General features: G+C 40.5%; 1 protein-coding gene across 2 annotated transcripts; it reads left to right on the top strand.

Moving 5' to 3' along the window:
- The first annotated feature begins 19,468 nt into the window (after positions 1–19,468).
- On the top strand, positions 19,469–64,382 carry CNIH3 (cornichon family AMPA receptor auxiliary protein 3). 2 transcript variants are annotated; one of them, XM_058802417.1, is made up of 6 exons: positions 19,469–19,575; positions 41,365–41,433; positions 44,050–44,097; positions 59,043–59,155; positions 61,589–61,732; positions 63,419–64,382. In XM_058802417.1, the coding sequence occupies exons 1-6, from the start codon at positions 19,495–19,497 to the stop codon at positions 63,444–63,446; spliced, it is 483 nt and encodes a 160-aa protein (XP_058658400.1). In that variant the 5' UTR covers positions 19,469–19,494; the 3' UTR covers positions 63,447–64,382. The 2 variants fall into 2 exon arrangements, with proteins under 2 accessions (XP_058658400.1, XP_058658401.1); XM_058802418.1 differs by lacking the exon at positions 44,050–44,097 and having other exon boundaries at positions 19,495–19,575.
- Positions 64,383–72,089: the final 7,707 nt, after the last annotated feature.

The following is a 72,089-nucleotide window of genomic DNA, read 5'->3' as shown; positions in this document are numbered from 1 at the left end:
TAAGTTACATGCTGTGTATAATGCCTCATATTTATATTCCAAAGCATAATATTACTTTATGAGCTGTGTTTTATTACAGGGCACTGAATACAGATTTATTCCCATATTCCTAGTAAATGAGAAATTAAACCCTATTGTTTAGGGATCACTGCCCATTAAATATTTACTCTTGGTGGCATGTTTAAAATAAAGGAATGCTGTTAAAATTCAGAATATCAGTGCAGTGGACCAAGCAGCAGGTGCCCATTATGAACAGATTACTGTGTCTATTGTTTGGGAATGTCTCAGGGAGCTGCTGAAGCTTTTTCTTACAGGTAAGAAGAGTTACACAACAAAAGGGGCAGTGTCAGAAGGCATCTCCTTATAATCCTGGAGATCAGACTGAGCTGCAAAGTCAGTTGCTGCCTAAGGCCCTGTCCTGGCTGCATTATCTGTGGTTATACTGCATGCCTCAGCAGTGCTCTTCAGCTCCCTGAGTGTGTGTGCCTTGTCTTCATCCAGAACTGGGGTGACATCTGGATTTCCACCCTTTACTCATCTCTACCCTGTGACCGTGTTCACAGGGGTCTTAGGTTGAGGGAAGAGATGAGGATCTGACTCCATGTTTCAGAAGGCTGATTTATTATTTTATGATATATATTACATTAAAACTATACTAAAACAACAGAAGAAAGGATTTCCTCAGAAGGCCAGCTAAGAATAGAATAGGAAGGAATGATAACAAAGGTTTGTGGCTCAGCTCTCTGTCCAAGCCAGCTGGGCTGTGATTGGCCATTAATTACAAACATCTAAGATGGGCTAATCAAAGATCTACCTGTTGCATTCCACAGCAGCAGATAATCAATGTTTGCATTTTGTTCCTGAGGCCTTTCAGCTTCTCAGGAAGAAAAATCCTAAGGAAAGGATTTTTCATAAAAGATGTTTGTGACACTACCCTATCCAGTTTTCATGCAGGGAAACTGCAGCCAGAAGGGGAGAAATGAGACATTCTGGCAAGTCCAGCCATATCAGGGTGAGGAGAGAAGCAAGACACACACATACACAGAAACACAAGCTGAATGGCTGTGCTGCAGCATCCCTTTGCAAGAACATCAATATTATCTATTTCACACTATTTTTTTATTTTTATGATCATCAGTGTTTCATACTTATTATGAAACACTCATATTAATTCATTATTTCATATTGTTTAATATTTAATAGGAAAGCCTCACATGAAATATCAAATTGTCATAAGATCCTTAAATGCTCAGTTCAGGATAAAAATACCTTAAAACAACTGCACATGTTGGAGCTAAACTTGTTTATCATAAAAAAAGCAGGGTTTAGATGTTATTACTTGGAATTCTGTAACATTTAGTAGACCTTGTTTCACACCTGCTGCCCAGTCTTTACAAGGACACCAAGAGATGGAAACAGAAGAGTGAAAATGAAGTAATGCTTGATGAAGTGCAGTGTTTACTCTGCTGCTAACAGATTGTCACCTGTTGTTGTTAAGTGCAGGATGAAAAGTGCTATTGTCTTCCAGCTTCTGATAGGAACAAATGTATGTGATAAAATGTTGTTCTAACAGAAGAATATACCCTGGTGCTTACTGATATATTAGCATATATCCTGGTTTAGTCTCCAGGAAGAGATGGTGAACAGACCTTTTGCTCTTTAACCCAATCCTGAAATATGGATATGCAGAAATTTGGTTTTGCTTGCTGTCCCTCCACTGTTTATTCTATACCCAAATGACTTGAATTCTGAATTCTGGCTCTGGGTCACTGATGCCTACCTTTGGTTTGGTTTTTTGAATTATATGTAGCTCATTTCAATCCTTCCACTAGTTTGGCTGGTTGATTGTGTTGGGTTTTAGTGTTAAAAAGTTTGGTTTTATTCCTCAAAGACTGGACAAATCATGTTAAAAACCAGTTTGTCTTCTGCTTTGTTTATGGCATATTTTGCTAGCCAGCATAAACAAAGTCTAGGGCAATTTGCCATCCTATTCTAGACAGGGTGTCCAACAAGTGGAGTAAGTGCAAAGTCTTCTGTTTACACTGTGAACTGAGTTTGGAGTTTTTTGCTTCCCTGTTCTGGGTTCTTTATCCCAAAAGTGATTTCTTATCCTATGAGGAGATAACTACAACTCACAGTGCACAAATCTACATTTTTAGGTAAAAATATGTAGTAGGCTGAATAAATGTGTCCCAATACTTGGGTTACAGGAAAAGGAGTATGCTGAGGGAAGAAAGAAGTCTGCCATGTATGTTGATATTCACCTTAGTTTCTGTTGGGAAGTTGGGAAGACCATACTTGAAAGACATGAGGAGTGATGTGCTTTATCCCTTCCCACACACTGGGGCTTGGCTTGCCCTGGAAGAGTCTCCCAGTAATTGTTATTTATGACTGTGCTGCATCTCTCCAGTGGCTCATGAAGTGTCTCTGGCGTCTCACTGAAATGGAATGTTTCAGATACAGACATGAATATCATAAAACACACTTTTCCCAATAAAGCTACACCCCTGCTGATTAGCCAGTGCCCTGAGGTCTTGTGATAATAAGATGTGACTTCAACCTCCACGCTCATCCCTCTGCATGCCTTCTGTGTCAGCACAGCTCTTCCAGCACTCAAGTTCATTTCAGTAGCTAAAATTTGGCTCCTCACCCTCAAGAACATCGAGGTCTGGCTCTTTGCAAGTGGTGCCTGCTAGACATGCACATTAATTTATTAATTTCAGGGAGAAAATGAGAAAAGAGGAGAAAGAAGAGAGCTTAGTAGTGGAAAAGGAGCAAGAAGGTGGCTCAGGATCAGCCCCACAGCCTGGTGGTAGCAGGGTGAGCCACAGTGCTCTGCCAGGAGATCAAAACAAGTGGATCCACCCTCATAATCTTCTTCTTGCACAACCCCTGACATGGCTGTGTTTCACACTGGAAAGAGGTGAATAGAGGACAGACTGCTGACTTAAACAACATTTAGAGGAGATAGAAGTGGATTTTTAGGCAGTCCTTACAGCCAATTCACTGGATAAACTGACAAGTATAAAGGATGCAGTAAGCAAGTTGGTTTTGTATCAGAGTGCAACTAATTTAATAGTTACCAGACCAAACTCCTGCCTTCTGGTGTTTTGAATTCTGAGGTATGAAAATAAAATGTGTGAAGTACAAAATAGGATTTCTAGATGGTGGGAGTGAGCAAGATTTTATTAAGGATGTTTGTTTAAATACTGCTACAGCAGATGTAATACAGATCATAACATCTCACTAAGTCACAGGAGTTCAAGAGTTGAAAATGGCCATTTAAAACTTGTGTGTATAAATAAGTGTCAGAGAAACTGAATAAATTCTTTTCTCTTGAAGTTGAAAAACCTTCTCAGGCACTATAAATGACAGAAATTTCATCTTATTCACCAGTAAGCCTTTCCAGAGCAGTCAGTGACTCACAGATTCAATGTCAGTCCTAAAAGCCTTCCAACCTGAGGAGAATATGAAATGATGAAGCATCCTCTGCTGCACATCTGCTTGAAGTACAGCATAATGCTGTTTTAGCACCCTTGATTTCAGGAACACAGGCACCAGTCTCAAGTCACTGTGGCAAGACAGGATTGTCCCTTTTCTGTGGAGTTTTTTGTTTAGATTTGGGTTTTTTGGGGGGTTTTTTGGGTTGTTGTTTTTTTTTTTCATCTTCAAGCACAGATAGCCAAGGGAGGAAGTAACTGACTGATTGATTACTTGTGACTACTGAATGAAGGCCTCTTTAAAGAAATATCTTTGGGCTTAAGCAGACAAAGTCATCACCTGGATAGCCTGTTGATTTGCAGTAGGAAATCACTTAAACAGATATTCTTCCTGGAAAAGTCCTGTCTGCTGCTTTGCAGAAGTTCAGATGGAGCACTGTGCTTTGCTTCATCATCACTTACAATGTGTAGTATTCCTGTAGGAGTGCAAAGAACAGGCAAGAGACCAACAGAGAAACTTTCAAAAGTTAATTATATAATATCTTGGGCATTGATTATAGCAGGATTTAACCCAGCTGTGCTGGAAATGTGCTGTTAGTTTGGACAAGCAATTGCACCCATTGGCACCTCATGGATTTAGGACAGAAATTTCACTATTAGTTTAAGCCCATCTGAGACTGTACTGCTGCCAAAGGGACATTCCTCCCTCTCACATCAGACCAGGCACCCACATGCTCATACAATAAACTGATCCATCTGAAAACCTGCCTGGGGTGGGGGCAAAGAGGGAGAGATTACTTTTTCAAGTCAGAAAGTTAAGCAGGAAGCCAGAAGGTTGCTGGGGCTTATGGAATGGGTGGACTGGCAACAAGGATCTGGGGGACGGAGAGGTGAGACCACCACCTCTGAGGCAGTGGGATTCAGCAGGTGAGGGTCATTTGAAGCCCTTTAGATGCAGTGTGGCCAGCCAAGAAGGTTTGCTCTGGAGAGAGAAGCAGGTTATGCTGAGTGTGTTGGAGAGGCTGTGCCTCAGGTTAGCTCTGGGCTTGCCCCTGTGGGAGCCTGCTGTGCTGGGTGAACTCCTGGAGTGTCTCTTCCACACAAACTTGTGTGGATGCACTCAGTGTGTACCTGGGAACACCACTGGTACTCATATTTGTTGAGATGTTGAGATGCTCCGATCATATGGAGGTATTTAGAGTCTGTTTGAACTCTCCTGTTTGGGGGTGAGAGGCAGGAATGTAGTAGAGCCAGGGTTGAGCAGATATTTCTTCCACTTCAGCTGATCACACAAACTTGTGTGGATGCACCCAGTGTGTACCTGGGGACACCACTGGTACTCACATTTTCTGAGATGTCGAGGTGCTCCCATCATATGGAAGTATTTAGGGTCTGTTTGAACTCTCCTGTTTGGGGGTGAGAGGCAGGAATGTAGCAGAGCTGGTGTTGAGCAAGAAAAGAGAGATCACAGGGATTAGTCTGGTTTTATCCCCACAAGAAACTGAATATTTTCTGTGGCTATGGTTTGAAGCAGTGGAGGTGTGCCAAGGCTGAAGCTCAGCTCTCTGCGTGGCTCCTGTTGGCCATGGTGAACTCAAAGTTTTCACTCAATGTTTTCACTCAATGTTTTTCCTCTTTGTGGTCATTCCCAACAGGGAGCTCTGCTCTTCTCAGCTCCTGGCTGCTTCACCAAAGCAATTTGTGAACTCACACTCTAAATGTGCCTTTTTGAGCAGCATTCTTAATTTGCCCTTTGGGGGTGTTTTGTGCAGTTCAGCGTGTTTAATCACTTATTCATATTTTTCATGGGTCACTCTGGTAGTAAAAGACAGCAGGGGGCACCAAATCTGCATAATTCTGTTAAAATTGCAACATCTAGGTCCATGCTCATAAAATTTAAGTTATTAGGCATACTTTCAGTTTAACAGTTATGCATACCTTCAATTTAACATCTGTAATTTCATTCCAGTACCAATACTTTCTAAGATACCTCCTTGCTTCTCAAGAGTTGCAGGGCTGAAAATTGGGGTTGAATTTCCACAAAAATAAACATTTGGGCCAGTAGCAGATTTTCTCCTGCCTGTTGTCATCCCATTTCCTTCCCTACTTGGTGCTGTAGGCTCCAGAGTTCATACCCAGGGAGATTCTCTCTCTAATACTTAATTCAGGAAGCTGTTTGTATTTGCAGAATTGGATTAACCGAAGGCTCTGCTTTTCAGTGCCAAAGTATCCTGATATTTGCATTGTGAAAAGATTTTGTGCTGAAATTAGTGTTGAACTATCTAAAGGACTTCTCAATGGCCATGCAGAATGTTTTCAAGCCTAGAATAACCAATGCAGTTGCCTCTGTTCTTTTGGAGAAGCTGGAACTCAACTGTCTTACAGGTTTTTCAAGAAAAAATCCTCTGCAAAATAAAGAGGAAACACAAAATATATTCTCTATTGGTTCTTTGAGTATTGATTTAAAAGTAATCTGTGAGCATGTATTCCTAAATTGAGTGGTTCACACTCATGAGACAGCTGTGGATACATTCAAAGTAAACCCTATTGTTTGTGTATGTAACACACAAGTATTATTTGTACTTTGGAAATGCTTCAGGGTTGGATCCTTATTTGGTAACATACAAAGAAAAGTAACATTACAGTTTGACAGACACTTTTAGAAATCTATTAATTGATTAATCCGTAAATTGTGAGCTACTGGTGGTGCATTTCTGTAATGCACTCAAGCCTTGCTGAGATGGTCATCACATTATTTTTTTTTTTCTGCCCTGCATGCCCAGTCTTGGATTTCTCTTCTCCTAAATTTAAAATCCTTCTTTGAAAAATCAGACCATAAAGAGAGAGAAAGAGTCATGCAACTAAGAAGAGAACATAGGTCTGAGATATAGCTGCTCATCCTGCAGCTTCTGGTAAGTCATTTTAGTGTCAGATCCACAAAATAATTTGGTTATTTGAATTCTAAGTTCAGCTGGTTAGCTGCATGCCTAAATAAGTAGCATTTCCAAGCTTATTTATCTACTTTAAATGTAATCACTCATTGGGTAGAACAGGCAAACAACAGACTTGCTAAGCTTTCCAGAACAGCATGTTCTTACAGGCAGTTGCTATTGTTTCAGTCAGCAGGAAAAAAAATCATCTTGTCAGATGACCAAGGCTCAGGTGAGAGCAAATAATGTGCATATTAACAGCTTGGTAAGTGTCTAACAGCACCTGTCCTGCTCTGTGCTGAATGATGGCACATGCTCCACTGATCTGTGCATGTACAGTCCACCCAGTTTTTTGGAATTCAGTGATTTGGGCAGATCTGAAATGTCAAAAGCGGGAGCTAGAAGTGTGATTTCCTCCAAAATACAACTGGAATTACTCTTCATGATTGGTTTACTGAGCATTTTCTCTTTGGGTTCACAAATCTTGTATTTTGGATTGTGTGGTCTCACAGATTTGCTGACCTTACAGCATTATTGTGAAGAGAAGTACATTAAATATTGGGAAGAGTACTAATACTGCCCTAATGGGGATTGCATAAATATCTTGTGTAGGTAGACTTCACATTACCATTGATTTCTTTGGAGAAAATTTACATCCCTGAACTTTTGGCTTCTCACAATAGCAGGTTAAAATAATGATTTCAAACCCATATTTTACAGTCACCTGCCAAAAACTGTGTAAGACTATAAATAATAGGTTTGGATGGTTCCTTAATCATCTGTAGGATTGCTGTGGGTTTTGTGTTTCCATAGTTCTTAAACTTTGTCAGCTGGAACATCTCTGGAAGCATCCAAGGTCGGGCTGGATGGGCCTTTGAACAACCTGATGAAGCAGAAGCTGTCCCTGGATCTGTGTGTATGACAGTTCTGAAGGTGGCTTATGGAAGCATGGCTTGGTTGGCATTTTCACATTACCATTAATGTCATGTAGGGAGCATGCAAGTTTAGTGATGTGTTCTCACTTTCATGTCTTTGTAATTTTTTTAACTCCTAATTTAAATAACTTTTTGTAGTTTCAGACTATTACATTTTACCCTGTCTGTGGTGGATAGAGAATGTTGTATTTCCACACTTACTACCACTTTACATTTATGTTTTCATGTGTGTCTGCAGAGTTTTCTTTTGGTGTAATGAGCTCAGTTCTTTCTGGTTTATCTCCAATAGCTCTAATATCTCCTGAATTATCTCAAATATGTGCATGCAGCTTACACAAAACTGTAATGTCCCAAAATGTCACTTCTTCACATCTTCAGTGCTACTTTTTGGCTTATGCATCCCAGTACAGTGTTTTCTGTTTTCATTCTGGATTGATGTCATTCTGTTTGTTCCATTTGTGATAAAACATGCAGCTATTTTTTCTGAGTACTGCTGCATCATGTTGGGAAAATGCAGCTGGTTTTAGTAACCATGATTCATCATCAAAATGAAAGGATTCTGCACTAGGGTTTGCAGGATCCTACCTTAGATCTAGCACTAGTCAGGACTTCCATTAATATTTTGGATAACACTGTAGAGAGGATTATTAAATAGCATCCAGCCATCAGCTGCAGAGGATCCCTTAGCTGGCTGTTAAAGGGGAGGATGGAAATTGAGAATCATCATGAGAGTTCAAGAAATCAGGGTGAAAATATACACAACTTAAATTCAAATGAGAGCTACTTCATTTAGGTAGGAATAATTAAATACACAAGAGTAAGAGTGGGAACAATCAGACAGCACTGTGAAACATTTCAGGGCTAGTATATATGGCTTTAATTGCTCATTCTTTTTCCCAAGACCTATTACTTTTTTATAGAAAGAATTTTGTTTAGTTTCATACAATTTTCCTTTGATTAATCATTAGTCCTTGCTGTTTTTTTACTGCTCTCTTCTGGATGCTTGTTTAATTTAAATCAAGAGAAAAATAATGGAATAAACAATTCAACATGCCAAAATGTTGACTGTTCCACAGCTATTCCATTTTCTTAAGATAGTTTTTATCTTCACCAGTCTTCTGGAACCTCATCTGTCTTGCAGGATTTCTCAAATACGCAGTCAGTCTGTGATTACAGCAAATTCTGAAATATAAACCAGACTGGAAATGTGTGCCAGTCTCCTTAAATAAACTCACTTTCCTGGAGGGGCACTTCATGCATATCTCAGACTGCCTCACTATATTCTATAGTATGTAAGAAACATTTTTATTGCTGTCAATGATAGTAAAATATTATTTTTTGTGGAGAAACACATTTCCACAGTATATAGAGATGCCATAAAACTTGCATATTGAAGCAGAATCTCATTGAAGAAGTTGTATGGACAGAAGGGGGAATATCTGCTGCACTTGTGAATTTGAGAAATATTCAGATATAAAATTGTGTGGCAATCCACTTTCACAACATAATATGACAGTAAATTCAGATACCTCAGATTTGCAGGGTTTGGAAGGCACGTATGATGTTCAGAGACAGAAGACACTAAAGTTAACAAAAGAGACATAAAATGCATAAAATTAGTTTATACAACTATGATCTGTGCAGCTTTGGACTGAAATACAGTGAGGGAATTGCTCTTGGTTTATCTGGAGATACCAAATGAAGAGCAATTCCCTGACTGTGTTTTTTTGCTCTTTGGTATCTGGAGACTCCCCCCAGCTTGGTTTCACACCTTGCCTAGGAATTCAAACAAGCTGAATGTATCTTTGCCTTGCAGCGCTGTTAAATTAGTGTTCCTACAACTGGGATTTCTAAACTCAAAGGTATCTTTTTAAAGAAGACCCTGGCTGTGTAGGGGGGGACAATGGAAGATTTCATGCAGTTTCCATGTGCTTTTGTAGTTAAGAGCATATTCTTATTGATTTAAAATAAAATCCTACAGCTGACACCAAAGAATACTGATAAATACAATCAAAGGACAGCAAACAGTCTAAAGTGTTTGGGTTCAATTCAGGCCTGGCAACCCTGCAGGATGAAATAATCCATGTAGGATAATTCTGGAATGGGCAAAAGCAGAGACAGTCCCCGGTGCAGTCTCTGGATTTTAGTGTGGAGTTTCCATTTGTTGGAGCAGAAGGATAATTAAGTTTTTTGTTCCTCTTCGCTTGCACCAAGATGATTAGCAGGGGAATCTCATGCTGCTGAGTTTTGCAAGGCAGACACTTTTCTGATAAGAATTGAATTTGCTCGTTTCAGGCAGTCTGATAAAGAACCATCAGCGGACAGCTTCTCCCAGCCTGTGTCAGGCACACCTTGCCATGCTCAGCTCTCTTGGCTCCTCAGCTGAGCATTTAGTGAGCAGCACATCAAACTCTTTGCTCAGCTGCTTCAGGTCATTTGCAGTAATTCTGCCTTCCTTCCTTGGGATGCACTTCTTCCTCCTCTTCAAGGTGAGAGGAGTTCAGTAAGTCCATTTGTGGACACAGCTCATCTTAATTCATTTTCCTAGTGACTTGTGCTACTTTTGTGATATACTTTTTTTTTCTTTCTGGGCATCTATTACCCTGTTAGTCTGCTCCAGCCGCCTGCCCTATTTATGGGCATTTTAACAGAAGGAAGTTAATAGAAACTCATATTGGGTGTGAATTTCCATTTCACTGATTCACACTATTCTTGCTGGGGACACTTCAGTGTTAAAGGAAAAATAGCTTACAGTACTTTCAAGGCCAGATTGCTTTCTCCCAGCAAGACAAAGTGGCCTTAGTGGGAACTAGGGCAGCTAAGCTGCAGTGCTTGGAAATTTACACCCTAATTACCACAAATTAGCTTCTCCATCCAGGCCAGAACAAATATGTGGAGAAACTCAGAAGGTTGTCCAGTGTGTTACCTTTTCCTACAGGGTGATCTCCACTGAGTGCACGTGGGTCATACCGAGAGCATCTCAGTGGAAAACCCTTTTGCAGCTCCAATTAGCAAAAGTGCTTTCTGATTTTCAGTTCCCTGAAAGTTCAAAGTACCACTCAGAAGGCAGCATGCATGTAAATTACAGCAGTAACTGATGGATTGGAAACACCTGTACTGCTGAAATGTCTTATTTGCTCCCATTTCAAGCCTGAGTCCCCCAGCTTGGCTAGCTTGGCTTAATAACTTTGCTTATGTTAATTGCTTCAATGGACACAGAATTATTGCCACTAAAATGAATGCTTCAGAAGCCAAAATAACCCCTCACTGGAATAGTTGTTGAAAAAGATTTTTCTTTTAGAACACTATGTCCTCAAAGAAAACCTACCTGGAGTTCATTTGATTTTGAGAGTTGCTTTACTTGCAATCCAAAGCAAACTCTTACAAAATCTCTTTGTAAGAGAAGAAAAAAAGTTAATTTCTGTTATGTGTTGTTTCACAGAAGTTTATAGGTCAACAATTTACGTATCCCAGTCAGCAAGAAACACACATATAGCATCTACTTCTCTGAATCAGAGAGCTGGCTGATGTCAAGGTAATTGCATTGGTATAAGGCTGTTGTAGCTTCAAGGAGATAAGAGCTGAGTTTTTCTACAGAAGAACTAAATACCTTGAACAGAGAAGAAGACTCTGTGTGTGCAGTGCTTGTGAGTCATGATATTTTCCAAAAGGCTGTTTAACTTTCTGAAGTTGATGTGAGTCATAGTTCTCTTCCCAGGTAATGACTAGTTAAGATCCCATTTAGCTCTTCCATTTCTCTAGTAATCTCTGAGACCTGTGTTTCATTGATCTTCCAGGGAACAGCAGCTTCAGAGCTCTGAGTGACAGCTGAGAGCTTTAGGAAACAACACAGATCCTTCCATTTGGAGAACACAGATGACTAGAGCTGGAACCTGTCACTGCTCAGCCACTTTTGTCACATTAAAGTGACAATTGGTTTAACAAAAGAAAGCTTGTACTAACTGTTTAATGTAGGTACAAAACATACAGGATTGGGGAAAAGGTGACTTTGAATGACACAGATAAAAATAGGCACAAGGGCAGGTTTTTTATTTATGACATCAGAAACTCTTTTTCTCCTAACTATTGCTGGAGTTAAACTGAGTATTTTAGAGGACATACAGAATATATTAAAGATCTAGATCCAAGCTTATCTTGTGGTTTAGGGAAGTTTATCTGGACATTTCAAGGTTACAGAAAGAAAAAGAATCACAGAGAGGGTCAGTCACAATGGGTCATCTGGTCCAACCTCCCTAGGGTCATCCTAGAGCAGGTGGATTTTGTCCAGATGGTTTTTGAATATTTTCAGGGAAGGAGACTCTACAACCTCTCTGGGTGCCCTGTTCCAGTGCTCTGTCACTTGCACAGTAAGGAAGTTCTTCCTAATTTTCAGGGGGAGCTTTCCTGTGTTCCAGCTTCTGCCTCTTGCCTCTTGTCCTATTGCTTGCCACCAGAAGGTAGAACAGAAACTGAAATACTTGCAATACAAAAATACAAAATGCATTGGAATCTCTCAACAGGATTTCAATCCTTCTCTTCTTTGTAAGAGATAGGTAAATTGCAGAGAATCACCTTGTCTTGCTTGTTCTTCTTCAGACTGGCAATAAAAATACATTAGGATGTTAAAGCCAGGATGTATTAAATGTATTAAAGATTTATATTTAGAATAAAAATCATCTTTCAGCACAGTGTTCTCAAGAGATTTCTTGCTAAACATGTTCCCAACTCCTCCATTGCCACCTCCAACCTTTTCTTCTGGTATTTTTCCAATTTACAATATGAATTCTTCAGTACTTGTTGTCAAATGCAAAGATAGTTTTTATAAGGGATTTTAGCTGAAGTGACTAGAAATTCTAAGTGATACAGAGTGCTATAATCATTAGTTTTACTCCTACAGTTAAAAATATCCCTATTTATGGCTTTTCTATTTTCTCTGGTTTAACATGAGGAATATGTTCCAAAGTTACAAAAGATTAGGGGATCAGTTTGGAGAGGGTTTAAATTCAGTGTTTTAAAAGAGTTGCATTGCTGATGTGCTAATAATACAAGTCATGTTTTATGGCAACTGATTTATTTATTATTTTCAAATAGAAATCAGTCAAACCTGATACTAATTTAATGAGTTAGAGGACAAGGAGACAGGGCTACAGAGGTCCTGAGCTGATGACCACCAGATAATTCCTACTGTTACTGCAGCACATGCTGCTGCACACCTTGCATGGCCTCTCCTTCCTTTTGTACCACAGATGAGCCCACCTCTCATAAAACTGCTTCAAAACCAACTTTTCTGAATTAATAAAGCCATAATTGAATGTTTATATATTCATTAGTCAACACTGTTAGTTATGCAGACCATATTGTAGCTATTCATTTATGCCTGCAAGTTAAAAATGACTAAGACCATTAATTCACTGAGAACACATATGTCAGTTTGGTGAAATACTGATTTTTTTTTCCTAAATTATAGCAAAGACTCCAGGTCTAGGTTTTCTGCAACAGATTGTTATTTTTGGGACAGCAGGGATGAGCATTCAGTATCAGTCTCAGTACAGAAAGACAAAGAGCATTTGGTTTAATTGGAGATAATTTAATCATCCTCTGAGAAGGAGAACTTTTGAAGGGCATTGCATATTTGACTTTGTTCTGGCATCTCTGTTCACAGTGATGAAGCCATGGGGTGTGATCTGATACAGCCTGCAGTGGGTGGGAGCACCAGCAGGTCTTGGAGATTAGCAGAGTGTTACAGGGTGAGAAAAAATGAAATATTGTCAAAATCAGAGCAATCTGGCCCAGAATGTTATTTTAGTGTTTGGACTAATGCATATATTATGCAAATTGTCTTATTAGAGGTCTGCAGGGTCTTCAGTGACTAATGAAGGATTTCTTATGAGAAAGCTTATTCAGAAAATTTGTCATTCCTTTTTCATTTCTTTGATGGAATTCAGTTATTCAGAATTGATGAAGTTGTAACCCACTCTCTCCCCAGCACAGACACAAATTAAATTCCTTCTTGGCAGGATTAAGCAATGTTAGCAAGAATTACTTCTGTAGGCTTTCCATGTATTGATTTGAAGCAAAATAGGTAATGTAAAAGGCAATTAAGACTGTTTCAGATATTCCATGTTAAGATCTTTCTATTCCCTTCATGAGCTCCCATTCTTATGTTTGGCTTCCCCTCCAGACCAAAGATCTGGACCAGTTCAGAAAAATCTTCTTGGGAAAAACACACAGATGCTATTCTGCCAATGCTGAAAATCTCATTACTAATTTATGGAAGGTTCTTGTCTTCCATGTATTGGAAGGATTTCACACCTGGAAGGAGGTAACTTTTGCCCAATGAAGATGACTTGTCCTGTTGCCATGAATAATTATGGTTTTGTCTAATTCTAATCCTTCTGAAAATTCCACACATAGACATTAGAAATGTGTTGTAATTAAGCAAATCCTTTCCCCAATCCATTTCACTTTAAAGCAGGACCTCCCCTGCAATTGCTTTTTCCACTTGCTTTTTCTCCTCTGTCCTGGAACCAAGGGCAGAGATCCTGTCCTTCTGGGGGGATTAATGTCCTGTCAGATATTTCACCATTGGTGAGGAAGCAGTCCTGATGAGCTCCCAGGAGATAAAAGCTAGATTTGGAGGAGGTATGGAAGTGAGAGGCAGTACATGGACTAAGCTGAGACTATGAGCAAACAAGAAGATAAGGGGAAAACAGGCTAATGGGAAAGAACTGTGCAGTAGAGGGACAGAGGAGGCTGGAGCAATGAGGAGAAAAGAACATCTTAAGAATTAAGAGGTGGACTGGCATCTGTACTCACAAAGTTGCTCCACTAATCCTGGAGGTAATGGGAAAAGTCACAGATTCCCTGATGACAAACACTTTTGTAATTGCTAGCAGATCACTGGTGTCATGAAGAATCAGCATGAGTGTCCTGCCAGTGGTGCTGGTTATCAGAGCATGGCACAGAACAGAACTGAGATCACTTTGTTTTCAGCTGGGGGATCTGAGCTGCAGACCTGAAGCCCCAGTTTTGCCAGGGGCCATTATGGATATGAGTGGGATTCTGTGTAATTCTGATACAGGCTGGAAAGACAACAGCAGAAGCAAAGCAACTATAGTGTCATGCTCTGGACAGTCTTATTTTGCTCTTTAGGAACATTTCTGTATCACATATTAGTTAATCCATGTTTTAAAGTGGATTTCTATAATATGGAGTTTGTAGCCTAACAGGAACCTTACAAACTTCACCGGGGACAAATGTAAAGTTGTGCACTAGGCAGGGAATAAGCCCTGGCAATGAGACAGGCTGGGACCTGACAATTCTGCTGGAGATAACCTGAGACAGGCAGTGGAACAGGTTGCCCACAGAAGCTGGGCTGTCTCTGTCCATGGAGGTTTTCCAGACTGGTCCAGATGAAACCTTGAGCAATAAGCCTGACCTTGCCTTGTCATGCTTTGCACAGGAGGTGGGACTAGAGACAGCCTGAAGTCCCTTCTGACATAAACTTTCCTGTGATCTTATGACAATGTACTTAAAATTTATTCATCCAGGTCCTACAAAAAAAGGTGAAAACAGCTGGCAGTAAAATGAGATTATTGTCAGTGGGTTTGTGAACTATCTTATTCTTGGAAATCTGAAAATGAGACTTCATTAACAAAATGTCACTTGCCTCTATTATTGCAAAGGTAACCTTTTGAAAATGAACTGACCATGAAATAACAGAGTAGTTTCATCTAGAATCTGCAGATAATCTGAAATAATAATGCACAAGGATATGAAATGCTTCTATTAATCTCTGTGGGATATTAGTGGTAAAACCCAATGATGGCAATTTGTATATAAGCATTGTTAATAATTTAGTATTACTTAATGTTCACAAAAGAGAGAGTCACATGTATTATTAAAAATAATCTGTGAATGAGAGTTCTCTACTATAATTAATATAATGGCTTTTACTCTAACAGGTATTCACTAACATGTTACTCTTAACAAGAATGTAGCAATAATACATAAATCTTAAAACTATGAACTACTTTCGCTGAGGGTGTATCATCACCTTGTGGATGGATTTACAGTGATTTTAGCCTTCCACTTCAGGGACTGCAAGCCTTATAAAGACTTGTCCTTTAAGTTTATCCAGTTGTGGTAATTATTTGGGAGTTGAAAGGACTCATTAGCAGTCCCTTCTCATCTCTGATGCTGTTCTGTAAATTAGCCACTGGAAATTTCTTTAAGTACCTTCGAATTCTTTCATTATCTAGCACAAAAGGTCATTTCACATAAAATCAGGTGCTCTGAGACCTGCTAATGTAAGGACATGCTGAACTTGTGAATCTATTAAATCTGTTATCACAATCTGTTTTCACAATTGGATGTTTGTTTTTGAGGGCTGTCTACTGCTCACCAGATGTTCTCTGTTATATTTACCTAGTGACTGAATTTTTATGGCTCCTTCATAGAGGTCCTCACCAAGTATAAAAACCATCCTTAAGTAAAAAAGTCCCCAATCCTGTTTGTGCTTTGAGCTATGGTGATATTTGCAGAGTGATAGCTTTGGAAATCAGCATCTCAGTACTATTTGTACAAATGCAGCACCACCATGTATCTGCTTGTGATGACTCTGTGTGAAATTGGGATCAGACTGTACTGCAGTCATATTTTTCAACAAATATGCAAAATAAAGAGAAATGCTTTCTGCTTACAAGCAGCAGATCCAAAGAGGGATAACTAGCATTCCAAAATTGAATCTGCTCAAGGAAAGCAAGAGCCCCCACAATCTTTTGTAAAACCCTTTTCTCCTCAGGGTTTACATATGCACTGTCACGATCTCTTTGTGGGTACTGTGGGACAAAGCCAGCTCACGTAAAAACTTGTGCTAGGAACTGTTGTCAAGCTTGAAACGCCTTGTGTACCCATTATGAAATATATTTTTAAAAAAGAGCCTCTGGTTAAAGATGAAACCCTTTTTTAATCAGTCTGAAGAGAATTTACTTTCCATTTCTCACCTCTCTACTTGGTCTGCAATTCATCTCATGGTTGAGCTTTCTGACTACATTTTCTGTTACATTCCTGAGTTACAGGTGTGAGCCACAGAGAGAGAGAGAGAGCAGCAATCCCTGCTGGAAATGGCTTGGGAATACCATGGAGGAAGCAGGAGCATGGGTGAGATTTTGAGGACGGAAGAGTGAAAGATGAAGTGCTAAATCTGAGACTGTGGCTGCTAAAATGAGTTGCTGAACATCAGAGAGCAGGAATTACTGCATTTCCTGAGAGTGCTGCAGAACCTCTGAGCCTTTTATTTCCAGTAGTAGAAACCCACATGGGTCTCAGGAAGTGTAAAAATGACAGGTTTTGAAAGCAACAGTTTTTCATCAAGGCAAAAATATATTTTATATGTATAAAATAGGTATCTTATGCTCTGTGTTTATCTGTTCTGCCCATTCCAGGTCCCCTGAGCAGATAATGCTGCAGTCTCAGCTCCCACAGCCTCCACCCTCAGCTCCCTCTCCCTCCACCCTGGCTGCTGTGCTGTACATCATTTCAAAGGAGCACAGCTGGGTGCTGGACTGTAATTTCTCATGCAGCTCAGATCAAGTCCATTAGTTTATTTGAAGGTTAGGACCAAGACCATGGAGGTGCACGAGGAGCTAATAGACAGACCGGTGTTCCTGCTGTGCTCACGGGGGCTTAAACCAGGGAGAAAATAGTCAGGCACATCCATATTATTTTCACCTTTTGCTTCACCATTTGCAGCAGTCTCATTCATAAATGACAAAGAAACAGCTCCCTGCTGTGAGGTCCTCATGCCACAGAGAGCTGTAATGAGTTTGTAACGAGATGGAGATAAGGAAGGTTTTTTTGTGATTACTCAGACAAATCTCTGAGTGCAAATCAGAGGGGTATGTCTTTCCATCACTCTCCATGGCTTAAACAACTGAGGATAGTTAAGGTATTCTCATGGCATTTTGTAAGAAGAACTCAGTAAGACAAAAATGTTCTAAATGCATCTTTATGGATTTCTTGCCTTCCGTGTATGTCAGAATCTTTTGTAATTTGACAGCCACTAGCAGTGATTAATGGCTGGCAATATGGCTGGGAGCAATGTGTGTTTCAAAGTCAGTATCAGGGAAGCCTCTGTGATCTGGGAAGTCTTTGGCTCTGGAACTGTCTCCTTGCAGAATCAGAAACAAGTGTTTTGCCTGTGTGCTCCGTGAAGAGCTCCAAATACATACCTGGAATATTAATGAAGATGAGAGTGAAAAACAGGGGAATATTCACCTTGGAGTGTGGTGCTAAACTGAGATTTAAGGGTTGTTTCTGTTTCAGTCCTTTATGACAGCTATAGTAAATTTATATTTTTCATATGTATGCATATATATTTGTGGAGGTATATACATATAAATGCTCCAGAAAGAAATATTTTATTTTCATTTCCTTAGAAGAATCAGGTGTTTTTTGTGTTGAATCTTAGCATGGGTAATATATATCCAGATATTAAAGTAACCATGGCAAAATAATTAAATAAATATTTCCAAAGATGACTCCTGTACCTGATTCACTGTTCTTTTCAAAAGGTATGTTTATGAACAAGCCATTTACATCCACAAGTAGATACTCTACAGGATTTCAGGTACAAAAAAAATAAAAGGTCAGACAATTACAATAAATAGGTTTACTGTATAACATAAATCTCATTTCTATTTGCCATGTCCTGTCCTTCTTAATTAAAGCATCAGACCTCACATACAGTCTGGAGCAGCTCAATTATGAAAGGTCAGATCCATCAGTTTATTCCTGATTGGTTTATTAATTACTGGCCTTGACCCTTGATTCAAATCAACACTCTTTCCTCGGGATAAAAGTGATTATTATGCTACAAATAATATGTTACAAATAATATACTGTACTTTTAAACAAAAAATATATTGGAAATATTTACAAAGAAAGCTTCCACTGGAGTTGGCTTTGATGGAATTATGTTCTCTTGTGCCATGAAGTCTGACTTTCACAGGTGACCACTGGCAAATTTCTAAACAGTGTTGTTACTGAATCCCTTTAATCCATAAAATGGATGGAAAAAATGCTGTGAGCTGAAACTCTATTTCAGTTTTGTAAGGATACAAATACATAACTTCAAATACATAAACTTTCAAATACATAACTTTCATCCACGGTTTTCAAGATATTTTTAAATGGGATTTCTGATGGTTCTCTGATATTTTCTCATGAAAACTTTTTGCTTGCAAGCCTACTCTATTGTGCCAGCTCCAAAGAAGTGGAAGAACTTTTGATGGTAAATCAAAACCAGATCTGCAGAAACAGCTAAATTGTGTCTGGAGACACTGTGGATGCTGTTAAAGACAAGGTACTAATGGATCTATCCATTAAAAATAAGAGAAGGCAGGAGCTTGCTTTTCCTCTGTTATTTAATGTATTTAATGTATTTAATGTATTTCATTTTCTATGTACTTCAGCAACTTGGATATTGCATATACCTGAAAGCAGTGGCAGTTAAGAAAGGTTTTATTTATTTACTCCAACAGTAAATGCCTTTTTCAGCTGATGGGAAAGGGCAAACTGGTCCTGCTTTGCTCAGCTGCTCTGCTTTGGTTCATGAGCTCTTGGGCTGGGCTCCTGTCCCCTCTGCCTCAAAGGATGGACACTCCACCGCTGGTCTGAGCATGGGGAATGCTTCACCCTCTTTAGCTGTCCCTGAAAGGAAATAAAAAAACCAAAAAACTTCAAAAACCCCCATCAAAGCACTTCAAGTTTAGGCACATAATTATCTTCTCAAGACTTGGCCCGAACTGATCCCAGCCTACGCTCCTTCCTCTCACGCTGTCGTGACAGGATTTCAGTCAGGAACACGCGGCTCTCTCTGCCTGCAGACGCGATCGAGCGGCAGCGGAGCCCCCGGCCGGCCGCGCTCCGCCGAGCCCGGACCCCCAACTCATCCCGCCGGGAGAACCCGCCCCGGGTGGAGCCTCCGGGGGCGCGGATCGCGGCCGAGGGGCCGGGCCGGGGGCGTTGCGGGGCTCGGGGCGGGCCCGGGCGCGGCTGCGGGGGGCGGCGGCCGCCCGGCCCCGGCTGCGTGAGGCGCTGCCCGCTCCGCCGGCCGGGGGCTCCTGTGCCGCTCGCCCGCCGGCAGCTCCCGCCCGGCGGAGGGGGGCGCGGAGGGCTCTCCCCGCCATGGCCTTCACCTTCGCCGCCTTCTGCTACATGCTGTCGCTGGTGCTGTGCGCCGCCCTCATCTTCTTCGCCATCTGGCATGTGAGTACCCCAGCCCCGCAGCCCCCGCGCCGGAGGCGGCTCCAGCCGCGGTCCGCGCAGGGTCCCGGTGCCGTGAGGGAGCCGTGAGGGAGCGGGGCGGGCTGAGGCGGGGGCGAGCAGCCCCTGGCCCGGGCGGCCGGGGAGCGGCGTCCCGCGGTGGGGCCGGGGCGGAAAGAGCTTGCCTGAGACCTCTGCGTGTGGGACCGTGTCAATTTCACTGCTGGGAGCGCACGGAGCCGCGGCCACGGGGCTGTGGCAGCCCGGGGTCCGTCTGTGGCACCTCGGGGTCTGTGGGACCTCGGCGGCTATGGCAGCCCGAGGTCTGTCTGTAGCAGCCCGGGGTCCTCCGTGGCAGCTCGGGGTCTGTCTGTGGCAGCCTGGGGTCGGTCGGTCTGTGTGTGGCAGCCCGGGGTCTTTCGGTCTGTGTGTGGCAGCCCGGGGTCGGTCGGTCGGTCTGTCTGTCTGTCTGTCTGTGGCAGCCCGGGGTCTGTGCCAGCTCGGTCCCCGCTGCCGGGAGCGCTGTCCCGGCCCCGCGGTGCTGGCGGCGCTCTCCAGGTGACACCATCCGCTTCTCTCGCCTGCGATCAGAGCGCTGTGACGGGGAAACAGCCCCGTTTGTGATCGAGCAGATACGGTGTTTTCCCTTAATAACTTCCTAAAAAGTTAGATGGGAAACTCGCTCGTCCTTCTGATACACGACCCGCACATTGTGGTCCACCTTTGTTAATTTCACTGCACGGGGCTGCTGCTCGTTCCGTGCTGTTTCGGGTGTCTGTGGTAGGCGTAAACCTGTAACTCAGATGTGAGATCGCTCTAATGCGTAACTTGCAATTCTTTTGAACTGTTACATATTTTAGAATTAATTACACTTCGTGTGTGCTACACGATAACTCCGTGCTGTAAGCATTCAGGATGGAGCAGGGTAAGTTGGAATATTGAGCGAGTCTCATGGATGCTTCCACAGCTACCTGATGGACTATGATTAAAAGAAAAACCCTCCTTTGACTGACAAGCAAGGGAGCTGCAGAGTTTGTTTTTATTGAAATGGAAGTAAAGCTGCTAGCTTAGTTGTGTTTGCACTCTGAAAGAAATCCTTCTGTTGCAAGAATGCTTTGAAATGTAATTATTTTGTACTCTTCATGGGACTGTTACAAGTTCTTTTTTTATTATTTTTTTATTAAGGAAACCACAAAGCTGTGATGGTATTGCCAAGTGCTGTTGTGATGTCAAAATACTGCAAGGCTGTAAAGGATCTGTAGCAGGCAGCTACTGCACTACTCTGAAAAAAGGAGTAGTAAAATTTAGATTATTACTCATGTTTTCTCTCCTCCTCTTCTGCAAACCTTTAGGTCTCCAAAAGTGAGAATTCCACAGCTTCCTCAAGGGGCTTAGAGTTAGAAGTGTGTTCTCCTTTGAATCTCTAGCTACAAATTAAACTGCAGCAATTTTAATGGTTGTTTTATGTGTTTGAAGTTTGTCACTGTGTCCTCTTTTTTTGAGTCTGGAGTTGATGTCCTGTGAATTCATAAAGGACTTGTAGCAAATCTGGCAAATAATTCTCCCATAAATGACTGCAGTTACTGCAAATTTACTCTTATTGAAACATTTTTTTAAACTTTCATTCTATAAACTCATGAAGAGCAATCCCTGAGTGCAAGAGCTCTGTAGAGGCAACTAGGAAAGAAAACCTCTTCTTGATACATTTATGTTTATGCTGCATGTTTCTTACATCTGTTGAAAAATTGTTGAGGGATTGAAATGGAAAATGGCTGGAAATGCTCTTGTGTTGTAAGAGTGAAAGAATTGGCACTATCTTTTCTAGTAAATAGAAAAATTCTAATAAAATACATGGTTTGTGAAGGAAAGTCATGGAATAACAGATTTAACACCCTGCCCAAATAAACTTTTAGGTGTCCATGTTATCCACATACACAGAGCACAAGGACTTTTATTATCCTTTCTGTAAGAACTGGTGCAGCCTGGTTTCTTCTCTAAGTTATGTATTGAGTCATAGGAGTTTCTTTCACCTTAAACATCTCAGTAGTGAAAATCTTCCCAAGAAACAAAACTCCTACTCCTTCCCTGTGACCTGATTTTTCTTCCACTATAATATACTGTAAGGGACAGTAAATATATTGCACATAGGTTCTAATAATGGCAGAGGAGTGTTCCCGTAATTACATTGTCCTGTGTATTTTTTAAGACATTCTGCTGCTAAGAATAAGTTGAGTGTCCTATCACTCTGGAAGATTTCTGAGAATAAGAATTTATATTTTGCAAATTATTTTAAAGGATAAGAAAAAGCTGTAGCATTTGGACTTGATATTGTTCTAACCTGAAGCTGAATGAGGTTTGGGCATATATCTGGAATGATTTAACAGCAGATTAAGTAAAACTTCCTTTTCTTCCTGCTGGAAAGTCAGATGAATTATGAATTTCATTCATATTGATCTAATAAGTATAATATAAACTGTACAACCAAAACAAGAGAGTAAGGTGAGGATTTTTGGTTTTGGACACTGTGCTTTTCTGGTGCCTTTCCTCTGAGAAGTTAAACTGCCTGTACATTCCTTACTCTTTGGAAGCAGAATTGAGAACAAAATGCACACAGTCCTCCAGATACCTGGAATATATTGTAATATTTTTCCTGCCTCTGGGTGATTTTCTTGTATAGGTAGCCAGAGGTGTCTGTCATAAAAAAAACCTCCCAACAAAACCAAATTAGAAATTATCAAGAAACTTTTGTTAGCAATAATTCCTGTGCAGCGCTTAATGTATTATTGCTGGAATTCCACTCATATATATTAAGTGGAAGAAAAAGGCTTGAAAATCTACATGTACTGCATTAAACCAATGTGGCACTCTGTGGTGCAGGAATTTTTACAGCATTTTGGTTGTTCAGTGACCACATTTCCTCTGGGTGTAATGTCACAGTATTAGGAACATCCTACAGAAGTGTGTGATACAACTAACAGCAAAATTTGTTCTACTAACTGCATAATTTGATATTCTCATCTGATCTTGTTGGAAGCTCAAGAATGGTGTTAGTCCTCCTACTAACTATCACAGGCACTTTGTTTTGCTGTCCTCAGCTCTTTTTCTTCTTTATATACAGCTTTTTACTGATCAGTTTCATTCCATTCCTAAACGGTATTGAGCTAAGATTTTAGCTTCTTGTTAACATTGAGCTGAGCCCTATCAAGTCTGTTTGGACTCCCAACAAGCCTTGACACAGCACATTCATTTCTAGTGTAGCTCCACTGAATTGCCTCAAGTGAAGTTAACTGAAGTTGACCAAGTTGTGCCTTATTTCTCCTCAGTTAAAAAAGGGATGTGCTTGTGTTGAGTCCTGCAGCACTGTGTTCTCCTAAAGCATATTGGTTTTGAGTAATCTGAGTCCTTCCCTTCTGGTGATATTTTAAGATGGAAAGACTTGCTTTGAGATTTGTTATTTAAAGGAAAGCTTTAAGAAAAGAGCTTTTCAAAGTGGTCCATGGCAAAGCAATTCATAAGTACCAAGAACATTGCTGTTAAAAAGAAAAGAATTTCCGTGGTGGGCCATCTCTTTTTCAACTCATACAAGCAAATCTTTGCATGTGACTGCTTCATAACCTAAGGATTGCCAGAAGGTTTCAGGGCTATCGTGCCAGTGAAAAAATTGGCAATGCCAGTGTGAGAAGTTGTGCCACACTGGAGGTTTTCTGGAATATTTTGATATAGCTGAGAACACAGATGAATCCAGGAACAGCCCTTTGGCACAACAAGAGCGGCGTGTGTCGAAAGTGATGGCAGCTACTTGAGCCAAGCTTAAGGAGAATAAAGCAGCAGAGGATGGAGGTTTTTTGGTTTATGCCCCCCACACCACCTTATTTTTCTTTTGGATAGTATTAATCTTGATAAACTACTTAATATAACTTTGGCTTCACTTAACGGTTACAAGTTCACAAGTGTAATTAAAAACAGTGGCAGGCTGTGACTGAACAGAGTGATATAGGCTAAGATTGACTTGTAGTTTTAATCAAAGCATCCTTTTTTTTTTTTTTTTTTTGCAAACACCAAGGAATTAAGCCCTTGCAATCTGTATTCAGTGTTGTTTCTGCTAATGGCTTTGTGTTTTATGTTTATCAGATACCTTGAGTTATCTATGCCTTGTTTTCTCATTTGCTAAGTGTGAGTAATGGAACTAAACTGCAAGTACTGCCTGTCACTTTATTTAAGACTATTCTTAAAATGTCTTTGCTTTCTGACAGAAGGTGCTATACACATGTAAGGTGTTGCCACTTCTGGTTTTTGTCACTGTAGCATCCTGGTGATGTGGACTGTAATTATTAGCACTCAAGTTTCAATAGCTCAGGTAAAAAATTCAAAAGCTCTCAAAGAGTTGTGGATGCAGAATTTGATGAGGATTTGGTTTCTGACTTACTTAGGCTTCTTCATAAAATTCCTAGTTTAATTTCTGATAAATTGTACAGCCTTAATTTTGACTATACATAAAAAGCACATAAGCTTGGCTTGACGGCAAATTCAGTTGAACAAAACACTTTGGTCACAAACTGAGTGCTGATCTGTGTTATCTGTGTCTTATTGTTTCTGTAGCTGAGGTTTGGAGGAGAGCTCTGCCCTACCTGAAAGCTGTAAAGAGATCTGTGATCTGACTTGAGCCTGTGCTTCTCTCTGGTGAAGGCTGCCAGCCATCTCAATTTAACCTCTCTGCAATGCTTTAGAGCCTGTCTAGAGAATAAAGTCTGTCATTTCCTTACAGACTTCTGGTCAAGCCTGAATTCTGTTCAGACATTGAAGTTCAGTGCTGTTCTCTAATGAGTCATTAATGCATTTCTCTGAGAATGTTGGTTAATTATGTGCTTAAAACTAAAATCAGATTAATGCTTGATGAAGGGGAGCACAAATGCTATTGCTGTGTGTTATACATATTTCTTGAAAATGTCTTTTCTTGCCCAAGCAGCTAAGCACATTGTCCCTCAAGGTTTTATAGTCAGGACAGTTTAGGGAATGAGTCTGATATTTCCACTCTTTTTAAAGACAGCACAGCCAGACTGCCCTGGCTATAACATAGCTTGACAGTTCCCTTACAACTTTTCTTTCAGAAGTTTGTCACATTAATGCTGACAGACAGATATTAGGCCAGGCAGCACAGGCTGTGGAGCAAACTGTATCTTTTCTATTGGGAAAGAGGTATATCTGAGTTTTGTAACCTTGCCATGCTTAAATAATAATTTAAAAGATCACAGAAGTCAGTCTATGGGCCCCAGCACAGACTTAAGCAGCATCTCTGTGTATGCTTGAACTGTCATGATGAGATTTATTTGGAGAAAGATTTTAAATTGTGTGTGTTCGCCACTGGCTATAATTCTGGATGCCTCACAAGGCATAGTCACTCCATTATCTGTGTAAAATAAATTATTCTGTGGAGTCTCGTGCCTCCCACAATATGTGCAGAGAGCTATTTAAATCTTATTTGGTTGTCACATATCCGAGGGGTTTTCGGTCTTAGGATTAGTTGTAAAATCTACTTACTAAGGGGATTTATATCTAAATTGGTAAAGAATGTATTTCTAGTGCTTTTAAGTAACTGCTATGCTTGTTAATAAGCAAGGCAATATAGCTGTCATATTTTATTAGACCATGAGTAAAACTCTTAGACTGAGTTGGAGGCATGAGTTTATAGTTCATTACATGTGTTTGTTTATTCAGCCACCACATACCGCATTAAATCAAATTTAAAACATTGAATTCAGCCTTCAGACCTCTGGCTTAGTGGATTACCCTCACCCCAACATAAATATCCTTTTAGCAAAGTATTTTTCAGAAGGAGGAGAAAGCTCAGCAGAGAATGTTTCCATACAGATAACAGACACCTCTTTGACCCATTCCTCTTTGTCAGACATGCCTCTCATTTATAACCAGTGTGACTGCTGACAGCTGGAGGTGACTCTACCAGGCAGTGGAACTTGGTCTCATTTAAGCTGTAAACTGGGAATACTGGGAGGTTTACTATTCTGGTGATGATAGTTTGGAAAACACTTCCAATTTCTGTGGAAACAAAGAGTATCTCCCACATGAAACAGGTAAAAATTAGTATTATTTCCACTTTGAAAAGAGTCACTTAAAGTCACAGGGCAGAGTCAGCTGATGGGGTAAAGGCAGAAGAATGTCAAATACTGTTTGATTTACTAGGTCACCTTCCAGGGTTTCACAGCTGGAAGTTCCCTGTTAAAAATTCAACTTGTGACTGTGATGGTGTGCAGAGAGCAAGAAGCAATTTTATTAACAGAATGGTTCCTGTATTCCTTGTTAGCAATTACAACTTCAGAAATGTCTTGTTCCTCTTAAAAGAAATGGTAAAAGGTTCATAGAATAATTTTGATTGGAAGAAATCTAGGAAATCATCCAGTCAAATCTCTTCTTCAAGGAAGGCTTAATTTCAAGGTTAGGCCAGGCTGCTGAAGGACCTGTCCAGATCACTGGTGAACTCTCCATGGGTGGAGAGATTAAACAGTGCCTGGATGGATGAGGAGAGAGCTGTGGATATTGTGCACTTTGACTTCAGCAAGGCTTTCCTCACTGTCTCTCACAACATCCTCGCAGGCAAACTCAGGAAGTGTGGAGAGGGTGAGTGGACAGTGGGAGTGGATGTGGAGCTGGCTGAATGCCAGATCTCAGAGGGCTGCTACCCATGGCACAGGAGAGTGGTGTCCCCTAAGGGTTGGTACTGAGCCCAGTGTCGTTTGGCTTACCCATCCATGACTTGGATGAAGGGGCAGATGTGTCCTCAGCAAGTTCACTGGTGGCACCAGGCTGGGAGCAGAGGCTGATACCCCAGAGGGCTCTGCAGCCTTCAGAAGGACCTCGGCAGGATGGAGAGATGGGTAGAGAAGAACTGCCTGGAGTTCAGCAAGGGCAAATTCAGGGTCCTGCACCTGGGTTGGAATAACCCCAGGCGCCTGTGCAGGCTGGGGGCCAAGCTGCTGGAGAGCAGCTCTCTGGAGAGGGACCTGGGGGTCTGGTTGGGCAGCAAGTTGTCCCTGAGCCAGCAGTTTGTCCTTGTGGCCAAGAAGATGAATGGTATCCAGGGATGCATTAGGAAAACTGTTGCCAGCAGGTCGAAGTCCATGGTCCTGGCCCTCTGCTCAGCCCTGGTGAGGCACATCTGGAGAGCTGTGTCCACTTCTGGGCTTCTCAGTACAAGAGAGATGTGGAGCTGCTGGAGCAGGTCCAGGGGAGGCTACAAAGGTGATCAAGGGACTGGAGCTCTTCCTTCTGAGGAAAGGCTGAGGGAGCTGGGCCTGTTCTGCCTTGAGAGGGAACCTCACCAATGTCAATATCTGAAGGAAGGGTGTCAAGAGGACAGGCTCTTCTAGAGTGGTGCCAAGCAACAGGACAAGAGGAATGGGCAGAAGCTGATGCAGAGGAAGTTGAAGGAGAAATTCTGTACTTGCAGCTGAGCACTGAGACAGATTGCCCAGAGAAGCTGTGGAGTGTCCCTCACTGGAGATATTCCAGAACCATGTGGACACAATCCTGTGCCGTGTGCTCTGGGATGACCTTGCTTGAGCAGGAGGTTGGACCAGGAAACCTACTGTGGTCCCTTCCAAACTGATCCACTCTGTGATTCTGCAAGTTTGAGAACTTGTTCCAGTACCTTATTCATTGCACTGTGAACATTGTTTTCTTACACACGGCTGGAATTTCTGTGGTGCAGCTTCTGACTTTTATGCTGTCCTTATGGTGCATTCCCCTGAAAAAAGTTTTGTGCTAACTTCTGTGGAACCCACCCCAGGAAACTGAATGCAAGATCACGGAGCAAATCCTCCTAGATGCCATGCTAAGGAAAAGAAAGAAATGGTTGGTGACAGCCAACACATCCTCACTAAGGGCAAATCGCACTGAGAAATTTGGTGACCTTTTACAACAGGGTTACTGAGTTGATGGATGAGGGAGGAGGAGTCATCTGCCTGGACTTGTGCAAAGCATTTGACACTGTCCTGAGTGACATCCTTGCCTCTAAACTGGAGAGACATGGATTGGACAGATGGATAACTCAGTGGAATCAGCTGGACAGTTGCACTCTCAGAGTTGTGGTCAGCAGCTCGATTGTTGAGACCAGTGACAAGTGGTGTTTCTTGGAGGTGGGAATGGGAACCAGTGCTGTCAAACCTCTCTGGTGACATAGAAGGTGGGACCAAGGTCACCCTTGGTGGGTTTAATGACACCAGGCCGTGGGGTGTGGTCAACACGTGGGAGGGAAGGGATGCCATCCAGAGGGACATTGACAGCTGGAGAAGTGTGTCACAAAACAACACAAAATGAACGACACTCGCACGCTGAGATGTCCAAGGCAAAAAAAGGCCATTTCTGGACCTCCAAATTTATAGAATTCTAAAAGTGACCATGGATTGGAGGATGAAATTGTCACTTCTCCAACCACACTGGTCAAACTAACGGTTCATCAATTCTCTCTTCCTTCAGAAGGGAATGCAAAACAATCATTATTTACATGAAAGTATGTGAGAAACTCCATTACAAAAATGCAAACATCAGAAGGCTTAGAAAAACTTTAGAAGAACAGGGCGACAGAGGTGGACCTGTGTGAGCCTTGTGACATTCAACAAGGCCAAGGACCAGATCCTGCTCCTGGGTCAGGTGCAACCCAAGCACAAACACAGCCAGGATGGAGAATGGATGGAGAGCAGCCCTGAGCAGGACTGGGGGCTGTTGGTTGGTGAGAAACTCAGCATGACCTGACAATGTGTGCTCACAGCCCAGAAAGCCAAACGTGTCCTGGGCTGCATCAAAGGAGCTGTGACCAGCAGGTCAAGGGAGGGGATTCTCCTCCTCCACTCTGCTCTCCTGACATCCCACCTGGAGTGCTGTGCCCAGCTCTGGAATCCCTAGCATAAGAAGAACTGTTGGAGTGTGTCCAGAGTAGTTCCACAAAGATGCTCAGAGGTTTGGAGCACCCTGAGAAGGCTGAAAGAATTGGAATTGTTCAGCCTGGAGAAGAGAAGGCTCCAGGGAGACGTTACAGCACCTTCCAGTACTGGAATGGGGCCTACAAGAGAGCTGGAGAGGGATTTTTACAAGGAACAGAACAAGAGGGAATGGCTTTGAACAGAGGGTAGGTTTAAATTCAGAGAGCTGTCAGTGCACTTTGTGAAGGGAGGACAAAAGTCTTCGCGTTTTTCTCAGCTTCCCATTGAAAAGGTATTGCTATAAAGCAAGGATTTATTTTAGGATTGTCATTGTGGAAAGTTACATTAAAATCACAAAACATTGACAATGGAAGTAGGTTTTCTCAGCAAGATACTGCAGGAGTGCTGAACTTGTGGCTCCAGTTTTGATTATGTGAGCACATGAAGCAGAACACAGGGGAGATGAAGAGGTAGTGCCATCACTGAGTTCTTCCATTGTGCATGGCTCACCAATGTAACAGGTCATGAAAAATCTGAATTGGACTTGGGTCCTTTTGTATTTCTATGCTTTTGCAGGTCATGTCATATTCTAGTTGTCAAATATAGGTTGGGTTTTTTAAAATACATCCAGCAGTCTAAGCACATTGCTGGAGAAACCAAAGCTTAAAGAATTAAGGAAACTGACAGTAAAATGGTAATAATTAGCAACTTATAGCCCTTGCAATTATCTCATACCAGATAGTGTGCAAATGCCAGGCATTGTTGATAAAAGCACCATTTTTTTAATAGAATGACATTTGATTTTTTAAATGCATTTAAATGCCAACCATCTTCACGCTGTGTGTGAGTCACGGTTTCAAGTGTGTAATTGTTTAGTCAATCTTCTGTTGCATTATTATTTCATCACGCTATGAGTTTGGGCTAAATAGTTCACATTGTATCAGCATCTAACTAGAAACTTCTTTATACATTCAAAGAATGGGCATTTATAAGCAAACATAATGAAGGCTCCACTGAAATCAATTTGATTGCATGTGCTTCAGAGTTGTTCTTCCCTCAGTATTATATAAACACTATTAGCAGATCCTTTAGAAAATTGATTTGCTGATCATCCAAGTGACAGGCCTGTTTGGAGCTATGCTGAAATGTATCTTCATCCTTAATCATGCTCCTGTAATTAAACTAAGGAGTTTTATGAGAACATGGCTGAACAGATGAGGAGGTTTTTGGGTGTTGTTCTTTTAATCTCAGTTTTTGATCACTTTTACACGTTGTTGTGTCCCTTCCCCTTGCCTCTTTTCTGCAACCACAGCTCCAGTGCTGCTTTATTGCTTGCCCTTGCTTCAGCCCTGCAAACCCAGCTGTGTGGCCGAAGGCCATTTCACATATGTCTGTGTGTGTGTCTTGGCCTTGGAGTTATTTCCTCCAAGTTCTGCCTGGCCTCTTTTTGGCCAAGAAAGAAAACTTGGGAAGGTCTTTAAGGTGCTCATCCCTGCATTTAGAAGAGCCCCTGTTCCATTGTCCTGCCTCTTGCTGGTCCAGCTGGGCTCCTGCTGTGCCCCTGAAAGTCGGGAAGCACAGATCCAGCAGAATTTCTGCCTCCCACGGGCTCCTTTCTGAGACAGCTTTAGTAGAACCCCACTGCTGAGTGGGTAACAGGGAATAAAAATGACGTGGAAAGGGGGAAAATGGAACTGTGGGAGGGAGGACTTCAGGGAGAAAGATGTGAAGGAAAGAGGAAATGAGAGGAAGAAAATCCTTGTATGAGCCAGGAGACTAACAACAGGGAAGATTTTTGTGTTCTCATTCTCATTTGGGAGGAAATTATTTGGGCAGAAGAGGCTGCCTGAAGCCAGAAGGTGTGGTTAATTCAGGTGGTGGATGTTTTTGGAAAGCCCATGTTATGAGTCTTCTGTGTGGGTATGGTGTAATGTATGACATGCTTGAACAGATTTTTTAGTGACAGAACCCAGATTCCTTTATGTGAATCCTGGGTTTTGGTGTATGTGCATAAATTGCTGCTCTCAGGAATGGAGAACATGGGAGAGGGGGGAAAAGTATCAGCAGCAATGAGAGGAAAACTAAGGAGTGTGTGGGGAAAAGGAAGGTAATGCTTCTCCCAAGCATGTATCAGCATAACAGAACTTTAAAATATCAAAATAATAACTTGTAGCAATGTGTAGGAGTCTTTGGAAGCTCAAGAAAAGAACAAATTGTGTTGTGGTGATAAGACTGAATACTTGCTTAGAGACAGCACCAGCCAGCTGGCCAGTCTCTCACCTCTGACTTTTATCTACTGATACTGGAAAGAACCTTCTCTTTTGATCTCATTCTCTTACTGTCTTCTTTGGGGCAAATATTTTTTTCTAGTTGTACCTATTTTGGTACATATTCCCATCTGTTTACTACCCTGTCCCTGAATTTATTCTGCAGAAACAGTCTGTTTATTCCTAGTTTTGGATTATCAGCTTCGAGCTGTTAAGTAATAGAAAAAGTGCTTTGGTTCACTTTGAGAATAATTTATGAAGATGGAGCTTTGTGGCTGTAGTGCATCTGTGTGTTTCTCCTTGCACATACTATAATTCTGGTGAGAATTAAAAGATAAGTAGAAACATTGCATGGGAGCACACTGAATTTAAGGTGAGATAGATTAGAGATTGTTTGTAATTTTGAGGAAAACCAGGGGCAGAAGAATAAACCCTCTCACCTCCATAGGTAGGCAGTTATATTGCTTCCATACAGAATAAACCAGCCATTGGTCCACTGTAACCAGGCCACCTTTCCTGCTCCCTTGTGCACCTGGCCAGCCTCTTGTACAGGTGTTTCACCAACCCATGTGTAGCCTGTCCTCAGTTTTTGGTGTGGAAAAAACTGGATAGTGAAGAATTTGGCCTATGCAAGTAGCAGATGTACAAATCTGTAGTGATGCATCTGTGATATAGGGGCTGTGAGAAAGACATTGGAGTTGTTTTATTTCTTACTGTGTTTTTGTAGTTGATATGGAGTTTAGTGTAAAGAGAAGCAAGGGCAAAGCAGTGCTATCTCTGGTGCTGAAAGCAGAGTTCTGCAGCCTCTCCTGGACATGGACAGAAAATCACACTGCTTTCATCTCCCTCTGCTTGGCTGGGGGACCTGCAAGTCAATTCATCTGCACTAGATATTCCCTGAATCAGAGCCACAGATCTGAGTTTGACACCTCAGCTGTAAAGCTTGGATCCAAACTCCCATAATTTCCTCTTGGCCCATTGAAGGCATCAAGACTAGAGGTGAAGTCTTGGCCTAAATTTATACATATGCTTGTTGAGTTTGTCTGCAGATGTGCTCCTTGTTTACATCCTTTCCAGGACAGAAGACAAAGCTGATGCAAGAATCTGTATGACTTTGTTATGATGACCTTTGCTTTGATCAAGGCACTGGAGCATCTCCCTTCTGAGGGAAGGCTGAGGGAGCTGGGCCTGTTCAGCCCTGAGAAGGGACAACACATTGGGGACCTCATCAAATGTCTGTCAGTGTCTGAGGGAGGGTGCCAAGAGGACAGAGCCTGGCTCTTCTCAGTGGTGCCAGTCAACAGGACAAGTGGCAATGGGCAGAAGCTGATGCACAGGAGGTTCAGCCAGACTGTGAGGAAGAACTTTCCTGTGCAGTGACCAAGCACTGGACCAGAATGGCCAGAGGAGGGGCAGAGTGTCCCTCACTGGAGATATTCCAGAGCCATGGACACAATCCTGTGCTGTGTGCTCTGGGATGACCCTGCTTGAGCAGAGAGGTTGAAAACGCTGTGTTCCCTTCCAACCTGACCCATTCTGTGATGCTGTGACACCTTTTCTTGGTTTGCTGAATGTGTGGCTGTGGCTGTGGCTGGGAATCCTTGTTGTAGCAGGTTGTTTGCTTTTCAAGTCCTGACCATCACATCAAGTTAATACCTAACTAAGAAGTGACAGCATTCCCAGTAATGACATGTCAGTTTGATGTCACTGGTGCTCTGTGGAAAACTGATCTTGGGGTTTTGGTGCTGGACTGAAGAGATCAGAAGCAGTTAGAGACTGAAATGTTTAAAAGGTTTTGATCTTGTTATCTAAATTGAAAAACCTGTTTGTTTTATAAGGAATCCACATTAAGTACCCCAGTGCATGTAGGAGGAGGAGACCATATGCATGAAGAGAATATTGGCAGCATGCTTGTCTCAAAAGCACAAGGAGTGTGGGAGACTCTGTTCCCTATTGCTGCAGAGATTCCACCTGTATTTCCCCCAGCCTACAATGATGCCCAGATATTGTGCCTTTGGGGCTGGTGGGAAACACTGTCAAATGCTCTGTAAGATTTTATTGGAAAAAAGAGAAGAGCACACATACAAGAGCTTGGGAATGCCAACCATACCTGCTGCCTTTGGTTCAGACCCTGACATTAACTCACCACTGACCCATGGAGTCTTCAGCCAGCTGAGGTAGAGGAATAGTTTCTACCACACTGAATGTAATTAAATGGAAGCATTGCATCTCTGTGTCCAAGAAAGCTTCCTTTCTGTTCAGAACAATGTGGTGTATTCACCAGTTTAGGTGTTAAGTGAAAATGTGGGGGTTTTTGCCTTCTTACTGGTAGCAAATGTTTGTGTCCCACTGAGGGGTGAGTTGTGGAGCGTGTTTGATTCACAGAACACTGCTGCTTTCTGAACTGGTTCCCTGTAGTGAATGCAGTAAAGTAAGGTGTAAAAAAAAAGGAAAAAAAGAAGAATAATGACAACAAAATGATGAAATCCTTTGAGAGGGAAAGAAGGATGGCAGTCTGGACACACCTTAAAAATTCCTCCTCTGCTTGAGGTCTGTTTGGAAATGTGTTCAAGCTGCAGGGAGCAAAACTATTAACCTATTTAGAAGCAGGCTCTGTACAGCTATGTTAGCATCATCCCTCCTGCACAGCTTGCTGCTTGTCTTCCTTCTCTTAACAAAATGCACTTTATATGTGCACAGCTGAATTTTGTCTGGCTGCATTTCAGCTGCTGTAGACTGGAAGACAGCGAGTGGGTATAAAGTTGTGATAAAAGCCCAGGTCATCTCTGTCTGTGGTGAATCAGTGGGACATTTGTCTCTGCTGCAGGAGGGGGTTGACATCTCACTTCCAGGATGACTGGGGAAGATATTTCAGTATCTGTGGTGAGTGAGTGAAATCTGTGACCAGAGTCCTGTTGTTCGCCAGTAAAAACTGTTTCACCTTGCAGTTAAATTAAATTATTTTTAAAAGCCCATTTTATATGAGTTGTAGAAATCTGTCAATAGATGCTTGTCAAATCATCCTTCTGGAAACATTGTGTGCACAACAGAATTTTGCAGTTGCTGAGGGTTTTTAGTGGTTTTGCCAAAATAATTAACATGAATTCTTTACATTCAGGAATCAGGTTGCTTTTCCAAACTGTGATCTGCAGTGTTGCAATAATAACTGGTACCATGGACACAGTAACTTTCCAATCAAGGCACTCAAAACTTGGTACAGTGTGGTTGTATTCCTGAAAATAAATTTCTGTATTTTTTCCCAATGTGGATGGAGTTTTTCATGCTTGTGCCAATAGGTTTGGACTGCTTGGGTGACTGCCAAACAGTTATTCTTAATTCTTAGTGGTTTCCCCTGCACCTCACTGCAGGCTTGGAGATCTGATTTTGTGTAGCTGATGCAGTAATATTGCTTTTGTCCATCTGTATAGAGTTGGGTTGTTTTTTATTTTGCTACTTTTTCACCTGCATAGTTTTTATCTATGCAGGGAAAAACAGAGGTGTAAATATAGCAGTGCAGGCTGGCGTGTTTGTGCACACATGCTCTCAGCAAAAGAGCCTTCCTCTATGGATATTCATCAGTATTTACAATTATACCTCTGTATTTCCACTGGTAGGTAGGAAATAATTTTGAGTCATGTTTACAGAATGAAGATTATGCATTTTTATATTTGCATACTGGACTTTCTATTGGAAAAGTCTTATGATCTGGCTTAAATACTGGAGAAATTACACTAAGATTTTCATTACTTTAATCAGCTTAAGCTTCCAGTTAGAGCCTAAAAAGTTTAAATCATGTTGTCCTAAATGCAGCATCTTTTACAGAAAAAGAACTTGAGGAAAGGGATATAGACTGGGTGCTCAGGTGTTTGTGCAGCCCTGGATAGAGCCACATTTTGGATTTCTGAGAGGAGGGTTGTTTAATGGTGGCAGCATGTGAAATTCAAGCTAAGTAGAGCTAGGAAATGCCATACAGTTGTTACTGTGAAATCTGACAAATAGAACAATTTTCTACCCTTGAGTGACTTAAAACCATTTGCAACCTTAATCCAAAAAGGCTCTGCTTAAAGCAGTGTTCTGCTCTAGAGATGAACAACAGCACAATAATCAGGCAGAAGGGCATGGTTTCACTTCTCATGTTATTAGTGTACTGACAGTATTCTCTCTTTCCCTTAAACTTTGTATGGTGCAACAATCCAGAGGCTTTGGTTCTTCTGCCACTGATTCTGTAAATAATTTCATTTCTTTGACCTTCATTTTTTTCCCTTGTGTAAAAAATGGAAATTATCTTTTCCTTTGTTAAGACCTTCATTGCCTTGGAGGCAGATCTATAACTGCAAAACATTGTTAATTGTTATTGTTTACTTTTATTAATATGTGGTGAATTAATTACTCAGAAAATAAAAGAGAAGAGAAGAAAAGAATACTTTCCATCTCACTTTTTTCTTTGCCCTTGATTTGGCTCTCTTGCTAAGGTTCTCATCAACACCAGCATGTCAGATCCACTGGTCTAGGAAGCTACTGTGTGGCACAGAGAGGTATGATGAAAACCAAGACTGGAGACTTCTTTCCCTTTTTAATAGGAGATGCTTAATGAGTGGATATAGACAGGAAATACAACATGATAAAAAGCATAAAATTCAGTGGAATTTGGGGCAGGTCGCCCCTCTGTGACCGTGTTCACAGGGGTCTTAGGATGAGGGAAGAGATGAGGATCTGACTCCATGCTTGAGAAGGTTTGATTTATTATTTTAAGATATATATTACATTAAAACTATACTAAAAGAATAGAAGAAAGGATTTCATCAGAAGGCCAGCTAAGAATAGAATAGGAAAGAATGATAACAAAGGTTTGTGGCTCAGCTCTCTGTCTCAGAGCCAGCTGGATTGTGATTGGCCATTAATTAGAAACAACCACATGAGACCAATCACGGATGCATCTGTTGCATTCCACAGCAGCAGATAATCAATGTTTGCATTTTGTTCCTGAGGCCTTTCAGCTTCTCATGAGGAAAAATCCTAAGGAAAGGATTTTTCATAAAAGATGTCTGTGACACCCCTCCATTCATACAATTTTGAAATATCTTTCATGCTTGGTAACATTAAGCAGATCAATTCAACCAGAGAGCAAAGAGGGATGAATAACACCTCATAGATAAATTTCTTGTTCAGGTTAATTTCATATGGTAAGAACTGGGTAGCAAAAACCCGTTCTCTCAATCTGTCACTTTGCTGTTGTCCCTGTTCTCTGTAGCTCTTTATGGGCTCCCTCACATCCAGGCAGTGACTTCCTTTCCTTTCCAGGTCCTTTTTCAGTCCTCCCTCACTGGCTCTTACCTGACTGACATTCTTTCAGTTGCTGCTTCTGCCCAACAAAATCCAGCCAAGTACCTCAGCCAATTTCCTCATGGTTCAAACACATTTTGCCAACACCGTTGATATCTCTGTGCATCCATTGCTGGGCAGCCATGAAGTTGAGGAGCTCCTAATCCTGCCTCCCTTCTGTCCAAGTGCTGACTTGCAGTCAGCCTGGGTGCTGTGGAAGCTGCCTGGGAGAGTGCAGGGGAGACAAATTGTCTGAAAGAACCATTAAAGACAGTTCCTTCAATATGGGATGGTGGTGCATTGACAGGGTGGTGGCAAGGAAGCATATGTTAGGTGTTACTGTTCTGTTCTGTGGTTGGTGTGCTTGTCATCAAGTTCTGTTTTATCTTAACTTTCCTGAGATGCCAGTAGGCAATAATATCCAACTTCTTTGCTGTCACTGCATTCACACCTACACCAACTTCACTGCCACCCTAAACACCACATTCTCAATTAAAATATGTTTCTGTAAGAGCTCAGTGATTAAAAAAAAAAAAGTATCTTCCCTAAAAATGAGATATCATGGCTAATTTCTAACATCAAGTGAAATTTTCATTTTGGTGCGTACATAATCATAAAAAGAAAGCAAAATTCATGTTTGGTCTTGTGTGAATACTTCCTTATTCAAAACTGGTATGGTCTCTCTGATAAGCAGAGAGAGTGCAGGCAATTAAAACAAAATTTATAAATATAATTGCAATTGAAACATGTATTGTCATCACAATCTCATTGATGCATTATGTGTATAAATTGGGGCAAACTCCTTGCTGGCTTGTACTGGGAGTTTTGAGATTTGCAGATGGTGTGAATCACCAGAGACTGCAAGCATTATTTTTATAGAATTTCAGTTTTATTAGGTGGAAAACACACACAAGTACACTTCTCTCACCAGGAAAAACATGGCTAGGGCAGAGGCAGAACAAACTCCCTGTAGTTATTTGCAATGTGGATTCACAGGGAAAATTCCCCAAGACAGAAGGTAATGCAATATCCCTTGTCCATTCAATCCCTGGCCTGTTTCTGCAGTAATTATAAAAAATATTGCTAAACATGATGAGCTTTTTCTTTTCCTCATAGGGCTTTGCAAGTCACCAGATAACTTGGTGTTTTGGGTTTTTTTCCTTCAAGTTCCTAAATAAATGTCAGATGGTCCTTATTCTCTGTCTATGAAGCTGTGTACAACATTAATGTTTACTAATAGATATAAATCTCTCTATTTTGTGAGAACCAGTCTCTAATTTTCATGTTTCCATTTGGAAACATGTTTCCAAATTCTGTTCAGCTTTGTGACCAGGGGCTGGTCATTTTTCTTTGGAGCAGTGTGTTTATTGTGTGCCCTTTGCAGAGACTGGGTTGCTGATGTCCATGCATGTGAATGATTTGTAGTCTTGATTGCCACCCTCCATCAAATTAGATTTGATAGCTGAAAGATCATGAATGCTTTATAAAATACATTCATTGACAGGGGTGAAACGATGTCATTTCTTATGGAGTGCCCTGCCTGGGATCTATTTCATTATCTCAGGGTGAGATGAGATGAGCTGCTCAGCCCAGGATGCTGTGAGTGTGGCAGGTTCTGAGGTGAAACAGCCCCTGAGAGTGTCCAGGTGCTGTCCCAGAGCACTCAGCAGCTCTGCTCAGTGGATGTGTGGGAATCAGGATTGTTGGATTTGTGGGGTGCCCCGTGGCAAGGAGGAATGATGAATCGGACTCCATGTTCTCAAAAGGCTAATTTATTATTTTATGATATTATATTATATTAAAGAATACAGAAAGGATACTTATAGAATGCTAAAAAGATAATAATGAAAACTTGTGACTCTCTCCAGAGCCCCGACACAGCTTGGCCCTGATTGGCCAAAGAGTCAAAACAATTCACAGAAAACCAATGAAACAATCACCTGTTGGTAAAGAATCTCCAAACACATTCCAAAGCAGCAAAACACAGGAGAAGCAAATCAGATAATTATTGTTTTCCTTTTCTCTGAGGCTTCTCAGCTTCCCAGGAGCAAAACCGTGGGCAAAGGGATTTTTCAGAGAATGTGACAGTGACACAGGATGAGCTGCATCCAGCTCAAAAGGGAGCAGGCACAAGGTTGTTCCTCTGGCTGTGGTCAGAGTGCTGCAGCTCCCCTGAGAGCACTGTGAAATACTTCATGGAGATAAGGGCTTGGTTATTTGGGGTTTGCAGGGGAAAATGGCAGCTCCAGCCACTCAACACCCCAGGGCATTAAACTGCCACAGAATGAGAGTTATAATTGAAAGAGGAAGATGTTTCCTAATTAATTATGCAAACTGTGCTGCAGCCCAGCTGTATTTTCAGTAATATAATATAATTTGTTGCACAATTACTCAGTGTGTTGTGAGCAACTGCTAATCTTAAGAAACTACAGTTATACTCAGTTGTGGTTTTAGATTTAGAACAAATCACATTGTTAGATCTAACAGCAATGAAAAATCCCCAACACATCCCACTCCCAACAACAAAACAGAAGAAAACCATGCTCCCAAAATGCTTTGGGAGTTTCTTTATATTCCTCTAATTCTGAACCTGCCTTTGCTTTATCATTTTTCACTGTAACTGACAAATAGGAAACAGGAATGTGGTTTTTCATAAATTAAAATAGGTATTTTCATGTCATCACTAGACTTCTATTTCTGGAGATTTAACAAAATATAAAAATATTATGGAACATTTTTTAAAAAATAAATTGAGGAGGATTTATTTTTGTCAACCTCCTTCCAGAGAGACACTGAAACCTTCATTGAAGAAACTTTCCTCCAGTCATGTGTGCTTGAAACCAGACCTCAGTCTCTTTCAGGTGTAGCAGGAATGTCTCTTCACATTGTCATATCTTGTAGGCTCATCTCCAAAGGTTTGTCTGTGAGACTGTTGCATTTACACTTACTGGTTCTGTGAAAACCGTGTGCTAAAATACCTGTCAGATGTGTTTCAGTGCACTTATGTACAATGCAAGCATAACATAAATTATATGCCAGCAAATAAAGAGTGGGGTTTGACTACAGAGCTGGGAATGTTGTTTGTGACTGAGTTCACAGGGGTCTCAGGTTGAAGGAAGAGATGAGGATTTGACTTTATGTTTTAGAAGGCTTGATTTATTATTTTATGATATATAATACATTAAAACTATGCTAAAAATAGAATAAAGGATTTCATCAGAAGGCTAGCTAAGAATAGAATAATAAGGAATGATAACAAAAGCTTGTGTCTTGGACAGAGAGTCCGAGCCAGCTGACTGTGATTGGGCATTAATTAAAAACAACTAACATGGGCTAAACAAAGATCTACCTGTTGCATTCCACAGTGGCAGATAATCACTGTTTGCATTTTGTTCTTGAGGCCTCTCAGCTTTTCAGGAGGAAAAATCCTAAGGAAAGGTTTTTTCATAAAAGATGTCTGCGACAGTTGGGGAAGTTAAAAAAAATGAGGAAGAAAAAGAAAAATATAAGTAAACATAAATGTGCAGTATATTTGAGGCTGACCTCTTTTCCATCCTTCCCCCTTTCTGTCAGTGCTGATATCCAGCTGCAGAGACACCCAGTTCTATTGTGTCTGACTCACCTGTTCACGTGTAACCCTCTCAGCAGTTGCTCCAGCTGGAGGATATGAAGACCTGTCCAAGAAATATTAAATACAGAAGTGTCATGAGCCTTATTCTTCACAAATGTACTGAAGCCCCTCACAGCTTCTCTCAGTTGTTCTTTACCATTGCAGATCTAATTCCTAACTTGGAAAGATACTGCATCCATAGGGAGAAATGCTTCACTTGTAATCGCATTTTATAGTTCCCTCTGTGGTTTATTCTGCCACTTTGACTTGTCATAGTTGAATAAATTGAATTCTGTGGAGTGCTCTTGTAAAATGCCACACTTTGGATTTTTAAATGTGTTTCAGTGGGATGAATGCAGCATTAGAGCAGGATGTGGAATGGTGCTGAAATTCATGGATTGTAGCTCTGGGTTTTATTCTCGAGCCTTTCATCATATTATTGTGCTTCAAGAACAGGCCATTTTCAGGTTTTCTTCTCCTGCCTTGCATCTCTGTTAAATGAATGTTTTTTGGCTGTGCAGCAGGTCTGTGCTGACACCCAGTTTGTTCCTTTCTGAGCAGCCAGGCTGCAGGCACGCTGTTACACATCAAGGAATGGCTGTTGCACTCATCTGCTAATTACCAGCCCTGCTGCCTTGTACTTCCATCATCTTTTATTAAGAACAGACATTTTAGGCTGTAAAGTGTCTGAAAAGGAATCACTCTTTTAACATCTGTTTATGTGGTGCCTGTCAGGGAGCTTTCCTTCCTTGGGTGAAGCAAGACAAAAGCAGCAGAAAAGGTATTACTAGAATGCAAACACCAAGTTAAGAATGTGCTTTGAGATCTTTGAATGAAGTGTGCTGAGGATTATTACAGCTGTTTTCTTTCCAAGAAAAGACTCTTCCAAGAAAATGCTAGCTCTTCAATAGGTCTAACTCAAGATCTTCCAAGAAAATGCTATCAAACACTATTATTTTTATAGACAAATTGCTGTACTTTAAAAGCACCAGTGCTAACCAGGATGTCTCAATCCATCTGTTCATGGAGGAAACCAAAGGACCTGAGCAAAAGGCATCTCTCCACTAATGAGGTCTGAAGTAAAGTTCTAAAACCTGCCAGAATCTAGGAAGGGCATGTTTGCTCTAGAGTGCTTTGCCTTTTGAGGAGCGTTCTTGTTAATGAATAGCAGCTTAATGGGGAAGCTGATACTAACTCAGAATTAATATCTGAGGTAGATTTATCAACTAATAAAAACAGGCTGTTTATGTACTAAACCTGGAACATTATATCAGATGCATCTCTGTGTTTTAGGCAGTTAATGACTTTTTCCATCAAATATGGAGATGTATTCGTTTGTGAAGTCGTTTTCTGTCATGTGGAAATCTGAAAAAAGAAATCTTGCTGATTTGAGGGAAGAAATATGGAAAGTAGCAGCACTGAAAAGGCTATAGATATGATTTTGCAGAGTGACAGATTAATGAGTTCTAGGTGTCATACGTAGGAGTATCCCATGTTTTGTTTTAACTACTTACTTCTAAAGGGAGTGTGTCAGGGAAACTATTTTCCCATATTTTCCCTGGAAAGTGAGGAAGGCAGGCAATGCATCTGATTAGTCCCTTAAGGAAAATAAGTGTTTGAAGGAGCATTCATTACAAGACTTGAAAAAATTGTTTTTCAGATAATTGCCTTTGATGAGCTTCGGACAGACTTCAAGAGCCCCATCGACCAGTGCAACCCAGCCCATGCAGTGAGTACAGCCAGGGGCTGGGGCTGCTCCAGAAACAGGGGGCACCGAGCTCTTGGTGAAGGATGAGTGTGGGAATGAACTGGGAGTGTCTTGTGAAGTCAGCTGTGGTTTGGAAAATTGATTTATTAGGCCAGTCTGAGGAAGCCAGATGGTGATTTTTATGTTAATGGCTTTCCTCTTTGCTGAAGGAGGCAGGAAAGTAATTTGGAAATTCAAAAGCTGAAGAATGTCATGTGATGCTAATGTTTTCTTTTTCACCTTTTCATTCTGTGGCACAAGTTTTCCTTTTTGAAACACTTTGCTTTCTCTGTGTTTGAGCATGGGATGACCACTTTCTCCCCTACTGCCTGTATCAATGAGTTAAAAACTTGAAAGAATTTGTTAAGAGCTGTGTGCCTGGACCTCTCCGTCCCATGGCAGGCCTCTGGACTCTCCTGTGCTTTAGGAGTAAATGTCATTTTCTGCTGCATCTCCTATAGGCGAGCATTAAATACCTTGGATTGTAAACTCAGTTTTAACTAATGAACCAGAAAGGCAGCCTAGATTTAAGCATATCCAAATTCCTCTGCTAATTAAAGCAGTAATCTAGGGTGATGTAGCTGACTACAGCTGCACGTGCCAGTTTGTACCACCAGAGCTGAGAGCAGAACTTGGCTCCCCATCACCTCAGTGGGAAGGACAATGATTCTCACAGGTGCTGAATTTGATCTCTGCAGAGCATCAGCTTGCTGAATTGCCTACAACTGATAACCAGATGCAGTAGCCACTACTTTGCCATTTAACCTTGTTTCATAACTCAGCTGAGGACATGAACTGCTTAAACCACTGATGATTTTAAGCATAAACTTTATAATCCTAGAATATTTTTTTTACTGTTCACTAATACATAAGCAAAGAATGAGAAGAAAAGAAGGAAATTATATTAAGAAATCCTATAGAGGACTTCAGTGGATATAATCTGGTTTTGTAATCTGATTTTCAATCCACTTTATCTGTTTTTACTTCCTATCTGAGAACTACACACTGAATTTATATGTACCAAATTCTAGTAAATTGTTCACTTCCTAAAAGTTGAGATGCTCTATGGAGATAATCTCATTTTATTTTAAAATGGTAATGGAATTGGTCTCCACAATAAAAAAAAATTACAAGACTCCAAAAAGAGGCATTTTTCATTTTACTCCAAAAAGAGTATTTTTCTGGGGCCTATGAAGTTGCCACTGCCTCTGTGGCTCTCAATGGCTTAAACTTGGGGACAGAAAAGGGAAAAAAATCTATTTATTTGCAGACTAGAATTAAATTTGGCACAGCCTTGAGATTGAAAACATTTGAAAAGCAAAAGGCTTAGGGGGAGTTGGCTTCTCACATTGTTATGGTAAATTACCTGTTTAAAAACATTCATTGTTTGGAATATTTCGCCATATCAAAATGAAAATACCAGGTAATTTTCTGAGGACAGCAAACCCACTCTGCTTTTTGCAGAGTAACTAACATTAAGTAGAATCTTTCACAGTAACTCCAGTCAAGGGGCTATGCAGTGAAATTTGGTTTTGCTGGTGAGCTTCTCATTATGAGCCATTGAAAAGAAAGCCTGGCTTTGATTTGTCTTGTTTCTCTGAGTTGAGTTTTCAGAACATCTTTTGAGTCACAATGCTTAATTACAGTGATTCTCAGTATTTCTGAATGCATCTGTTGTTTAAAGTGGCATTTCTAGGCCATTGCAGATATTTTTCACTAATGTGTATTGTGTTGTGAGTGAGGTGCCCCAATGAAGGAAGATGAATCTAACTCCATGCTCTCAGAAGGCTAATTAATTATTTTATGATACTATGTTATATTAAAGAATACTAAACTATACTAAAGAATACAGAAAGGATACTTACAGAAGGCTAGAAAGATAATAATGAAAACTCATTACTCTGGAGAGAGTCCCAACACAGCTTGGCACTGGTTGGCCACTGAGTCAAAACAACTCACATGAAACCAATGAAACAATCACCTGTGGGTAAACAATCTCCAAACACATTCCAAAGGAGCAAAACACAGGAGAAGCAAATCAGATAAAATTGTTTTCCTTTTTACTCTGAAGCTTCTCAGCTTCCCAGGAGGAAAATCCCAGGTGAAGGGGTTTTTCAGAAAATATGACAGTAACAAATGTGTTAAATTCTAGTATCACGTGTTCAGGCACCATCTTAGTGACAGAGGATGAGCTGCCATGCAAACTTCATTGTTTTTCCCACTCAGGTTTATCTTGAAGCTAGAGGTTGGGTGCCTGAAAATGCAAGACCAGGTCTCTGTGGTATCAACTGGCACAGTTGGATAGAACCACAAATGATGACTTAGAAGAGTTGCTGAAGGCTAACACAGGCTTGAATCCCCAGCTGATATTGCCACACACAGTAACAAATGAGAAATAACTTACTGGGACTTAGAAATGGGAAAATCATTGGGTTTGCAAGCAGTGGGTAAGAAGTGAATGCTGTCAATCCAGATTAATAACATGTGCTGCTTCACTGCAGCCATTAATTAAAACACTGACCCCTTGTAATTGTGATATATTGTCTTCATTTGTGACACCAGCTAATCTCCTGCCTTTCCCCCACTTTCTCTTGGCAGAGGGAGAGGCTGAGGAATATCGAGCGGATTTGCTTCCTCCTGCGAAAGGTGAGCGTGAACCAGCCAAGGATTTGTGGAGTTTATGAGAATTAAAGCCATCCTGTGGCAATGTGCATTTATTTTCTCTTTGATCCTCACACTCTGTTGATGGAAAGCTGGATTCAACTGAGAAGTGAATGTCAGGATGACCTTGTAAGGACAGAGCAAGACAAATTGTAAAAGGTTGAAATAATGGAGGGTGTCTGGATAAAAACTGAACTTCAGAAAACCAGCCCATTTATTTTGGAATGAGCTTTTCCAAGGTGGCAAGTCCTTTTACAGTTGCAACTGGAGGTTCTTTTATAGTCCTATTAAACTGCTGTTACAGTTGTAGTACAGGCTTTAAAAATACCCTTTCTTTTTGAGCACTGGCTTAGTATTTGACATGCTGAACATTTTTATTAGTTACCTATATAATGTTCAAGGTTTCTGGTTGATGGAAAAGTTGGTAAGAGTATGTATTTCAGCTTGACACAGGTGAGATGCTGAGTGCCTCAGCTTCTGAGACATTTGAAGGAGCTGATAGATTGTGGATTACTTATTTGTGCCTTCAAATATGATTTTAATAAGCAATCTTTGTTTCTCCTGACTGTGTCCCATTGAAGTAAAAATAATTATGGTTCCAAACTATTTTATTCTGTGTTCAAGTTTCTATACATTTTATTCTGCAGAGTGGTAACAAAGCCACCTAAATCCTACATTTTTCCTTAAAAAGGTCATCACTGCAGTGGGGACTGCTGAACACAACCTAATCAAGCTAAGACCTAAATTCAGATCAGGTTTTAAGAAAAATCATCCTCAGAGGTTTTGGGAAAGCCAGTGCTGGGGATTACCACTGTAGGCTGATCCAAAGGCACAACTGTGACTCCATGCAGAACCTATGGGCTGCCTTCCTCTGCTCAGTGAGAACCTGAATCCTGTCTGTTTGGCACCCCTGTGAGCATGGGCTGCTGAGAGCCACATCTGAATATTTCCTGAGCCTGGTTATGCCACTTGAGATACAAAAATAAAGGAAAATACTTATTACCAATAGCTTTCCACTTTATCAAACAGGCAGCCAGCCAGTCTCAAGCTGTGCCCCAGTTTCTTGGACATAAAGCAACTGTTGAGTGGTAATGGTTTAATATATGTGAGCCCCATGGGAATGCCTTGCCTGCATCAATGTTTAATTTTTATTGCACATTGGCCTTGTTGTGAATGGCAAAATGGAGCTTTTTGGCTAATTGCAGACTCTGTATTCATAAGGGATTGGCTTGCTTCTGTTTCACTTAAATGGTTTGTTAATTCAGCCTCTTCTTCAAAGTTCTTTGGGGAGACATTTGTTTTAATTGAGAGATTATATGCAAGAAGAGGAGGGTGCAATAACTACAGAGATTTGTAGCCCTCAAATCTGACAACCGCTAAAAATAGCTGTGTTTTATGTGGCAGAGAGGAAAATTGAGGAAAAACAGTAAAGAATTGAGTGCCAGCTATATTGATACAGGAAAATAGCTGTTAGGATTCTTCCAGCAAGTACTAAATATATCTTTCAATATTGTGTGGCTTTAGGGTCTGTTTCTATTTTTATGAAACAACAGCATACCTGTTTTGAAGGAAGTTCTTTTTTAGGGCATTGAAAACAGTGGTATTTTGCTATTTTTGACATTAGAACTTAATGTTTAAGAACTGATGTAAATTTCTTGTTTAAAAGAGGTTAGAGGCGGGCTATAAAAGTATGTTCAATTTCATTATTCACTGGTTTTAGAAGGGGTCCTTGGGAATTGTTAAATTGTTAAATATGTCATAGAATTCTGACTCCAGCGAGCAAAGACATTTTTAAGGATGTGTTTTTGGGTTTATATCCAAAACACTTGAGAAGTTTATTGAGAAACTGTGACCAGGTGTGTGATATTTCACCAGATATTATATATACTTATGGAACTTATTTACATTTTCCAAAATAGAATGGAGGATGCAACTGTTCTGCAGCCAGGCATTTTCTGATGTTTGGTTTGGGGAAAATGTTTCTGTATCATTAAAAGAAGCAGGGTTTGTGTGAAGCGGGTAGGTATGGTGCTGGCATGTAGACATGCAGGAACACATGGCTCCTTGTTTCTACAGTGCTGTAGCTTTGAATAAACCTAAATTTTCTGGTTACTGAAGATATTTTGGTGGAGCTGTTAAAATATGTTCAGTTACTGATGACAGCAATATTATTTAATTGTAATTGCAGTTGTATTTCAAGAAATGTAGCCAACAGATTGATTCCTCATTTTTTTAATTCCTAATTGATACTTACGTTAACATTAAGGACAATTAGGAATTTCCTAGATTAAAATACAGTCAAATTCATTAATCAAGCACTGCAATATTATTACTTTACCTTGGAGGAAATTTAAATTAAATTTTGATTAGGTTATGCATCATAATTTTGGAATTAATTCAATAAATCCTCACTAAGGAGGAGAGTTGATTGAACTTCTTGCTCAGTGAACACATTTCAAATTTCAGTTTGCTCATGCCAGACACTGCTCAACAATTTAAGTAACTTTTCTCCAATTATCAGCATATATTTGTTTTTAAAGCCCATTAAGCTAAAGTAAGAATGATTTCTGAACATCAGAACTGGAACTTAGTGGGGAGGGAGTTGGGGTTGATCAGACTTTTACTCATTTTTCTGATGTAGTGCAGCATTTTAGTTAAGTTATGCCTAAAACTCCTAAAACTGTAAGTGTAAGAACGTACTGTACCAGAGCTCAATCCTTTTCCTTGATTTTATTTGGGGTTTTTTTGGCTTTTACAAATCCTCAAAGGATGATGGAAAGAGAGTAAATTCAGCAGGAATTCTAACCACAGGCAAGGTGACATTAATCTCAAAGATGTTCCAGATGAACTTGAACTGTCTTGAAGAATACAAACGCACAGACAAAAACCCCTGCAGGGGCTGGGTTTGAATAACACAACTCAGCCAGTTCAGCACTCCAGTACCAGCAGTAGCATAGTAAATAGTGAATCAGGAGCTGGGGTGTTTAAAACAAAACAAACCTAAAAACCTATCACCTAACATTTTTGAAGGAAGTTTAAATGTTTTAGTTAGGTGGTTGGGCAGCGCCAGTGCTTGGTCTGGTCTTGTGCCTCTGTCACAGTGGTTTCCAGTGGAGCTGGATCTGCTGTGGTAATGGTGGAAATTAATTCAGTATTCAGTAGTTCTGGTGTTTACAAGGTTCAATTCTGGTTTTTACCACTTTGCAGAAGTAAAATAAATGTCTATTTTAAATTTATATTTCATTTTATATGTCCTAATACCTGTGGTAGTTATGTTTTACTGTATTTACAGGCTTTGGTAAATAACCAAAACCCACAGGACCTCAAAGAGTTATTGTAGAATTGCCATTCTATTCACACTGAGACAGTGTAAATAAAATGTAAAACCTAGTGAGTGTAATACAGAATTCCTGACACACACAGTCTGTACAGTTTTGTTTCAGTGCATTTCAACATTTATATATTCTGTAAAAAAGGTTAATATTACTCACATGTGTGCAAGCAACAGCAGTCCAGAGACATCCAGAGCAAATAGGAGCTTGCAGGGTTTTGGGTTAACACCACAGGTTCAGCTGTGGACAGAGCATTCTGAGGATGAAGATAAGGCTTGGTCCTATGTCTGTGTCATGCCTGTTTGTTAGCTGTGAAAGCAGACTCCCAAAATTTGGACAAAACCCCACAATATGTTCAGTGAAACATTACTGAGCTCCTTGGATCAGCTAACAGGGAAATTTAGCTTTTAGGCTTCTCCTTAATACCAGAAGAGGATTATTTGAGTACAGAGGTTCTTTTCCTTTATAGGTCTCTAAATATTATGTGAAATCAACCTTGTTAAAAAGCTCTATCTTTCCCTTTTTACCCTTATCCAGCTGCCTTTTTTATTTCTCCCATATTTTGGCTGGAGGAGACTGACCAATATGCACTGGAGTAATTGCCATATAAAATAATTTTTTTTACTTGGACCTTGATAGGCTCCAGACCTTTACCTTCCTGTGGCTCCTAGCATTCCCTGCTTGCAGCAGCTCCAGTGGCCACTCTCCTTTGAGGAGTGTCAGGTGTCCCAGTAGCTCATTTCAATTACTGATCACATTCTTTTCTTCTTGGTAAATTTGCTAGTTATTGCCAGGATCACTCTTTTTGTTGTTCTGCCTCATGGTCACTGACAAGCCTGAGATAATGTGATGGATTTTAAGAGTGTGTATTTTAAGGGTCTGTCTGTTGATTGCTTCATCATGCATTTAGGGATTTATGGATGTGTAGCATTCTTTTACTCAGTCTGCAGGCTGATGGTCATTAGCAGAGCCCTTCTGTAAGCCTATAGCATGGCTCATTAAAATGCTTAATGTGAGCTTATATAAGCAAATTTAGCAAATGTGATGCATAATCACAAGGAATTTTGAAAATGGTGTATAATCATCCATATTGTAAGAAGGAATCACACTTTCTCCCTGGGGCTGAGAAATCTCTAAGTGGAAACTCCAGCAGCAAGACAATTAGTTTGTTGTGAAACTGGGAATAGCAGCAATGGTTTTACCTTGGTGGTGCTATACATTTTTTACAACCTCAATATATATGTTTTAATTCCTCATTAAGTTGGACTTAACAGAAAAAGAAAATGTTGCAGCATAGCCACACTTAGAGGGATAAGTCTGCAGGGTTAATATATCCCAGGTTTTCTCTTACCTGGTAGTGGACTTGTCTTTGAAGCTTAGGTACTTGTGTTATCTAAGAGGAAAACAGAAATTTCGGTCTAATCATTAGGCATTTTTGGGCTGTGGAAATAGCAGTGATATTCTGCCTTACAGGAGAAAGAGGATGATGTTTCCAGAGTTCTGATAAACTGCTGCTCAAACAAAGATCACAGAAGGCAACACAAAATGGCAGCGTGTGACATTTTTCCCGTTAGCAGCGATTGTTACAATGATGGAGCACATGAACTTTGTCCACTCTCATTAGAGACCACAGAGTTCATCATTGCTGCTGGCTTCTCTGTACATGTCATGTTTCTTGATGTATCTAATGCTCTCTCTTTTCACACCTCATCAATGTGAGGAAACTGCTGAGTTTTGAGTAATCTTCTGGGCAGCAGGAAAACTGTCAGGAGACCCTTCCCACAGAGTGACTGGGAACATAAACCCCAATCAAGGGACAGTGTGGATATCTTCAGAAGAGTGAATATAAAATTCTGTGGGTAGAAAAAATACTGCAGATACCCAGGTTGTTATTCAGTGTCTCCTTGTGACTCAGGGCAACACAGAAGGTTATACCCAGGCAGTTTATAAAACTATTTAAGTAAATACTGTGTATTTAAAAGATTGTTTTTATCATCTCAAATGCCTTAAATTTTTTTCTCCCCAGTCTTTGCACTACAATTTCAGTGGCTCAGAACAGAGTTGAATGCTTTTGATTGAATCACATTAGATAGTTTAGTCAGGATCTGAACTTGATATTAATTGGCCTGATAAGCAATGTGAATCGGAAACAGATGTTCATTAATCCTTTTTTTGCAGGTTTAAACATATGATCTGTTATTGGGACTACAGTGATATTATAAGTTAACATTATCAGATGAAAACTTCATGTTTTAAAACTGTCTTAAGTCAAAATGGTAGTTTTAGGCTGTTACACATTTGCCTTTCTGGAAGAAAATATAACACAACTCTGCTTTTGTTGTCTTTAGGTGGATGTTCTGTTGTCTTACATTTTGCCACTTTTTGAATTTTGCATTCTGTTCTCATAGTTGGATACTTTGATCTTTTAAAGGTTGTGTTGAGAGATGACTTTCAGCAAGACTTGGCTCTCCTTTTCTATAATGTTTGTGTTGGTGTTTGTGTTACAGCAGTGCTTTTGCTCTCAGGTAAAGAGTAATGCCTGGTTGTGCCAGATGCTACCAAAACCACATGGTAATAAATATGAAGAACATTTGTTTACACTCACCAGACATGTACACAACAGGAAAGGAAGGGTTGCACAGTTGTTCTGATGATAGAAATTTTGTTTTTGCAGATCTGCTTGGTTTTCTTGCTTGCAGGCAGAGCTTGAATCTTTTATTTTTGACCAAAGGTAAAAATTTCCTTGCTGTTTTTGAGAGGTCTGATGATTTGTGGGTTCAATAATTGCATGGAGTTTTGGATCTCTACAGCAGCTGTTCAAATCCAGCCCAGTTTGGAGTCAGACCCAAACTGCTGTGGTCACATTGATATCAGATTGCTGGGAATGAAATTATCTGGTGTTGTATGCTTAGATGCTTGGGATGTTTGCTCTACAGAAATACTAATGAACAGGGGCAATAAGATGAGCTAGATCTCTGTCAATGTCACACTGAGTATGAGCTACACTCCTCTGCTATACATGCGCACACAAAATTCCAAACTGATTCCAAACTGCCTCAGAAGAAATTCAGAGTTTGCATGTAGCCACTGGAATAAAGGATCTTGTTGCTTCAGAGGTATTAATTGTACCTGCAGATTTTGTATGTGTAAATTTGCCCTGCTCTGCATATTGTCTCCATTAGGATTTGGACTGTGATTGCGTCATGCTTCATAAAACTAAATTCATTGAAGTTCTCCATTGTTTGAAGTGCCCCAAAACTTTTTAAAGTGCGTTACACTCTAAACATGTGTGAGAAGCCCAAAACTGGTCTGTATTTCAGTACTCCATTCTTACTTGAAAGGTACTGCTAAACTTCTATTGCATGATAAAGCCAACTTTATTCTGGCCTTCAGAGTGGCTCTGACAAGATATTTTTACATTAGGAGAGAGTATTTTTTACACTTCAAGGGTAAAAAGTGAAGTTAGCTAAAAATGTATTAATACACAATTCTGAGTTTATGAAAATCATGACTTATGGTGGAGTTCTTTTTAGACAACTTTCACACAGCATCTCTCACTAGTCAAAAGAAGCAGGAGATAAATTCTGAATCTTCTGTTCATGTAAGCAGTGAGGCTGTCCTTAGGTTGTGCAAGGGAAAGAAAGAAAGAAAGAAGTATCTCCACAGGAGAAGTGGAGATACAAGAAAAGCAAGTAAAATATTGTAGCTGAAGTGTGACACACTTTCACTAGCTCTGTGTTGGTTTAATTGTTTTCTGCAGCTTGCCTAAATGAGGAGGGAGTTAATATATTCACAGTGATTCACACTTGGTAGAGGTTTTGTTTTCACCAGAAGGATGAAGGACATAATGATTTTCCCTGAATCTTGTAATAGATTTCCAGGCCTTCAGTGCCTTTGTTACCAAGCTGCCTTTTTCAATGCTGCACTCTGACAGAAAATTCAGCACAGATAATCTAAAAGCTTCCCTCTTTCCCTCTCTTAACTCTTTTCTGCCTTATTTGTTATCTATGAAGTGTGGAATGGGATAAAATTGGGCATTCCCTATTCAGTTAGTCTTTTGGGCACCCACATAGTTTGAATTTCATCAGAAAGAATGGAACTTGGCACAGAAGCTATTCTGCAGAACTGATAATAGAATTGGGATCAAAGAATGGGCAGTATTTATATTTTGTACACAAATTATCCCATAATTTTTTCTTGACTAGAGATAGTGCATCTCTTTTTCACACTTTGTTTTATTTTAGAGATTGCATTCATATCTACTAAAAAATATTACTATTGCAGTAAAAATACTGAATATAATCCCTTTTGTCCTTTCTTTGGATACAGTATCATATCTGGAAAGAAAGCCCTTAAAATAGGACTAAAGGACTGAGAGGAAGTGTAGTATTTCTGGCAGGCAATTCATTCACTACTGACACTCATTGATTAAGTGAATTGTGCCAACACTATTTTTAGTCAATTTTACAAGTTCCTGAAATCAGCACTTTTGAAAAGTTAGAACATAACAATTGTTTATTTTTAGCAATAATTGCCTAAGGATGTCTGTGTGCTTACCTAGGGATAATGAGAAGATAGATCCTGCTGTGTCTGCCAGGTGCTCATAGCAGGGGGAGCTTGTAATGGGAGAAGTTCTGAAAACTATTACAAGAGTGAAGAGTTCAAACTTGTGACTCAGCCACAGTTTGGTCCTTATTCCTCTTCTAGTCGAGGGGAGAAGTAGGATTTGCCAGAGTGATGCCTGATGAAAACTGGAATATCCTTTAAAGGATATCACAGTGTTATTACTCATGAAAATATTTCTGTATGAAACTATTTCAGCTTAACTGACTATATTTTGCTGCTAATCTCATCTCTAAGTGTTTAGTCAATAATCAAAGTGCCAAACAAAGTGTCACTCTGTAACTGATGGCCTCTTGCTCTACAATTCAGCTTCTCCCAGTCCTCCTCTGGAGGGTTTGTAAACATAAGTCCTTGCAGTGGGAGAACATCACAAGTAACAGTGGAATAAGCTAAAGATGCAGCAAAAATGTAGATGAGTAATGTTGTCTGTGCTGTGCTCCTGAGAGCAGTGTACTTCTCAGCCACTTGGGGTGATGCAATTTATGCATCTGTTCCTCAGAGCTGTGTTGAAATATTGGCAGAATTTGACTTGCTAATGGCCTATATTTGCTCTAATCCAGTATGCAATAAAGTAAGTATTTGCATTTTAATAAAACGAAGGAAGTTAAACCAGAGGTCACTGTTATGTTTGGCAGAATGTTCAGTGTGGCTTTAAGTTGGGATCACACCCTATAAAGCTACTGAGCAATTACAAAAAGCAGCATAATCCCTGAATGTAGAGCACAATGATTCCACCCCATACCTGTTTATGGATGCAGGTATTTTTTCTGCTGAGAGTTAAATGTCCTGCCTTGCATCTCATTGCTGATGTTTTCTATAAAGCTGTTGTAGTGCCAGGGAGGGAAATGTCTTTTGCCACGTCTGCACTGCACCAAATCTGCTTCCTCAGACTGCCACTCTTCATACACCCGATGTGGAAGCAGCCCTTTAGCGAACACTTCGTTTCCAGCATTTATGGAAGTGTCAGTCTTGGGCAGACCCCCAAGAGAAGGCCTGAGGGCCCTTCCTGAGCCCTGCAGATGGCTGAACTTCATTTTGATCATCCCTGAGGTTTGTGCATTCACAGCCCTGCCTGTGAACCAAGGGTTGGTTTTGTAGCTCCTAATGAGCAGCTGCTGCGCTAATTACCGTTCTCCCTGGTTTTGGGGGAGCACACAAAGGCGGCAGGAGCTCTTGGAGCAGCCCAGCTGCGGGGTGTCCTGGCTGCTTGTGCCTGAAATACCAAAGTGAGGTAGGGCAAGGAGAGGTTTATTACCATGTTTTCTGCCAGCACTGTGGGAATTAGAGGAGTTGGCGCTCCGGGGTAGCTAACCCAGCTTCTGTCGCTGGTTCGAAATTAGCGTTAGAAAAAGGAAGGTCATAAAGATGTCTCCTGATCCCTGCTGAGTGGAAAAGAACAGTTTGCAGAGGAGATGCACTTGTAAGATCACAGCACATCTGCCCTAATGACGTGCCTGCCAAGGATGGGGCACTTCTTGGATTGTGCTGGTGCCCTTCAGACCTTTCAGTCTTTTTTTAAATCCGTTTCATAACCTTTTTACCTGTTGGCTGCTGTGACCTTCCACAGGCTCTGCAATACCAGAATATTTATGGATACTCCTGATGAGTGTCCTGTAAAGACCTGATTCTCATCTCTCACTCCTGTTAAAGTTATTACTGGTCTTAAGAAAAAGCTTAAATATTCTAGTCAGAAAGTAGCACCAGTGGAATATATAGAATTGAATATAATTATCCCCATGTTGCAGAAGAGAGAGAGAGACAATGAGAAGTGAAATGATAGGCCTAAATATAAATGTGTTTAGTAGCTGAGATGGAAAGAGCATCCAGAAATCCTGTCTTTTAATATTAGATCTTGTACTGTGTCACAGATGGATATGGAGTGAGAATACTAATTAGGCTCTTTGTGTTACTCATTTCATTGTCTGGTATTTGTGCTGTGGAGTGACTTATGTTCACATCCACTTAAGAGAAATGTTTAAAGAAATTGCAATAGCTCTTTAGAATAATTAAATTACCTTCACAAAGAACTGACTTTTTGCTGCTTTGTTTCGTTGTGATCCCGAGCAGTGAGTGGAGGGGTGAAAACATAGATGTTATATCCTTCTTTTTTTTTTTAATTTGTGCTCTCAAACATTTTGTTTGTAACATTAAGTCTTGCATGTGTACTGCTCCTCTCCCCCAGATAAAATGTAAAGCTGCCTATATGATTTTAGTAGGTTCAACTGCATGTTGTCCTTTTGATGATCTGGAATCCATTTCCCAAGCATTTTCTTCTGAACTGCATGCACAAATCTACCTACCAAACTGCTAAATACTCTTAGAGGTTTGCATAACATGGTTTTGAATTACTTAAAATGGTTTTGTTACATGTTTGTGTTATAACAATTTGTTGCTACTGAATTAGCAACTAGCAAACAGTCTGTAGAGACACAAGCAAGTGTGGATTTTAACAGGAGAATTGAAATAAATTGGACCTGAATATTTGGACAGAAAACCTTAGTATATTTACTGTGACAGCATTGTATTGGGCTCTAGGGCAGCCTTTCAGAAGAGGTTATGGAAGTCAAGTAACCCAAATCATTTAAAGTAGATTAGAAGGATACACTAGAAAAGTGGGAAGACTTCTTGTATTTCAAGAGTAAAATTTAGTGTTTCATCTGTTTAAACAGAGCAGTATGTTTAAAACTGTTGGAATTATTAAGATGTATGGTCTGTGTATTTAAATCACACATAGTTGACCCTTCTTCTTTGGTTTGTGCAGCAGCAGGAGGAAACAGATGATTTGTTTCAGAGTATGTACATTCCACATACACACACAGTCTGGGCTAAGGCACATGCTGCTACTATTTTTTTGTGTAGTTTTGCTTTCTTTTTTTCACTTTCTTGCATTTCTGATTTTTCCAGTCTGTGCTGTTCAGTTAGGGGAATTTCAGAGTCATTAAATAATCTCCCTTTGATCTCACAGTGTCTTTAATTCAGCTGACACTCCCCAGTAACCCAGGTTAGCTCTGGCAGGCTCTGCAGGGATGGGCTTTAAAGTGCTATTGAAATAACTCCTGTGTCCTGAAAACCTTGGGTACACCTCCACCCCCTCTTTCCCCTGCTATTTATGAGGACTGATTCTGTCAGCTTTTTTTGAGGGATGTGGTGGAAAAAGCAGCAAATGAGCCCCATAGTGACAAGCTGCAGCCCTCCTCTAGTGCAGGCAGATGCAGTAGCAATAACCACTGCAATAAAGCAGAGTGCACTTGGATCAGACCTCCTCTGGGGCCTGGCAGTGGTTCCACACATGCATGATGAAATTTTCTGTTGCTTTCAGGTGGATGGAAAGGGACTGGTGTGATTTTAGGGTGAACAACATGATTGTACTGGGGTAATCACCAGAAGGAGATTCAACCCCCACTTCTCTGCAGGATTTTCCTGCCATCTGATGGAGGAGAAGGCAGGCATTAAGAGAGGAAGTTGCTTCAGCCTCTAACAGTGTAATGAAGACTCTCAGAAGCTCTGGTAGGGACAGAGAGTGTGTAATGGCTGGCAATTTCTGGGTACAGTGTAAAATCTGTGGTTGCATGTGGAGGTTGACAGGCGCAGATGGAGACTGATGGAGACTCTTGGGTGTTTTGGGGAAGGAACAGCAATTCTGTGAGAATTATTATTATTAGTGTGTGGCACTCGGGAGCATTGGTCTAAGCAAAGTGCTGGAAAGAAGCATCTTGACATTTCAGTGGCTTAAGAGTGGGAAAACTATTTGAGATTTGTGAGAATTTAACAGCACTGATGAAGGGATATTATTATTCCTGCTATAATCTCTTCCCAGTTCTGTTTTCTATGAGGTATTTTATGGACCCTGTTCACTGGTGAGACAAACTGTAAGAGTCATTCCATGTAAAAATGATACAGTGTCCTGTAAAATCAAAATTACATTTGAGAAGGAGGTATCCATCTGTAATAAAGAGAATATGGAGGAAAGATACAGACAGAAAAAGACAGGTTTATCTTTTGTATAAGAAAAGAACAGATTTAGGAAATAGGAAACAGAATAACTTTATTCAGGACTGAGCTTCTCTGAAGAGGTCCTTGTATTCCTAAAAACAGAAAGAAGCTGCTGAGAAGTGTTTGAATTCAGTCCTTGTTTTCCTGCTATTTAGTTCTAGGTGTCTGTCCATAGCAAAGCCTGCTTTATTTTCTATGGAATTACAGAAGGATCAATCTCCATGTGCAGTGTATGTGTACTACTTCATATGAGAATGAATTCTTGTGGTGAGATGGTAATGAACATGATACCCACCTAAGGTTTTACATTTAAATGTGAATGTTAAATTGTGAATAAGGGTTTACTGATGTGGACATTTACTTAACTGTACAGTTATATCAGAACAACACTAACAAAATTACAGTGGTTTCTTTTTCCCTTGCTTATGTTGTAGCAGAAGGCATTTCTGATTAGCAGCATTTTGGGTTTTTTTCTCTAGAAGCTGACTTCCTTTTCAGGTTTTCCTGTGGTTTTCCACAGTGAAATATCAGCCATCTGAATTTCTGGTGGTAAATTTGAGCTTGGGACTCAAAGTGACCAAGCTGCCTCCCTATAGGGTTGTGCTGCTATGGCAGTTTCTCCTTCTCCTCCATGTTTCATAACCACCACAAGCTTTATCCTGAGCTGTGTCAGAAAGCAGAGGTCGTTATTTGAATCAGGATGTTCCTGGTTCAAAATAGAAGTGTACTATTTATATCCTAACATGTTTACCATCTGACAGCTTCCTATGCTCTCACAGGAATGAATTAAAGACGTTGGTTTAGTCCCTGTTGCAGTTATCTGTACCACTGAAGTTGCTTTGCAGTTGAGTACCTCAGCAGGAGCTACAAGGATTGACTGCTGCTTGTTTCTCAGCCAGCTTTCTTCTCTCCAGGAGCTGAATCCCATGTTTGCTAAAGTTGATTTCCAGTTTTCATTGTTTTCAGAGGATATAGTGTCAAATGGCAGGATGATTCTTAGAGCCAAGAACCGAGGCAGTGTTTTATTTTAGTTATTTACTTGACCTCATAAGCCTTGCTGTTAGTTAGTGCCTTTCTATACTTTATGCTTCCAAGTCTCACACCTCCTTTTAGATTTGGTCTGTGAAGTATATCAGCTGAATGTAACTGGGTTTGCAGGCTGAACTTTGTTTCCTTCTTTGCAGGAATTCTCTCCAGAAACAGTGATTAGCAATGATCCTTTCTTATTTATGTCTACAGGAAAATACCACTCCAACAAAAGGCTGAAGAGACATCAATGACCCTTTTGCTATTCTACCACAAGTATAGATAGATTTAATTTACACCAGAAATTGTGACTGGAAAGTGAGCCTACTTCTGAGAGTCCTCAGCTTCCTTTGCTTCCTTTCTAATTTCACTGCAGATTTTTGGTTTGTTTTTCAAGCTCTGCATAAATATTCACCGTGGGTTTCCTTCCCTGTTATTACCAGCCAGCCCACTGATCAGGCACCAGGGCTGCAGTCTAGCTAAGTTTGTGTATTGTGTTGGAACCAGCAATCAAATATGTGAAAATGAATGTAATATGCTTTTGAGTGTTGTGATGTTCAGTGGGCAGATGTACATCATGAAGACCTTTCTTGTCTACAATTTGTTATGAAGATGAATCATTCTTTAGGGAAAGGTTATAGTCATGTTGTAAATCACATTCTCAAACTGAAAAAAAAAAAAAGATCCAGCAGTGATAAATAAGTACCATCTGGAATCTGAAGTATATAATTGTATTATGATTTCTCATCCCCATAAAATAAGCCCTTGAGAATGTTTAAGTTGAAGGCACAGTCACGGAGATGCCCAAATCTGTTAAGTTCTTCAAGTGCTGAAGTGAAATGCATTTAAACAGTATGTCCCATGTGAGGTGGAAAGCCTCCTAGAGCCAAGATGATGGAATTCCTTGCAGCACAGCTCTATGGGAGTAGTTATTTGGAAAAACTGTGTAGTAAATTTTACCTTGTTTTTTAAAAAATAGGGCTTCCTTTAATTATTTGACAGATGCTAATGAATTGTCATCAAAAAAGCCCCCAAATGCCTTTTGGGATTTAATTTAAGTTGATGTATCTCCAAGATGAAGCTGTGGATGCAGATGAGTTGTGTATGAGTTTGTCTGGCTTTGAGAAATATGCATTGCTGGAAATAAGTCTTTTCTGTGACTTGAAGAAAAGAAACAGATTTCTGAGAAAAGACATGGGAAGAAAACAAGAGAAGAAAGACAGCTAAGAAATGAGAAAGCAGTGAAGAAAGCAAAGTGCCTTTTGAAATAACTACTCTGAATCAACATCACATACATTTCTGCTTCTGCCAGCTGCCCACTCATTTTCTCTTTTAATAGAAGGAATCGTCATGGTTCTGAAACAACGAGTGTAGGGAGCCTTGGATTTTCTTAGGAAGTGAATTTCCTGTCTTAGTGGGTTTGTGCTTGCAAGACTGACTTGGTAATGGATTTGATCTCTTTAAGTTGTATATAACATGTCTAAATGGTAGAAGCAGTGCTTTGTTTTTCCAGAGACATTCCTCCAATGTAGAAGCAAAACTTCAGGAGTAGCTTTGTTTAATTTCTGAATGCTTCAGTAATAACACTTCATTCTTTGAAAACTCTTAACTCTTTTATTGGCACTCATTTAATGTCAAAATGCTTTTGTGAGGGAGGCATTAATATAATGTATGTTTTGTAGAGAGAGATCTGGAACACCAGATGAAGCAGTAAGTGATTTGTCCCATGTCTTGGAGTACAAACTTGGCTAGAGCCTTAACAAACCTGGCCCTGGGTGCTGTGCTCCTTACTCAAAGCCATGCTCTCTGCCAGCTGAGGTGTGTCTAGGGACAGACACACAGGAGACTTGCAAGACTTGCAGAGTTGATTTGTTCTCTGAAAAACTACCTAGGTGACTAAAATCAAAGAGGTGTTTGTGTTACTGACTTCTGTTCTTTCTGTTCCTTTCCTTTTAGCTGGTGCTGCCGGAGTACTCCATCCACAGTCTTTTCTGCATAATGTTTTTATGTGCTCAGGAGTGGCTCACGCTGGGGTTAAATGTTCCTTTGCTTTTTTATCACTTCTGGAGGTAAGCCCTTCTTTTATATGCTGGCTGCTTGTTAGGCTTGCTTGTCAGCTCAGCACACATGCAGGTTGTGTGAACAATGAAGGACAGTGGTAGGAGTGGAGATGAGCATCTCTTGCCTAGAGGCTCTTGCTTATAAGCCACTGAAACTTACATTTCCAGAGAAAAAGGAAATTTTTTCAAGATATAGAATGGCTAAGGAAAACATATGATAATACAATGTGGCTTTCAGTTACTTGGATGAATATGATGAAGGGTGTCAGGATGCACTCATCACAAGTAAAAACATGGAAGTGAAATATGCTGGAATCTAAATGTGGAGCTTGGTGAGGCTCTAAATACTTCACAGATGGGGAGTTGCAAGACAATTCATATCTGAAAGAGCTTGGACCTCTTCATTCAGCCCTAGCAAGGAAACCTTTCCATTGTAGTTGTGAAACAGACTGGGAAGGTTGACAGATTTTTGTGTCTCATCATCTTTGGCAGCTTTTGGACATTTTTTTTTCAGTGTAAAGTAAGTTTTTTCTTTCTGTACAGCAGGGAATTTCTGTTCTGCATGGGAATCCTCTTTTAGAGACTCGTGGAGTAGGGATTGGAGTAGATGAAGAGCTGTTTCTTCATGCTGCCCATATGAAGAAGTGGGGAGTGTTCCCACTCTGGACCTCTAAATTGTGTTTATATTCACTGAGGGGGTTCCAGAACTTATCACATAAGACTGCTATTGTTTTCCAGACAACAGCTTCTGCTGCTGCATCTCCCTCTGCATTCTAGTGGAGGATCAGCTTTCTGTTGCTTCTGAAAATAACCAAGAAACATCAGTTTTTGTGGTTGTCAGTCTGGGACTTCCCTAGTTCGGCATTTTCACAATGTTTGTAAAAGCACAGATGATTTTTGTCTGTCAGGGTCTCTTTGTGTTACAAAGGTACATATGGTAACAGAAGAATAATTCTGTAAAGAATTCAAAATCATCATCTCAACCAGGAACTAAAAAGCAGTAGCTTTTAAACATATTTTTTTCTGCAAAAGCTCTGTGGTAATGCAGAGTCATATGATAAAGTGTATTATTCAGAAATTAGAGTGCCAGTATAGTTCTCAGAAAGCAAATTAAATGAGCTACAAGTGCTTTTCTCTCTATTGTTGTGCTGCAATAAAAATGACAATATCTTATGCTGCTCTTTTGCTAAGGGTTAACAACTCTTAGTGTGACAATGAGACCCATTAAAAAGATTTCTAAAAACTATTTTTTTTCTTTCCAAGGGGAAAATGATCTGATTCTAAGTAAGGATATCAACCTTTGGAGAAAACTTTTGATTCTTTTTGTTTTTTAATGATTCTTCATATGCTTTGCTGTAGATACTCCATAATTACTCCGGCTTTAACCACAGGCAGGTTTGGGTTCATTGTGTAAAGTTCTGCACAGAACCATGGGAAGACACTGTGTAATATCTTCATCCAAATGAAGAGAATTAAGCAAAATTCCACCTGTGGTTCTTCATAAAAGAACTTGCAATCTTATTAGTGGTTGTAAGTGGATGTGACTGACATTGGAAGGGAGAAAGGCAAAGTTATTTTGAGAACATCTCCTTTCAAAGTTTACTGCTGATCACTTGCTTGATGTTTTTAGATCTTCCTGACTGTCTATCCATCTGTAAGCAATCAGCAATCTTCTGCTTACTTTGTCAAAGCAGCAGAAATAACAATATTTGCTCTGATTCGTGCTGATCTTAGAGCAGTTCATTAACTTTGTTGAGGACTTCTTTTTTTGTTTGTTTTGCTTTTGCTTTTTACTGCAAACTACCTGAGACAAAAGCTCCTTTGCCAAAAAAGTTCTTTGTAATGATTTTCTCACTCAGTCATTGCTGAGAATAATTAGAAATTTGTCCTGTGTAAGAACAAAAATATTTTTTGAAGAAAATTATTTGGATGAAAATTTTTGAGCAATGCCACATGTAGAAAACATTGGTCAGCCACTTATTACATTGCTCCATATTGGCTTTTTTCCTTTTCAGAGTTGGAGGAACTTAGCTACCAGTTGGTTGGGACTGTCACCTTTCGTCTTGTCTGAAATCAGTTGTGTAGGTGCAGTAAAAGCCCTGTAATCCTTCCTCTTCTCTGTGATCACAAACCACCATATATTGTCACTCACAATGTGTGAGTTATGAGTGGATAAGCCAGAAATAACTCTGTAGGAAGGGGAAATGTTTTGATCTGAAGAATTAATAGACCACAGAAAATCCACATTCATTAATTGCTTGGTTCTGTAAGAAAGGAGTGCTTAGACAGCATCCTGATTTTTGCAATGTCTGGAAATAGAGACATGGGAAAGAAAGGGGAATTCCTGTTGTATCATGGAAGATGGTAGCCAGGTGTGTGTCTGCACATACTTAATACAGATTACTAGAGAATCATTCCAGGTGTCTTCTCCTGCTCTTTCAGGTATTTTCGTTGCCCAGCAGACAGCTCAGAGCTGGCCTATGATCCACCTGCAGTCATGAACGCAGACACCTTGAGTTACTGCCAGAAAGAGGCCTGGTGTAAGCTGGCCTTCTACCTCCTTTCCTTCTTCTACTATCTCTACTGGTAAGTCTGGCCATTTCACTAAGCTGCTTTTCATTTCATTTGTGGAATTGCATTTAGGAATGTCTGGAACCAGTTGGACAATGTCCTTAGTCTCATAAAAGGTTGCTTCTGCTGTTGATTGAGGGAAGCACTCCTGCTGAGTGCTGGCACTTCAGTACAGAATATTTAGTGTTTACCTAAGGCCTGAGCCAGGCCCTAGCACCAACCAAAGGAAATAACTTTTGCTTCTCTGTGTGATCTTTTGGGTAAAATGGTGAATGTTGTGCTAACGGCCTTACACCAAATAAAAAACTATAATTCCTTATGATTCAAGAGGATCATAAGAAAAATACTATACCTTTGGTATAGTAAATACTCAAGATGGTAAATAAATGGGTAGGTAGATTCTGTGTGGGATGACTAGGGGCATGGGATGCACCATGCCCCTAGTCATTCCTACAGGTTCCCTTTCATGACAGGGCGAAGCCTGTGCATGATCCAAACCCCTAAATAAAGTAAATTCATGGAGATATGCCCACCAATTGGGCATTGTCCCCCTGCCCCTTTCAGCTGTCACATGTCCTCAGTGCACAGGCACAAATGCCCAGTGCAAAAATATGTCAGGATCATTTAAGGTAAGGCCTTGCCACGATCTCAGTGTAATCACACCATAAAAACTGCTGGGCAACAAACTCTAACACACTTTAAATGGAGGTGATGCTTTAGCTGTCCTTCTTCTACTCCTTCCTCCATGATGTATTTGCTTAGAGTTGCCTCTTCAAGCCAGTCTTGCATGTTGTCATCCCTCTGCACGGCAGGTTTTTGTGCTGGTGGAAGAAAAGTGTGTTTTTCTCTTCTGATTATTGGTGTCTGACCTGTTCTGCTGTTACCACACCTTCAGGAGTCACTGCTGCACATTGTTGTTTCTCAATATTCCTTTTAAATGCTATTGAGGTTTGTGGGGAAAAAAGCATTTTTTAACTCCACGTTTTTGTGTTGGGATCAAAGTCGGCTCAGCAGTATGGTGTAGCATTTCTCCTGAGACTTTACTGCTGTGCAGCTTCCTCTGAGCCCTTCAATCTGAAACATGGCCACCATCCAAAATCCACTGCCTGGTGCTAGATAAAATAGTATAAATTACAGACATTTTTTCAATGCTTTCCTGGGTATTGGCAGAATTAGAATTGCAGCAAAACGGAGCTGTGGCAATATATACTGTTTTCTCTGCTTTTCAGAGTTGCATTTAATATGTATGGATTCAGGCCAGCTGGTGGCTGCATTTTATGTTTCTTCTAGTGCACAGAGTTTTTTTTCCAAAGGAATCAAAACAATGCAATTTCATGGAAAACCTTGCCTGCCCTGCTGAGAGTTGCTGGTTGAAGTTTGAAAGATCAAACACGCTAAAGCAAAATGGTTTTGTTTCTTTGCTGTTCAAATCCAGACATCAGACTGAGCTTTAAAAAGCTCAAACACAGCTTGTGGTGCAGTAGGATGTGGATAATGAATTTGTTATTTCTTGAGTGCCTTTTGATACCCATCTTGAATACACCATAATTAAGATGCTTTAGAGAGATAGAAGGAATGCAAAGGAAAGCACAGGCCATTACAGCCAGACCTGAGGAACAGACAGCAAAGGGTTATAAAAATCAAAGTGCTCTGCATGCTTCAAAGGGATACTTTCATATTGTGTCTTTCTTTTACATTCAGCATGATCTACACTCTGGTGAGCTCTTAACTGAAAGATCATCACTAAGGACTGAAAACAACAAAGGCTGGAGGTGCAAGGACGAGTGAACCAAGAGATGCATGATTAAAAACAGCAAAGAGGAAAACTTTGAACCCCAGCAGTAAATACGGTACATGAAAGAGAGATCCAGCAAAGAGAAGCAGAATACCATGGGAGAATGGCTGAGTTAATTCTGTTTGTCTCCTGTTTCTCAATGTATTGCAGCAAATCATTTTCAAAACCCAAGCAAACAAAAAAAAATTGCAACAACATGGACCAAATTATACAACTCTTCACCTTTCCAGGGATAATGCTGCTTGGTTTAGTGGATTCATTAAAACTATAATGCCTGTAGTCCCTGCTGTCTTCCAGGAAGCAACATTCCTTTTCTTAAGGACTATTCTGGGCTGAGGAAGCACAGGACAAGATGATCTTACATGGAAAGAAGAGCTGTACAACATTCTGAAAACAAGCAGTGAGTGGACTTTGGATGGATATGTGACTGAACTGCAGGGCTGTTCTCATGACACTAGTCAAACAGGGATGTCAAGTCTCATGGAACTGCTTCAGTTGTTTTGGTTTGTTGGGATTTTTTTCCCCCACCAAAACAACAATACCAAAAGAATTTGCAGTTTCAGCGTTCTGTATTCTAACTATATGCTATTTCTGCAGGTGAACATCCAGTATATTTCTGTACTTCATTTGTGATGCACCAACACCATTCAGTGAGATGTAGAAATACATTTGGTTTAACCTAATCAGGCCAAGCACTTATCAGAATAGTGTTCCTCTGACTGAAAAAACAAACCCAAACCAGGTAAAAGCTGCATATATTTAAAGAGGATTGTAACATAGCTATTATATTTATCACAATGCTGGATAGCAAATACTGGACCAGCTAATTGTGGTCTGTAATTCTGTTTTGAAGTTTTACTTCTGCTGTAAAATTTAAGCTGGAACAAATACACAAAATGTCTTTGTCTTGTATGAGGTTCCTATTGAAAGATGTTCAGTTTTTTTATAATTTAAAGGTTTTAAAATTTTGTCATAGAATTCTCATTTGAATTCATTTATATGGGCTGCATATCTTTATACATATATATGTATATACAAATACATATCTGCATAAATACTCACAATCTATTTACATTTTAGGTCCATCTGTTTGCCAGGTCAAAGGCATCAAGTGTCCAGAACTGCTGCTAAATATATTTCAGTGCTGATCCAGGTGAACCCAGACTCATTCCCTCAAAGTCACTGGTGCTGTGGGTAGTAGCAAGGCTGTAAACTCGAGACTAACACCAGAGCCTTCACAGACACTGCTTAGCTCTTGCATAAGGTGGGTTTCTACCAGAGATTGGCAGAGAACAGTGTGGAGAGGCCCATCTGTCCCCTGGCTTGTTCACAGCTGGTCCTGTTGGCAGGAGCTCCCTGGTCACCACCTTTGGTCTGGCTACTGAGAGCCAGCAGAATGATCCTGAACCAAGCTCTGAGGTGTTTTCAGGCTGGGCACAGCAGCTCAGCTGGAGAGATGCAGTCTCACCATGGCTGCTGAGTCATTCCATGTCTGGCATGTTCCCTGCGGAGCTGGAGTTACTGTGTGCCTGCAGTGCCAGGACTCACTCTGGTTTGGTCTGTGCAGTAGCAAAATTAAATCCTGTTAACCAGCAAAGCACAGTGGCTGCATGATAACTCTGCTCCTGGACCGTGCCAGCTCCCAAATCCTGCCTGGGCATTGCTTGGAATGGGGCTAGCTGGCCTGTGCAAGCATTATTATACTGGGATCATTCTAACAATATTTATATGAAGTTGTCCCAAGGGCTGACATTCTTTAATTTACAGTAGTTTGTTTTTATTGGATGCATTTTATCTTCATACAATGTAGTATACCCAGTTCTAGAAGCATAAGGCTGCCAAATCAGATGTTGGGAAGCTGATTTGGATTATGATGGTTCATAGGTTTGGATTGCACCCACCACAGAGGTGGCTGAACTGCTCTTGCAATCACACTGACCCTGCTGGCAATACAGAAATGTTCTCTTGGAATGGGCCTGAGCTAAGGAATTTCACTGCACTGATACAGAGCTAACTGATGGAGCCTTGCTGCAGAGGAATAATTAATGCACAACCCATGAAAAGCTGATGGTTGTTTGTAACTGAATTTCATCTCTGCATCCTGACTAAATCATCCAGTTCTACAGCAGTATAGGAACCAGATTCACAGGAACAAGTCACAGTGAATAACTTGTAGATGTCTTGCTACCTCATAAAACTTTCATCTCTGAGCTCTGAGCAGGTGACTGAATCGTTCCATGCATCTTCTAGGATTTCACAGGAGATGAAATGAAATTACTTCAGGTTCCCTATAGTCCAAATACATGTTTTCAAGTCAGTTTCATTGAAAGGCTTGGAATTTTGTGAGGTTGGATGGGTGAAAGTATGATTGCTTCTTACCTAAAAACACACAGTTTTCAGATCCTGAGGTTCAGGGATGAGCTGGACTGGTATGAGGTCAATTATTTGCCTGCAGGGCTGAGTAGAAGCTCTGTGAGTTTTTGTAACTGGCCTTGGGCTGTAATTCTTGACTTTGCACAAAAAGCAGTTGTTTATGTGGGTCTTCTGAATGTAGCCTCAGGGGACTTCAAGGTCTGCAGTGGATGTGCTTGGTCATTTGAAAGAGGTTCTCTATTGCAGGCAACTTCATCAATACACTTACCAAACTCCACTGGAAAGCAGAACACTTCATTTGGTCCTACTACTGCTTTGAGTGAGTGTTTCCAGGATTTCACTGCTCTGGTACTTGAATTTTTTTTTTTTTTTTCGTTTCCAGAATAAATTTATTCTTAGATAATTTATTCCACTTGCTTTTGAGCCAACATTAGCCTGAGTACACTTTCTCTCATGCTGCTTAAGATTTCAATATATAGAGAAAGAAGTCCTTTTCACCCTCCATTCTGTTAAAAGTGAGCTGTCTCCTGTCCTCCCATAGGAAACTCTATTCTCCATGTCTTCTTTAAAGGGTTTCTCTGTTGTCTTTCCAGTCAAATTAATCTTTCTTAAGAGTGAATAATCACAATTGTTCAGAGTATTCTGGAGAGTGTCTTACTCTAATTAGTCCTTGCTGTGAGTGGACAATGAAAGCTAACAGTCTCAGTTCTTTCCAATAAAACTTATTCAAAAAAGTAATCACACAGCTCTCAATAGCATTTTGTGTCTCTTTGATACAAATCTTAAAGCTGATGGAAAAACTGATTATGTTCCCTTTCATTGAATTTTGTCTGCAGAGCCAGGAGTTGGACTTGATGATCCTTGTGGGTCCCTTCCAGCTCAGGAGATTCTGTGATTCTGCTTCAACCAAAGCCAGGGAAGAATAAGAAAGAATAGTGTGACCTTTGGTCACAAGGAAGTGTCCTCCCCATGTCAAACTTTTGAGGGAGAAATAATCTGTGCTATCCTTTTTGTCTCCAGTTCCTCCTTGTTGGTTAGTGGAGGCTGGAGATTTCCTCTGCAAGCCTACTTTCTTCCTGTCTCTTTCCCCAGAAGGCTGGATGTCGTTATTTAGGAGCAGAGTTCTCTTCTCTCACAGCAAGAAGAATCTTCTGGGACTTATTTGATGATAAATCCCAGAAGACACGAGAAAACACATCATCACCCTTTGCTCCTTCTGGAGCAGATGTGAAATGAACATGTTCTTAAATGAGTATTCATTTTCCTCAGCTCCACTATCTGTGAAGTGAAAGAGGTGATACTTACCTTGTGAACTCTTCCCATACATGTTGTACTCTCTTTTCTTTTCTTTTTCCAGTAACTATTGAATCTGCTTAAAAGAAAAAGGTAAGAGGTGCAAAAAATGGGAGAGGATGAGACTTGGATGAGCTGCTTACCAAAGAGGCATCTACACAGTGTGCTGGCCTTTAGCTGTTCCTGGAAGGGATGAAAAGCAAGGTCTCCTATTTATAGTCAGGTAATTGCAGTGATGCTGAATAAAATTATTGCTGCTCTGACTGTTTCAGTTTCAAGCACAGCAAATCAGTGCTGATAGCAGAATGCTTCGCCTACAAATAATTAACTGTACTTAAGCTGTCAGAAATGTTTTTCCATCTGCTTCCTTGAGCCATATTCTTCCTTTTGCACTAAGCCCCTCGAAAAGAAAGAAAAAGTTCTTCAACCTACACCTTACAGAAACTGCTCTGAGGTTGTTATGATCTGGCAATGCTGTTGGGGTCATGAGTAATCCTACATTGTTAGCAAGGGTATTAGCAATCTGTTGCTTTCCCTTTCTTCATTCCATCTCCGCACAGGTATTTGTGCCAAAAAAAGAAAAGGAAAAATCACAGCACATGATCCAAAATCCTTGAATTTACTGGAGGTAAATTATTATTTGTTGTTTCCATTTAATGCCCATTCCCTCAACGTGGGGAATAGGTTCACACTGGAAAGTCTCTAGGCTTTTGCTGGTAGGATTCTTTAGGTTTTGATACCACATCCATTAAACTGAATTATGTTAATGGAAAGGGAACCTGCATTTTTGAGGGATAAGGGTAAAATTTCAATGCTCATGCTAAGCTATCACAGAAAGTTATACCAACTTGGTAAAAATCTGGCTCCATGGAAGTTGGTGGAAATCATGCCTTCTGTTTCATGTGAGCCCCACTTAACACTGCACAATTTCTACCAAGAGGTGGAAATTAAAAATAGAAAAAACCCCAAACAAATACAGTAAGTTTACTTCATCAAGAATGTTATTGGTTGTTAGATAAAGCTTGAGTTGCTACAAATAGAACAGGAGATGAAAAGGTCAAAAGAAACCAAGAGTTGAGTTTTTTATTCTTTGGGAAGCAGCAAGTACTAGGCTGCCATCCATGCTCCATGAACTTTACATTGGTGATCTCATTCCAGATTCCTGCTCTGGTGAGTTTTTCCATCATCCATTGCTCATGAGCACATTGTTCTGATTTATTTTTGTTCTGCTCAGTAACGCAGTTGCAGGTGGGAAGGAGGGAAAATTCTCCCATGAAATACAATATTCCCCTTCTTTTCTCCCAGAAAACATGTGAACATGCTGTAACAAAATTCTGATGATGTGTTTCAGTGATACACCTCAACCAAAGAATGAAGTTGTTTGCTGCAGACAATATTCTGATGCAATTTAATAAACTACAGGTCTAGAAATATTTTTTAGTGCTTGCACACTTGAAGTAGTTATTTTATTACCTCTAATTGCTGGCCAACTTCCCATGCAGGAGAAAATATGCTTCTGTGGCCCAACTCCATGAATTTTAGTGAAGTCAAACTCTCAGTAAAACTCTGAGAAATGTAAAGTGCTTTTTAATTTTTTTTCCTAATAATGAAACCCCATATTTGAGTACTGTGTTATGGCAACAGAATAAAGTATTAAAAGCCAAAATTTCTTGTTTAGTCTAAATCTCAAAGAGATGTTGCTCCATTTTTCCTAAAAATTTATCCCTAATATCACCAGTCTCCTGACAGACCTGAAGAAATTTCCCTGTCCCACTGTTCTGACAGTTTTAGTGTTTTTAAACAGAGTTGCAGCCACCGATCATCAATGTGAAACCCTGACTGGAAAAAACAACTTTTACAGAGCACCCTAAGATTTATGGAAACATTTTAAATAGCACAGAAGTCATCCAGTCTTATGGAAGGGCTCTCACCTGTGCATAGCAATATAAAGCAACAAGCACTTAATAGTACAAGTAATACCTGGTACAAGTCTTGTAGAACAAGCAAAGCAGGATTTCTCTCTGTTTTATGAGCTCTTGGGAGATGGAGGCATTTCTCTCTCTGAGTAGTGCCTGGTACTGCACAGCTGAAATCAGGAATTACACATCTAGGTGGTATTATGATCCTAAATAATGAATACTTTTTCTCATAGGAGGAAACAATGGAATTCAATGGAATTAGTCAAAATGCATTTGTTCCTCTGCCACCAAGATGGGTACCTGACCTGGGCTGGTGCTGTGCCTCAGGGCCTACTGACAAACTGAGGTGTGCTTCAGCCTCTGAATGCATGTGTGCTGTAATTTGATGCAACCAGAAAGCACTAAAATATAAAGAATAGTGATCCAAACTGCTCCCCATGTCAGTATTTTGCACCCTTCTAATTCCTTTTGGCTTTACCCATTTATTCTCTTTCTTTATCACCCACTGGATCCTGTTTCATATGTCTTTGCATTTAAAGCAAACCCAGTGCAAGTTCAGACTAAAAAACAGTGGTTCTAATCCAAATCCTTCATCTGCTTGTGGACATTTATTTGAGAATAAAATTATTCTAGTTTGGTTGTAACTAGGTGCAAATGGAAATTAGCTGAAGCCTCGTTTGTACAGGATGTTGAAATGTGCAATAGCACAGTTAGCCTAGATCAGCAGCATAGAAGTTGTCTCAATCTGGCAAAGGATGATAAATTTTTGTAGGCTGCAGAGCAGCAGAGCTGTGTTCACAGGGGGAACATGTCCCATTTACAGGCACTGGTGTCACCTGCCATGGTGTGGAGTTGTGCAGGTTGCTGGGGGTCATTTGGCCTGTTTTAACCCCTTGTTTCGTCCACTGCAGATCCTATCACCCTTGAATTTTGCCACCTAACATTTTGGTTCTAGATCCTCAAATTCAGCCCTGAAGCAGGCTTTTTTCAATACATATTGATATATGTTTATATTGTCTAAGACATTGCATGAGATGAACTCTAAAGGAATATAAAGTGGGTTTTATATCCCCTTTATTGTCTGTTTATAGGCTTTTAAATACTTTAGTATTTAATTATGTGCTCCTTGATATGCACATACCCGCACAGGCCATCTAAAAGCTGAATAAATTCTTGTCTGTTAATATAATGAACAAAGGAAGTGCTCTTCTGTTATCTTTATGTTTTACCTGCCACAAAAAGCAGGTCCAAACAGTAACATCACTTATGGGGTTATACTAAACAAGAAAAGGAAGCTGTATTTCTAACTTGTTAATTTAGAACACATTTTTGACAAGTGCTGCTGGCAGATTCAGAGTTGCTGCTGTGGGGTCATTGTAAGCCATGCCACCTCAGGTCATCTGAGAGCCTTTTCTCAAGGGATGTCAAAGATATTCCCTGAATGTGCTCCTTCTCTGACTTTTTGGCCTTGAAAACCTAGATGCAGTTAGCAAGGTCTGCAGGAGGAAAAAGCTGATCAGTCCTGCCTGTCACCCAGAGCACTGCCGTGATCCCAGCAGCATGCAATGCTTTGGCTTTGAATATCTGAATATCTGGGGAGGAATCTGTTGTATTTTCTAGCATGTGTTTGCCTGATGAGAGCAGCCAGTGCCCCTTTATGTTAACTATTAAACAAGATTGTTAAGTTGTATTGGAAAATGTGACTCATTCTTTCAAAACCTGTTGCCTTTAAGTAGAAGCAGCATTTATCCTCCAAAAGCTTCCTGAAGTGCTAGTGGCAGCAGCAGAATTTTAATGTACCCTCTCTCATTCATCATTTGAAGTCTACAACAACAAGCAATGAATCTTTGATGAACCTTGTCACGCTTCCTTTGGATTGTAATAGCAGTTTTATAAGCTTCAGAGCAGTTCAGAAGTCATTTGCTATGACTGTATCTACTTTTTTTTAATCTGTGAGCACTCAGCCCAGCACTGATACATCACCAGATTAGAAAGTCTTGCCCCTGTGTTTCTGGTGTAAATGAAAACCTATGTCCCATATATTACAAGTATATTTTCTAGGGAAATCCCAATAAAAGCTGCCAGAGCACAGAGATCCCTTTAAATATATATGTAATAAATCTGTTGATAGTATCTAGAGACAATCTCTTATCCAGGAGCATGGGGAGCAATTATGAATTGATTTTACTTCTTTCCATTGCACTGTAGGGCTCTGTTTTCTCTCTGCAGCATGTTTTGTCACCCATGAAACACACTTCCATGTAGATAAGAGTGATTATCACACTGCAGATAAGAGTGCAGATTTTATCAGCAATAAAGAGTGTGTTCTCAAATGAGGACATTACTTTTGTCATTTCTTGTTTTGTCATCCTGTTTTTGTGCCTTGCTGTGCTAGAGGGTAGAGTCAGAACTACTGAGCACTCAAAGACCTGGAAATTTGTTTACAGTTGAGACAACCTTTGCAGTCACCAGCATTGTTGGCTACAAAAATAACTTGTCCTTTTAAAAGAAGTTTGCCCTGAGACTTTATGACTTGCAGAAACTCTGGATATAGTTTCTCTCCAGAATTAAGGCACACCAGCATGGCTGTTTCAAGCCTTTCAAAAAGACAGAGAAACCAATCTACAAAAGATTCCTGGCGCTCTGCAAAGCCCAAATGGAGCAGAGCTGCTTTGCCACGTCCTTGCCAATGACTGAGGGCCATGTGCTCTTGGTTGGACTCCATCCTGCCTTGCTGATTCTGGCTGCTGGAATGGTTCCCAAGGGGGAGCTGCTGGCCAGGCTGAGATCAGCTCTCTTACCCTGTTAAATGATGGGCTGCTCTGCCAGTTCTGTGTTTCCCCAGTGGTTCGGTTCAGCAATGCATCAAAGGGATAGAGCAACACTGGAGAGGTGCAGCAAAAATAGACATGTTGTTTAGTGGGTTTCTGCTGACTGGTGGTGAGGCTACAGACTCCTTAAATCCTCTCAGGGCAGGCAGGTGTTTATCAAT

This window comes from Ammospiza caudacuta, chromosome 3 (assembly GCF_027887145.1).
Source record: "Ammospiza caudacuta isolate bAmmCau1 chromosome 3, bAmmCau1.pri, whole genome shotgun sequence".
Lineage (NCBI taxonomy): Eukaryota > Metazoa > Chordata > Aves > Passeriformes > Passerellidae > Ammospiza > Ammospiza caudacuta.
Note: the sequence above shows the minus strand (reverse complement) of the source record. Positions and strands in the feature narration are given on the sequence as shown.

What these genes read in the sequence shown, in the direction of transcription:
- CNIH3 (XM_058802417.1), top strand. Translation starts at nt 19,495, where the DNA reads ATGGCCTTCACCTTCGCCGCCTTCTGCTACATGCTGTCGCTGGTGCTG. An exon ending in TCTTCTTCGCCATCTGGCAT is followed by an intron (nt 19,576 to 41,364) that starts GTGAGTACCCCA and finishes ATTGTTTTTCAG; the next exon opens with ATAATTGCCTTTGATGAGCT. An exon ending in AGTGCAACCCAGCCCATGCA is followed by an intron (nt 41,434 to 44,049) that starts GTGAGTACAGCC and finishes TTCTCTTGGCAG; the next exon opens with AGGGAGAGGCTGAGGAATAT.